The following is a 72,089-nucleotide window of genomic DNA, read 5'->3' on the forward strand; positions in this document are numbered from 1 at the left end:
TCAGAACAGTTGTTGTAATTTGTCATGTATTAATTATCTACTGTGTCACATATTTTACGTAAGCTAAATAGTTTTTCGTTTCACTTTACTGTTTTAACTCCTCTCGCTAAATCACACAATAATAACTGTCATCTTTGAACAACAACTGAGATACATTTTAAATGCGCCTATTTTACAGTCTTTGATCCCACAAATTTTCACAGGCACATATCTTTATATTTGTACCTGACCATGGCACAACAGCCGAAAACCAGACCCTAAAACAATAAATATTGGATAATATTCCATCAGTGTAGTGTGCCTTTTATTAATAAAAACAATGTCATTGACGGTACTAGTACCTAGTAATGTGGACGCAAAGCAGGAGACAGCTCTAATTATTGTCGAAGCGTAAAAGCAGTTTAACCTCACTAGAAAAGCCAGTCGTAATTGCCTTAATATTTATCGTGGAATGAGACGTTCTCACTCCTGATTGGTTCTGGAGCACGGAACATAAAAAATCTGCTTCTGCAAAACCAAGTGGCAGTACTGAAAGGGGAAGGTCTTGAAATAAAAGTTCGGTGTTTAGAAGTCCAATGCCAAGCTGTTCAACTTTTACTTCGTGTAAGCAATGAAATAAATGTAAATACAGTTCGGAAGAGGTATAAAAGTGCAAGGGGAACACACACCTGCGGTAAGTTTCACAGGTGGTGTAAATCTTCTGGCAGTATGGAGGGAAGATTTGGAAGACCTGTAGAAAAGAATGGATACCGTGCTTGCCGCGTCTGTGATGAATAATGACACACATTATGAGAATAATATAGGACAGGTCGAATAGGATGGGATGCGTAATAACACAACGTTAATACCCGTCCTCCGTCAATCGTCTCACATTTGCAACTTTTCTTCCGTAGACGGAATAACATTGCCTTCTACTACTGGTGGGTGGACGTATCCAATACTTTGGTGGCGCACCTCGTAGTGCCTTCCTGCCACATTACGATCTCTTTCAAATTCTCCGTCGCTGCAGAGGCTACCTCTCCGACCTTGTTTCTTGACTTGGCGCGCTTCTCGTCTCGTGGTTGGAAGTTCATTTGAGAGATGGAAAGAGAATATTTGTATAGCATTGCAAAATGTGGTTTCGGTAGTGAACTATCAATATAGTGAAGTGGGATAGATTTTCCCGAAAATTCCAGAGGCATGGTACAATTCCACTATATAGGTATTTGGAACTGTACAAAGTTAGAGATATTATTGTTAATAAGGGAACTGGGGCAGTGGAGAAAGAAATGCCATACAAGTATTAATATGGCAAGACCGACAGTGTTTTTAACGTGACGCTCCGTGCGCTTGATATTAGTGTCAATAAGCGAAAACGTGGAAAGCTCATTCTAAAAAATATAAACATTCACACTAAGCATGCAATACCCTCTTTCACGCAGGCAATATTTCATGAAGCGAGTGAAGGAGAATGAATGACTGTGGAAAGAGCCAAAGGAGACCAACAGAGCCACAACCTGAAAGGCAGCCAGAGCAGCAAAGGTCACCTCACGTCGTTAATGGCAACAAACACCCCCGTCCTTCTCTCTTGTCTAAAAAAGTAGTTGTGAGAGCTGTGCTGATGAAAGTTTACATTTTTGTATTGCTATTTATTACAGGTAGTGGATGGAGTAACGTTGCGTGATCCGTAGAATTGTACAACTAATCAAACCTCTCAATATTGATCCAAAAACAGTTGTTGTATGCCCCCATGTTCTTCTCGGCGTCTCAATTCGCTATTCACATGGGCGACGCAGGGTGTGACATCCTCATCTAGCACTACTTTTCCGCATCGATAGTTGTCGAAGCCAGCATTATTTTTTTGAATTCTGGATGGGTCAATATTATCTCAGCTGCTGTTCTGAAACATTTCGTATAATTTTATACATAGCATGTTATACTTCAAGCTAAAATTTATGAAAAGAAATTACTTTATTTTGGATGTTGTAAACGATAAGTAATACTTATGAATGTATAGTTGAAATTATTTTTTTAGAAACATTTGAAATTACGAATCATTTGGCACACTTAAAATTTCTATTATTAATTGCGCAATCTAGTACTGTTTAGTATGTTTGTTTCTGGACTCATTTATGAAATAATAATTGAAACTAATAGAAATACATTTGTTAAGAAAAATTGTAAACCCTTTGTAATACAGTTATTTCCACTGAGTGAGACAGTAGCAAGCAAGCCTCTGATATGTTCGGACGACGTATTTTTGTATTTTGTGAGAACAATGTAATTTCGGCTTTGTTAATGCGAAAAATCGAAAGACTGTATGATATACTAAAATGTGACAAAATATATTAACGTAACAACAAAAATTCTGCAACAACAATGTTCAAATTTATTTACATCAATTCAACCATGAGGACCTAAAATGTGAGACCCCTAGACCCCTAGACAAGAAGAACTGGAGCCAACTCTACGTCAAAAGATAAGTAAACTAGAAAGCTTATTGTAATCTCAGCTCCTCTCAAATCTTCATAAAAGACTAACGTGGACAATAGCTGCAAGTAGAAAGAAGGGGGTAGATTACACACGAAAGAATACTCATTAACGGCTTCTGGCCCTCTGACTCTATAAGGACATGTGCTGGCTCTCAAACCCGCGAGCAGTCGCAACTTGTCAGATTCCCCTTTCCCGGCTAGGTCCGTGGATCATCACTACCTGTGGATGGCATATTGACCTTATCTGCGACCCCTGTCCCTTCTAGCTCCTTGCCCCATCTATGCAAATTTCCTAGCCTTCTAGAAGTCCCATAGTGCTCAGAGCCTTCTTTACACATTGCACTCCGTCGTCAGGCCACGAGTGGGCTGCCGGGACCATCCGACCACCGTGTTATCCTCATGGAGGATGCACATAGGAGGGGCATGGGCTCAGCACACCGCTCTCCCGGTCGTTATGATGGTATTCTTTACCGAAGCCGCTACTATTCGGTCGAGTAGCTCCTCAATTGGCATCACGAGGCTGAGTGCACCCCGAAAAACGGCAACAGCGCATGGCGGTCTGGATGGTCACCCATCCAAGTGCCGACCCCGCCCGACACCTCTTAACTTCAGTGATCTCACGGGAACCGGTGTAGCCACTGCGGCAAGGCCTTCTTTACACATTACTAAATTAAATAGCCCTCATTGCCCTTTGCACTCCATGTGACTGGATTATTTAACAAATTAAGGAAAGTTTTCGTGGACCAGTCAATGACCACAGCTTTGTAAGAGAGTAAATCATTACTGATAATAAAATCTAGTGACAGTCCACCGATAACTATTTCATTCAATTGAAAATTTCTGCCGGCCGAAGTGGCCGAGAGGTTCTAGGCGCTACAGTCTGGAACCGCGTGACCGCTACGGTCGCAGGTTCGAATCCTGCCTCGGGCATGGATGTGTGTGATGTCCTTAGGTTAGTTAGGTTTAAGTAGTTGTAAGTTCTATGGTACTGATGACCTCAGACGTTAAGTCCCATAGTGCTCAGCACCATTTGAACCATTTTTTTGAAAATTTCTTCTTCTGTAGCTTAGCGACATTAAGATTTGTTTTCCCACACGCTTCTTTCTTGCTCCAAAAGCGGGAGTGAGTGACATCCCTTTAAAGGGTACCTCCGCTAATTTCCTCTCACTCTCTGCCGTTCTCGGCTGACAATGGGTCGAAAGTGCCGTTACTTCCGAAGAAGAATGTAGGAATGATCTGGACTTCATTCCTCCCTCGTTTATTTCTATGAGAGGTCACTGTTTTTTTAGGCAATTCTTGGTTATCACAATATGGTTCAATGTCGTCTTACGCTTGCGATTGTCACTACCACATATTTCGTATGTGGTGACCTTCTGTAATGAGGCGTCCCCGAGCAAAGTAATTGTCTTCGGTGATGTATTTCAGCGACCTCGCTCTCCTCCGGCTTAGGCGAGGCCAATGGTGGCACACACATTGCTCTGGCGCCCTCTCTCATTACGCGACGCTTGAATGCAATTGACGCAGCGTCCGTCGTCCGGAGCTTTGTTCTGGCGTCGTCTCTCTGATGGGTACCAAAGCGCCTGTCCAATTCTCGCCTGTTCCTTTCTTGTCTTCTTTGTCCAGTGTTGTGCCAATTTTGCCTGTCACTGCTGTGCACAAATGAATGCGGCGCCCCATTTTCCCTCCACTGTGCACTAGCGTGCGCTGTCCTCTGTTCGTCCGACGCCTTAATGCCGTCCAAGACCTAAAGGTATCGAGGAACTGGTCTCTCGACAGGGCTCCGACGAGTGCGCGCTGTATACGAGCGGGAAAGTGTGACCGTATCGCGTTACACGATTCTTTGTCTGTCAGTTTGTTGTCCAAGTATCCCGCTAAAACGATAAAACGAACAGAGCACATCGCCACATACTGGCTTGAGTGGCGTGTACTGTTCCCGACATACGAGGGGCGTTGAGTAAGTAACGCAACACGTTTTTTTTTCTGAAAGCAGGTTGGTTTTATTCTAAGTTCCAATACACCATATTATTTCTCGTCCTTTCGGCTACAAAACCCAATTATTCAACATATTCTCCGTTCGATGAAACGACATAACGTCACTTTACTGGAAAAGCCTGTCCGCCCACGTGATATGACGGTGTTCAATAAGTAACGCAAGATTGTTTTTTTCTCGGCCAGTTTCGCTTGAAAAAATGCGGAATTTGCTGTGGGATGTCGTGGGATATTCCCGCTTAACCCCCTATAGTTTCATGAAGCTCCGAAAGGGGGCGGCGCTGTAGTAGCCTAAAAAAGGTGTCTGTAACGAAGCTGCGTTCCAGGCAGAGAACTTTCACTGAGTTGTTTTTTGGCGGAAAACCAGAGCACTGCATATATTCATAGGCGCTTGCATAATGTCTACGGAGACTTGGCAGTGAACGAAAGCACGGAGAGTCGTTGGACGCGGCGTCTCTCACCATCGCAATGTCGCACGAACCTGTCCGATCTCCGGCGTGCCGGCTGACTGCACACAGCTGTGAATCCTGGATTGTTGGAGAAACGACTTCAGCGTGTACGTTGCGACAAAAATGCAAACGAACATCTTCTCCGCGACAACGCAAGGCCTCAACCAAGTCAGTCTACCCAGAATGATTTCACAAAGCTTCATTGGCCTGTTCTTCCTCATCCACCTTTCAGCTCGGATCTCGCGCCTTCTGGCATCCATCTGTTTGGCCCAATGAAACATGAAGCATGCACTCCGGGGTAGCCTGTACGTGGATGACGGGCAGAGCATTGATGCAGAAAGATGTCGGCTCCACCGTCAGCTAGTAGAGTCGTATAATACAGGCATAAAGGCCCTTCCAGTAACAAGGCGTAAGGACGTGACTTTGAACGGCGATTACGTTGAAGAATAGGGCTTTATAGCCAAACGAGTGGTGAATAATGTGGTGTATTCAATCCTCAATAAAACTAATCTTCTTTCAGAAAAAACATGGAACCCCTCTCGTGTGACCATTGGAATTTAAGTTGTTCGTAAATGTAATTCTTAGGTATTTAGTTGATTTCAAAGCCTTTAAATTGGTGTGATTTATGGTGTAACCGAAATTTAACGGATTTTTTTCGTATTCATGTGGATGCCCTTACGCTTTTCCTTATTTACAGACAATTTTCACTTTTCGTACCATATAGACATTTTGTCTAAATCACTTTGCAGTTTGTTTTGATCTTGTGATGACTTTGATTTACGCTAAATGGCAGCATCATCTGCAAACAATGTAAGAGGGCTGTTCAGATTGTCTCCTAACTCGTATATATATAGATTAGTAGCAGGAGAAATTCTACAACACTTCCTTGGGGACGGCGGGTATCACTTCCGTATTACTCGATTTTCCGTCGATTACTATGCACTCTGACCTCCCTGACAAGAAATCATGGAACCAGTCGCATAACTGAAGCAGTAATTCATAGACACACAATTTAATTGCTAGTCTCGTGGGAGAAACGGTGTTACAAGCCCTCTAGCCTTCCAGAATTCTAGAAATATGGAATCAGTTTCAAATCATCGGTCGATAACATTCAAATAAATAGCGTTTCACAAGAATGATATTTTCTGAAGCCGTACTGTGTGTCAATAGAATGTTTTGTTCAAGGTAATTCATAATGTTCGAACTAGTATACAGTATGTTCCACATAACTACTGCAAATCCTCGTCAGTATACAGGTGCGTAATTCATTGGATTACTCCTAATGACTTTTAGAGTATGTGTGTGCCGTGTGAAAGTTTCCAGTCTGCTGGTGCGGATCTTTCGTCGAGCGAGCGGTCGCGTATGTTTGCTAAGCAGGGGGCCATTGTATCATCATACTCTGAAAGGAACCATATGGTACACTATCTGGATCGAAAGTCATGCCTTTATTAAGTGATTATGCTGCTCCGCTATACCAAGGATGTCTACTTCTAATTTACTATGTTGGCAGCTATTTCTTATTCGAATATAGGATTATTTACTTCCTTTTCTCTGGTGAAGGAATTTTGGAAACTTCGTTTAATAACTCCAATTTAGTGACACTGCCGTCAGTGCATTGCGCAGTGAAGGTGTTGATTGTGTTTTGCCGCTGGTGTACTTTACAAACGACAATTATCTCTGCGGATTTTTTGCCGGATTTCGAGAGAGAGTTTCAGTGCGGAAACTATTAAGAGCAGACCAAAACTGTGTGCCAGACTGGGACTCGAACTATGGTCCTTTCCTTTCGAGGGCAAGTGCTCTACCAACTGAGCCACCCAGACTTGTTTCCAAAAACATCCCCCAGAATCTGGCTAAGCCATGCCTCCGCACTATCATTACTTCCAAGCGTGCTGGGCAGGTTCGAATCCTGAGCCGGGCATGGATGTGTGTGATGTCCTTAGGTTAGTTAGGTTTAAGTAGTTCTAAGCTCTAGGGGACTGATGACCACAGATGTTAAGTCCCATAGTGCTCAGAGCCATTTGAACCATTTGAGCAGTGTTCTGACCTGTTTTGTGTACCACGGTGTATCAGTGCCATTTCTTATTAATTTATTTGGCATAAATCTTCGAATTGCCGCAGATGCTACTTCCTTGAATTTAACCCATATCTGGTCTACAGTTACATAGTTGGTAAAGAGAAGAGACTGTCTTTTATGTACCCGCTATACGCACTATTGGTACTACCAACAACAGGACGGATCGGGTGATGAATTTTGTGAACCTTAAATTGACTCCTCAAAATAGGCGGTTTAGGGTTCGTGTTTATAAGCCATTTTTTTTAAGAAATTCACCGATTACTTGTTTAGTGTTATGGAGTCCGGGCCTAATCTCTATTTGCAACCGTGCGGCTGGTTCCGGCGGAGGTTCGAGTTCTCCCTCGGGCATGTGTGTGTGTGTTTGTCATTAGGATAATTTAGGTTAAGTAGTGTGTAAGCTTAGGGACTGATGAACTTAGCAGTTAAGTCCCATAAGATTTCACACACATTTGAACATTTGATTTTCTATTTGCAACGCGGATGTGGGGTCTACCTCAATCGGCACGATACCATTGTCCTCGAAAAACCTAGGTAAAGTTTATTTGATTATGCAACTGGATGCTGAAATTTAATATAATTACTTGGACGAATATTTAGTGTACACTGGGGATTCTATCCTGGGATGTAACAGTTCCTTTTCAAAGATGACAATTGTTAATATTTGATGTAGGACTGAAACTAGAGTAATTATTTCAGTAAAATGGTATGAAATCTATTTAGTTTAACTAAAATATATGACATATTAAATATAATCAACTACATAACAAACTACATTAACTGTTCTGATAAGTAAATTGAACAATCTAGTAAACTCTGGTGGCGTGCTCCAATGGGGTGACTGAACAAGATAATACTGCCCTCAACAGGTTCAATATTACAAACATGTCATCAAAGTTTATTATATTGTTCAACCTATTTTTCTCTCAGAACAACTGTTGTAATTTGTCTTGTCGTTAATTATTTACTGAGTTACAAATTTTATGTAACCTAAATCGTTTTTCGTCGCACTTCCCTGAAATAACTCCTCTCGCTAAATCACACAATGTGAATTGTCATCTTTGAAAAACAACTGAGATACATTTTAACTGCACGTATTTTGCAGTCTTTGATCCCACAAATTTTCATAGGCACATATCTTCATATTTGTAGCTGTCCAATGCACAACAGCCGAAAACCAGTCCCTAAAATAATAAATATTGGATAATATTCCATCAGTGTCATGTGTTTCTTTATTCATAAAAATAATGTCATTGACGCTATTAGTACCTAGTAGTGTGGGCTCAAAACAAAAGACACCTCTGCTTACTGTCGAAGCGTAAAAGCAGTATAACCTGACTAGCAACGCCAGTCGTAATTGCCTTAATATTTATCGTGGAATGAGACGTTTTCACTCCTGATTGGTTCTGGAGTACGGAACTGAACAAAATCTACTTCTGCAAAACCAGTCCCTTTATACGTCATGAGGCCCCCTGTTTGCTCAGGATTTGTTGCTAACAGGTCAAGTATATTTTCGCAACCATTTACTCTCTGTGTGGGCTCTTGAACTAGTCCTTTTCGGGCAAACCATTTAGCGCAGTTTCTGACGTTGTGTTATATCTACCTCCGTCCAACAAAGGGCTGCCATCTTGTTCTGTCCTCTGCTAATATTTTCACTTCTTCCCATCGTATTCCTTGCTATCGACCTTCTGCTTCAGCTGATCGCCTCCACGTCATTCCGGGCCTGCCTCGTCTCTGTCGTCCCTGTGGGATCCAATAAAGTGCTTCCTTCGCAGTATATTCATTTGGTCTCCTAAATGTACACCCTACCCATCGCCACTTCCTTTTTCTTATTTGCAGCTTAATTGGCTTCTGGTTGGTTCTTTCCCAGAGTGTTTCTTTATTGTATGAGTGACGTACCTGTTCGAGATGATACTCAATTATTCCTTGAACTGTCCAGATCATCTGATTCGGAGGATCGGTAAAAATATCCAATTATTAATTTATTCCGGTTGTCAAGTATAACCTCTGTTCTGTTAACTCACAGGAACTATCTACTTTTATTTCGCTACAAGACAAAGTACTTCTGACAGCAACAAATTCGTAGCCGCGAACTGTATTTAGTCTATCCTTCCTGAACACCGTTTGGCATTTTGAAAAATTTCAACCGAATTGACCTCCGGCCTTAGCCAGTTTCCGGTAACTACAACGATTTGAGCTTTAGTGCTTTCTATCAGCACTTGGAGCTCTCGTTTCCAACGCACCTATGACAGATAATAATTTTTACTTTTTGCTGGAGCTACAGTCATGGTACATTTTTTGAATGTTGCTGCTGCCACCTGACTGTAATAAGTTTTATTTCATTGTTATAGGATCCATATTTCTATCTTAGGCCATTTTCAAGTTTTGTACTTGAAAATGGCGTAAGGACAAAATCTGGATCACATAAAAATGAAATAAAAATTATTATAGTCAAATGATAGCAGCATCGTTAGAAAAAATCTGCGACAATTTACAACTACAATACTGATTTTTGCTATGTCTACCCTCTTGCTGTGCTCGTCCTGACCCCTTTGAGACTGAAGCCCTTTCTGTACCTTCCCGATATCCTCTGACCTAGAAACCATCCATTCCACACAGCCCCCGTTACCGGTGTAGCCGTTTGTTCATGTATAGTTGACCCCTGACCTATTGAGCGGAACCCGAAATCTCACCACCCTATGTCAGAAGTCGAGAAATCTGCAACCTGCACGGTCGTATAACTATATGAGCCACTGATTCAGTCCCTCCGCAATCGGTTCTGTCGACGATGCTACAGATAGTGGGCTCTGCCTTTATCTCGCAAGAAAGACTGGCAGTCTTTACCACTTCATCTAGCCACCCGGAACAGGAGAGACTCTGATCCAAAGCGACACATATCGTTAGTACCGACATGAGCCGCCACCTGCAGCTGGCTGCACGCTTTGCTCTTCATGGCATCCTGAAGCATTTATTCCACATATGTAATGACACCTCCCAGTATGCACAGAGAGTGCAAACTGGATTTATTCCCCTCCTTAGCAGCCATACCGCTAAAGCGCTCCTTTATGCATCGAAATTCGATCTCCCAACTACCAGTAATCGTGCAAGCTGGGCTTCCTCTGGATCAGGAGGAACGACTGCATCTGGCCCAGGATCATTGTCAGCCACAGAGAGCTCTCGAAACCTGTTTGTCAGACGAATTGGGGAGGCCCTTCTATGCCCCCCCCCCAGACCCCCTCCCTAGACCCCCCCCTCCATCCCAGAAAGTATTTCGCACGTGCCCTTAGCGCTAGGATTTCACCCGGAACAAGTCCCGCCCATTCACCCCCCTCGACGCCTATCCATAGTGTGAGGCCCTCCCCTCAACAGCCGCCAGTTCCGCAAACTGGAAGCTACAACAAAGTTGTTATCGTCACAATCCAACACATGTTAGACTGTGATGAAATTCAGAAATGATAAGCAACTTAAGTATTTCTGAATAGTAATATAATACGAATCTGCATTATTAAACAAATAAAAATATTTATAGAGAATTCAAAGCATCGCCAGCAATAGAAAACAAAAAATAACGTGATGTTATTTAAGGGCAATAAGGACAAATTTTCATTAACTAACTCACTTTTTATAATACATTTATTTGAGGGAAACAGCAGAGCAAACATACAATGCGAAAACAATGGTCTTGAATCTGTCATGTCGGTAGTAAAGCCACGGATGCAGTTGAATAACTCTGTTGTCTAAAATCAACGTTATATGGAAATAAGTGAAGGTTGTTTTGTTTATGTACGTCCTCATACTAGCTCACGAAAATTAAAGAATATAAGAATGTCATAAAGTAGAAATGCCTAATGAAAGCAGTAAGGTATTTGCTTGTATCACATATTTCGTTAGTATCTGCATGGGTAATGGGTGAATTTTAACTTGTAAATTCTTCCAATGCCATACCTGCGCATTATAAACGAGGTTGTAAAGAATTGTGGCTGTTTCTGTGTGATTAATGTACTATATGCTGTTGCAAACTTCTCAGGGAAATAATCTGTCGTTATTCTTTGTCCTGTCTATTTTTTACCAAAAGATTTATTAATTTCGTAAATGTCATTCAAACCATTTTAAAAAAATAATAATGTGATGTGTATGTTTGTTACAGAGCAGTTATGGAGGAAATGAATGCTGTGGTGTTTCACGGCTGTAAAACGTCCTTCATGCTGTGCTAGTTCTTCTTTCACCCCTAAACTTTTCAGCAAAACTATTCAGTGAACAGCACGCAAAAACAGCTTGGATCGATCTAGCAAGAACAAAGTAATTTTGATGCCCTCTGGAAGTATAATGAACATTGGTGCTTGTTTCACATATACTGTCTGAGTTCTGAAACTTAAGTGTCAAGTACACTGTGGGTCCTCTTTCTCCGAACAAATTATACTTTGAGGGTAGGTTTATCCTGTTTTAGCTTTTGGGTGCTTTTCCTCACATAGAAGTGTGTTTCTTCATAGGCTATTCATCTGAATACTGAGTTCTCGTATTTAAAGAATTCAGTGCTAAAATGTTTGCTGTGGAAGTACCTGGCACAGCTGAGGCCAATTGTGCACGTTTTTTGTAACGTGTCTTTTAACTACCTGGCAAAATTTAAGACCTAGCAACATATTAATTTAACATTCACTCGAAGTGCAGCCGAACGCGGTAAACCACATGGGTCAACTGAAACGATGCCCAGGCGCCGAACAAAGACCGGGAAAACCGGGTGTGAGTGGGCGGGACTTGTTCCGGGTGGAATCCTAGCCCTAACGATTCCTGTATTTCGCTGTCTGCCACACTTTGAAACGACCCCCCGTTCGACTACTGGTGAGGGGTCATCCTCGACACTAATCCGAGCAGTCACAGTAGTGGACCGATCAGGGGACGCGAGGGACGCGCTATACTTATCTTGCATCCAAACGTCCAGCTCACGCACATCAGCGCTCATTGATAACAGCCTCAAGCTACGTGGCTGAAGCCAGCACCGCCTGGATCTGTGAGCTATGAGTTCGACCGACCTGCATCGAAAACACAGCATTAAAACCCATTGGTGTGACCTGCGTCGTAAGAACACCACCTGCTCTGCAACAGACACTCTTGCTTGTACGTCGCTGAATTGACTAGTTTTCTGCCATGTCGTGATCTAAAGGTGTGGCCACCGACATTTTTACTATTATCCATGTTTTCACACTGGCAAAGCTCTCATCAAATGCATTTCTCATCTCACCCAGACTGCGTGCGACCACCACCCATACCATTGCAGTCTCTGCACCATGGTTACGCCTAACTACTGGTATCTTTCGATTTCAGAGTTTCATCTCAGCTTTTAGTGTTCCAAATTGCGTTTGGTTCTCTTGCCTCATCCGAGTGAGCTGTTCCGCGTTCTCTGCTTTCCCCTGTTCGGCCAGCTGGTAGCTAACTATTCTGCTGTTTAAGAAGTGCCTTGTTTTTGTTCAGCTAACTAAGCTGTACGTTTTCTAACTGTGCTATTGTGACGACACTGCCTTGTTTTACTTCGGCAAATTATGCTGCGATGTTTCATAACATGGGAACGCGACCACAAACCGAACATACTCCAGGGAACGAAGTGACACAGAGGAAACAACGCCGATGTCAGCGCTGGTTGCAGAAGACAGGAAAATGGAAACATGAAATAGGTCACTCACCGTAACAACCTATACATTTTAAAACTACACCACAAGATACAGGGAAGCTACAACTAGAGATCCTAAATACGCTATCTCCATCTGCATCTACTGCTTACTGCTCATTGGCATTTGCTACATAGCAATGCGAGGTCACTTTTTCCTGACACTGGACTCGCATTCGGGAGAACGACGGTTCAATCCCGTCTCCGGCCATCCTGATTTAGGTTTTCCGTGATTTCCCTAAATCGTTTCAGGCAAATGCCGGGATGGTTCCTTTGAAAGGGCACGGCCGATTTCCTTCCCCATCCTTCCCTAACCCGAGCTTGCGCTCCGTCTCTAATGACCTCGTTGTCGACGGGACGTTAAACACTAACCACCACCACCATCACTTTTTCCTGAGTCATGTTTAGTACTATCAAAGTCCTCATGCTAACAATAAAAGGAGAATATGTTCAAATCGAAACCCCATGCTGTGAACCAAAATGTAATGAACTGAAATTTGACAGTACAGGGAAAAACAAACTGATTAAATGATTAAAACATGGAAGCATATAAATTTATTGTTATACGATCAATACAAATATAAAACTCAGGGCCGATTTGACTGGACACAGACAAAACTCAGTAATTAGGCAAGCAGGTAGGGGATGGACTATCTCATGTCATCAGTCTATGAAGTCAGTTTCACATGGAGGTGTGTACGGAAGATGCAAGGTCAGTATGGTGCATCGATCGCCCGTCATTGTGTGTATGGCTGCTGGTTGACAGCTGGCAGCTTTTACGTACCATCATGCTACATAGCTTTGCGATGACGCATAGCGTTCCTTCTTCCGTGCTGATAACTTAATACCCAGGGAATAGTGTTCGTGGTGGCAGAAACATTGTTCGTGGACTCACGCTCTCGGTGCCTGCTGCCTGCAGTAATTGTCCCACAGAAGTGGTGTTAGCGTAACATTTGGAGACTGAGGTCGGACAAGGAAATGCTGTTGGATGCTTAAAGATTCATGCATCAGATCGCAAGATAAATACATTCAACATGGAGCAGGAAATGAGTACAGCATGTCACACTGTGACAATAGACATCAGACAATGTTGGGATAGGACTCTGAGGACTGCTACGACAATAGATTGGTAAGCCTCCAGAAGGAAAATCACTGGATTTTTCCCCAAAGATAAATGCTGAAGTAACTTCGAGCACGAACTGTTACTCTGCCACAGCTGCATGGGCTTCCAAAAATAAACGAACAGGGCATTCCACTGCGGCCCATAGTCAGCAATACAGGAGCAGCTTGACCAAACGCTTGACTACTCTCCTCAGTCCACCTACGGGGAAATACCAACATCACAAGATAATTCCTTTAATTTCGTACAACGTCTACAAGAACTTCCCTTCAAGGATAGAGACCAGCTAGTGAGTTTTAACATACTGCCTCTCTTCTCCAGGGTATCACTGAAGAAATCCAGGGAATTGATAACCCAGAACTTCGAAACCAAACTGACTTTTAGAGTTTGTGCTTGCCTCTGCTTACTTCCTGTTCAACGGACTGCATACCCTTGGGTTGTAGTCCTTCGCCAACTGTGGCGAATTTGCTCATCGAAGATATGAAGGAGAAGGCCCTGGAGCAAGTCCAACTAAACCCAATCTGTATTGTTACGTGAATGACACATTCGTAGTTTGACCACGTGGATGGGACAGCTTAGGGGAATTTCTCTATCAGCTCAACTCACTTCACCCCATCACACAGTTTACCGTCCACGTGGACAGGATAGTATTCCCCTGTGGTGCTGAAACGGAAACCCGATGGCAAGCTGGCTCACATTACTTACGGAAAGCATAAAGCCTTCACACTGGGAGTTGTGGTGATTACTGGATGTGTTCAGATACAGATTAGTATCTGTATCCAAATGCCTTCAGAAGTCACCACAACTCCCAGCGTGAAGGTGCCCTACCACACACTTATTCACAGGACACGATCCATCTTCGATCAGTACCCGCCGTTTGTTGGGAATACCTCTGGAAAAGTCAGCAGAATCTTGTATCAACACAATGTCAAATGTGTATTTCACCTACCCCCTAAGACCTGTGACACTACAAGATTTAGTAAAGGATGACCTAGGTCTTCGCAAACGAGGAATCTACCAAATCCCCTGTCATTCAATCCAAATGCACAGTAGAAAGGAGGTGTGGTGAACATAGCCAACCCACTGTTTTACATCAGACTACCAGATAAATCGTGGATGACCATAGTATCGAAACTGGCCATACTGTCGATTATAACAAAAACAAGATACTTAGGCAGTCTTTCTCCTTCTGGGTTTTAGTAATTAAATTAGGGTCCAAGACGGTCTAATTAACAAAACTAGCAAACTACAACTGAGTAAAGCGAGAAACCCTGCACAGAACCGAGAAAAAGTAAATTGTTCCAGTTCAGTGAGGTCGTCACCTGGTGCAATAGTGCGGAGTCTGAAAGCCGCAGTTCGTAGCCAGGCGACGCCACCTCTACAAGCCCCATCACCCACCGTAACGGCTGCCCGGACAGCGACAGGAGTGGAGTGATAGAAAGGGTAATGGCCAACGTAATAGGATGCCGACGCAAGCAGCACAGAAGTCATCAGGTACCATCATGGCCACAAGTCTGTTTCCCGAAATATCGTGAGAACTTACGACGTTTCCCAGGAGGGCACCCGAGGATTCTGCAAAGTTGGTGTTTCAAATATAGCATCTTCGTATTGAGGAGTGATTCAAGACACTTTTAAAAGAATAACTTTATTAACAAATTAAACTCACTTATAATGTCCTTGGATCCACACAATTGCATACAACGGAAATGACCCTCCTGTGATGTTGTCTGTGATGTGCCTACACGACGAACCCTGGAGTCGTGGCAGGCGGCGGTGTGTGTACCTGTGACGTTACTGGTCGCTGCTGCCGGCGTGTAGCGGCTGACGTGCTGCTGGTGCGGACCCGGGTGAACTGGGCCGGATTTGTCGGCGTGGAGCCCTCAGAAGAAACTTCCGGTACCGCCAACGTGCAGCGCTGCAACTGAACTGCAGATGCGGCCGGACGGAACTGATGGTACTGCCGACTTCGGGTATAGAGCATAATTGACTATGCACGGTCCGGCGATGGCCTAAATAGTCGGGAGCGGATGAATATACACTCACGCTCATAAATTAAGGATAATTGCAGAATGTGGAGCCACAGGACGTGGCACTACACAAAAATGGCGCTAATAGCATAGGCACATAGGGAACACACACGACACAGACCTGTAAGCCCACGGTATTGGTGATAAGTTGAGAAAACCGTCCCGAAACACATGTGCTACAAAACGCCACTGTTTCCTGCGCATGTACTCTGACATCAGTATGGAATATGATCACCATGAACACGTACACAGGCCACACAACGAGTTGGCAGACTCTGGATCAGGTGGTCGAGCAGCCGCTGGGGTATAGCCTCCCATTCTTGCACCAGTGCCTGTTGGAGCTCCTGAAGTGTCATAGGGATTTGAAGACGTGCAGCGATACATCGACCGAGAGCATCCCAGACATGCTCGATGGGGTTTAGGTTTGGAGAACAGGCAGACCATTCCATTTGCCTGATATATTCTGTTTGAAGGTACTCCTCCACAGGTTCGAATCCTGCCTCGGGCATGGATGTGTGTGATGTCCTTAGGTTAGTTAGGTTTAAGTAGTTCTAAGTTCTAGGGGACTGATGACCACAGATGTTAAGTCCCATAGTGCTCAGAACCATTTGAACCATTTGAACCATTTTTACTCCTCCACAATGGCAGCTCGGTGGGGCCGTGCGTTACCATCCATTAGGAGGAAGGTGGGACCCACTGCACCCCTGAAAAGGCGGACATACTGGTGCAAAATGACGTCCCGATACACCTGACCTGTTTCAGTTCTTCTGTCAAAGACATGCAGGGGTGTACGTGCACCAATCATAATCCGACCCCATCTCCATACAGGCCCCTTTCAAGGACATTAAGGGGTTGGTATCTCGTTCCTGGTTCACGCCAGATGAAAACCCGGCGAGAATCACTATTCAGACTATATCTGGACTCGTCCGTGAACATAACCTGGGACCACTGTTCGAATGACCAGACGATGTACTGTGCTCTTGAGACCAGGCTTTACGGGCTCTCCTGTGACCAGGGGTCAGTGGAATGCAGCTTTCAGGTCTCCGGGCGAATAAACCACATCTGTTCAGTCGTCTGTAGACTGTGTGTCTGGAGACAACTGTTCGAGTGACTGCGGTAAGGTCCCGAGCAATGCTTCCTGCAGTACTTCGTGGGCGTCTGCGGGCACTGATGGTGAGATATCGGTCTTCTTGTGGTGTTGTACACTGTAGTCGTCCCGTACTGTAGTGCCTGGACGCGTTTCTTGTCTGCTGGAATCATTGCTATATTCTTGAGGTCACACTTTGTGGCACACCGAGGGCCCGTGCTACGACCTCATGTGTTTTACGAGCCTCCAGTCGCCCTAGTATTCTACCCCTTATAAAGTCATCGTGTTCTTTGAGCCATTTTCAACACACAGTCTGCACACTTACTCGCTGCACCGTACTGTGACACACACCAACAAACACACCTCTGAGTGTGTGGACTGCTGCCAGTGCCACCGTGTGACGACCGCAGGTCAAATGCACCGCATGGTCATACCCCGAGGTGATTTAAATCCGCAAACCGCCCACCAGAGCGTTGGTTGTTTCACCATGTATCAGCATTATCCTTAATTTATAAGCGTGAGTGTACGTGTGGTGCTGCGAGGGCAGGTGACTCGACGTAGCAAAATAGTGCCCTGCCGACAATGCTTTCTGCTACGCAAGCACGTGCCTGTCGGCGAGGTTGGCGTCCCAAGACTCTGTGGAGGCGACGTGTAACTTCGTGGTAAACAGCCCAGGCCATACAAGGAAATTATCTGTGTGTTTACGAGAGCCGTCCACGCACGTCCTCCTGGCAGGGCGGCAGCCTGCACGACCTGCCTGGTTTGCGGAGGAATCAACGACCAGGAACAACCGTGAAAAATGTCTTACCAACCTTTAGACATCCACCTGTAAAAAAGAGGATGCCTTCAACTGTAATAAGGAGATCTTATGCAGCAATTATACATGTTTTGCGTTCTGCGTATCTATTTTACTAGTTTCGCCGTGGTTCACGGCCTACGTGGAACTGATTATATAACAATAGTTTTCTGGATGCTGGTTGGAGCTGGAAAGTTGAAACCGAAAACTTGTGTTTACCATTATTGGTGATATGTGTTTTATTGGCAAAATGCTGTGGTCGAAGGCATATTTCTCTGCCTAACGTTTCCTCTTTTAGTGCTGGAGACATCATTAGAGGCCTTAACAAAGCAGTTGTTATTTGAGTCAAGCTGAGCAAACCGGACTGTTTATTCCTGTGTGTATCGACGCAGTTCACGACTGTGCTGTTACCAAGATGTAATCATTACTAAGCTAGGACGTACAGAGAGGCCATACGGATACAAAAGCACAAAAAACTTTAACAGGAAATAGTAGCGGGCCTTAGTAATAAATAAAAGAGAAAGCGGCAACTCTTCTCCACTTCAAGCCCCGTAACATCCGTCAGCTCGACTTCTCGATATTGGGTAGCAGTCGAGGCCTACGAGAAAGACAGGCCGCGGCGCGTACGTCACGAAGGTAGTCCTGCGCTCGCTCGCTCAAATCAGCAGACGAACTTAGTTTATACATCTGTTAACTCGTAACTAGGCGTGTCCGTACAACTGAAAACTGAATCTTCTACTGGAATCCGCTATTATGGAATCTTACTGTTATTAGTCCTCTAATGATGGTAAGTCCAAGGGCCTACTTATAATTTGTTACGGCTGTACTGGCGTAGCCGGCCGAAGTGGCCGAGCGGTTCTAGGCGCTTCAGTCTGGAACCGCGCTACCGCTACGGTCGTAGGTTCGAATCCTGCCTCGGGCATGGATGTGTGTGATGTCCTTAGATTAGTTAGGTTTAAGTGGTTCTAAGTTCTAGGGGACTGATGACCTCAGATGTTAAGTCCCATAGTGCTCAGAGCCGTTTGAACCATTTGTACTGGCGTACAACAAAATAAAATCACGCTAAAATGATTATCAGTTGCATAAGACACCACTTCCAGCATGTAATGAGTACTGTTAAGCAGAAGAGACCAAATGCTATAAACACGCCATTATAGCATTTATATCGAGTATTGATCTTAAATTAAATTTTGCTGTAGTACTGTTAATCAGTAACTTCATAATAGCAGATTCATTGGAAGACGCAATTCTCGTTAGTACTTATATGCCCAGCTGCGCGTTAACAGGTTTAGAAACGCATTTTGTCTGCTGAGCTGAGCGAGCGAGCGAGTTCACCTTCGTGACGTACGCGCCGCGGCCTGTCTTTCTCGTGGGCCTCAGTAGCGGTATGATGACGTCACGAACTGAGCGATGCGTGGATACATATGAGCAGCGCGGATTTCTGTGTTTATTTTGGGACTGTAATAACTTTTTGAATCGTTGTAGCCTCTGACGATATCTCCAGTACTGGAAGAAAAAAACGTTAGGCGGGGATTGTGCCTTGAACCACAGCGTTAAGCCCATAAATCAAATATCGGCAATAGAGCAAATAAATGCCGTAAAAGCCTGTATTCTATGATTGTAACTAGCAGCTTAGCTCATCTCTACCAGGCACACTGCGAGAGATGAAAGGCGCAGTTTAACCCGATACGCAGTCGCTAAACACATGCCGGCGTGCCTCGCTAGTCACGCTCCCATTGGATTGGATTGTTTGGGTGAAGAGACCAAACAGCGAGGTCATCGGTCTCATTGGATTAGGGAAGTAAGTCGGCCGTGCCCTTTCAAAGGAACCATCCCAGCATTTGCCTGGAGCGATTTAGGGAAATCACGGAAAACCTAAATCAGGATTGCCGGACGCGGGATTGAACCGTCGTCCTCCCGAATGCGAGTCTAGTGTGCTAACCACTGCGCCACCTCGCTCGGTTCACGCTCCCATTGGCCGTTACACTTCACTGCACTACTGTAGCTAGGGACATGGTGTCCTAGAAAAAGCATCGATAATTCACTCGTAAACAGTATCGTATTCATAAAAAATCGTAAGTGTCGATACCTTCAGCGTCATAAACACTATCGTTTATTTACTCCGTCGTTCACGCACCCACAGGTGGCTGAGTTGTTAGCACGTTGGTACACGTGCGTTGTATTGTTGATAGTATTCGAACTAAGCCATGATGCTAAAATATTGAGTAAATATTAAAATATAGTAAATGATTAGTAGAATCACTGGATACGATATCTCTTATAACGTACTGATAAAAATATCAGCTGAAAAGCATAGAGTAAAAAAGTATCGGTATTGAGACGAAAGTACCCGATGGCAAGAAATATCGATACTTCTTCGATGTCACTAAAGCTACGTTTACACTGGCCATAAAAACTGCATATTTGCGACAATATAGCCCGTCAGTGCTGCCCGGGAACATTGCCGCCACACAGGTTGCAGCCTATGTACGGCAACCCTGTCAGGAAATTTTGCACGGGTCACATTACGGCCGTTAAACAGACGAAAGAGAGATACTGGAAATGAGTGTGATTCTCCTGCATTTGCATCGCGCAACAGAAAAGAATTAGCAACGAAAAGAGAAATCTGGGTTCCTGGACGTGTCCTGCAAGACTGGATACCGGTTACAACCAGACTGGCAATCTTACATCAGTTTTTGACTAGTGGTGATTCGTACAGAACTTTGGTGTATCTCTTTAAAATGCACTTCCCATCGATACCACTCTTGATACACTGCATCTGCGACGATTTGGTGGAAGGACTCGAGGAATTCATTAGAGTAGTTTGAAATAATAATCAAAAGTTTATATTAATATTTTATTGAGGCTTATCAGCACAGCGGGAGAACTATTAATTTTATAGATCCAATGCATCTACGACCAGAGTTATGGGACGTGGAAAATGATACACAGGGTGAGGCAAGAAGATGTTAACATTAAATAAGTTTAATCACGTGAAATTACAAGGCAGGGATTTGGTTACAGGGTTTTAATTTGGCACCAATTCCGCTTAGTCCACCTACAGAGTCTGTCCATTGTTGACTTTAAAGACAACTGCGCCATATGTGCAGTGACAGAAGCGATGACCTCAGTGATGCTGTGCTTCAGGTCGCCCAACTTGCTAGGTTTCCTGGCACAGACACGATTCCTGACCGTGCCCCACAGTCAAATATCGCACAGCGTCAAGTCGAGTGAACGTGCTGGCCATTGGAGAGGACCACATCTACGAATGCAACGTTTACCGACAGTGTCGTTCAGGTAATCCCGAAGCGTCTGATTGCAATGGGGAGGGTCGCTGTCTTGCTGAAAGTGCACTATCCGGAGAATCGCAAGTGGCACATCTTTCTCCATGGACGAACATAGCAAGGTAATTCTCTCCCCTTATGGTCTCTCCTCCCAAAAAGAAGTATCTAATCACTCCAGAATTTGTCACTGCACACCAAACGTTGACTTTGGAGGAATCCTACATTTGCTCGCGAACTTCCATGGCGTGCTCGGTTACCCAAATGACACTGTTGTGCTTGTTCACAAGACCGCTGATGTGGGATGATAGTCATTCGGAAAACATGAAGAGAATGTTACGCGCCATGTGCACCTTTTGCAAGGTAATTTGTGTTGCTCTCATACGTGCTTGCTTGTACTGGTTTGTGAGTTGCTGCACAATCTGTAAATGGTATGCCTTCGTTCCTGAATCATGGTGCAAAATTCTAACCACTGAAGTCTGAGAAATGCTAGTCTCTAGAGAGGGTCTGCACAATGACTTGTTTCGGCTGGCTAAAACCACTCTCTGGACAAGGACGATATTCTCTTCAGTTCGGACGGATATTTTTCTTTCGCTGCATCCTTTGCAACCGTCTTCAATGGACGGCATACTTACAAATGGTCAGGCGCAATGGTGCACCCGTCCGCTTCAGGCCTTGAATGTTTCTTGTACGATGCTTCGGGACTGAAAGATCTCCGTCCAGGCAGCTATCTTCCTTCGTTTCGCAATTAAATACCCAGACGCTATCGTTCAAGCTGCGAAAAAAAAAAGAGAACAGCCATTTAATGTTAAAATCTCTTTGTCCCACCCTGTATAAGGACAGTCAAATGAAAACGAGACAGATGAAAAAAAGTAAGTTAACTATTTATTATCTTAAAAGCAATCACCTTAACTGTTAACACGTTTATCCCGCTGTGAAGGAATACGGTGAATTCCTTAATGGAAAAATGTTTGTTTTTGCTGACTGAACCATGATTCTACCCAAGCGTGCATCTCTTCGAAGCGAAAGTCTTTCTCCAGGGCTCCCAAATTCGCATGGGGAGAGATCGAGACTGTATGGAGAACTTGGGAGAGTTTCCCAGCGAAACTTCTGCAGCGTACTCGAACAACACTGGGAGCACGTGGGTGGCAATTTTGCTGGCAGTTTCTTTCAACTACGCTGCAGAAGTTTCCTTGCGAAGCCCTTACATATGTCCCTATCTTTACCCATGCAATTTCTAAATTTTTAGAGCCTGAAGAAAGACATTTGTGGCAGTCAATTTGCTTCGAAGAGGCAACAGGGAACGTTTATCCATGAAGGCATCGATTGTCTTGTCTCACAGAGGGATAACAGCATAACAGTTGTGGTTATTACTTTTGACATTACAGTTTACTTATTTCCCATTTGTCTCGTTTTCATTTGACTGCTCCTTACATATATACATTGTAACAAAAAACGTTTAAAAGAAATAGTTAGCAAGTTGCTGATTGTGAGACACACAAGATATAACTTCGGAAAAGTATGGGTTCTAAGTACATATTTAATATTGTGGCTCACTCCTGCACGTCTTCTACTATGGCGGTACCAGCAAGAATGTCCTTTTTCAAACTTAGGTTTTTAACTGCATACAGAGTGGAACGGGTCTAAGTGGAGATGTTTCTATTGGTGACTCTGTACCGTGTACTGAATAACATTACATCAGTATTTACATCATTTACAGGCTAATAATTATAGCCATTAAACGTCGTATGTTTTTAGGTTAGCACCTCCAGCTACATGCGGCAAGAGCAAACCATTAATGCTTGCTTTTCCCTGGGCAGCAGGTCAGGTGTTGAAGTGTGGACACGTAGGCGCAAAACGATTCGTTTATACCGACAGGTGTTGTCCACTTAGTGGTACAGTATGACGGTGTAGGAACCATCATATCAAGTCTGTGACTCGTTTGTGGGAAGACTGATCGGCTCAGACAAAAAACAACTAACACAATTATGTATGTACGTAGACTATGAAGGTACTACATACAAAAATATCTGCACTTATACACGATACACCGTACATACTATTTTCTGCATTCCATAGCTCTGTCATAGATCTACGGATCACATTTATGGAATTCCTGGTTGTTTCATTTGCCCACTTCTACATTCCTGTGAACAATAAACAAATCTAGTGCCACTGCGATTGCGCGCCAACTGCCGAAATGAATGGAAATAATATTGTTTCACGTGGTTTTCCGCCGTTGCGCTGTCGGCGTGAGAAAGAGGAAGAAAGGCTGAGAGGGAGAGAGAAAGAGAGAGAGACAGAGAAAACCGTATATGGGGTGTGTGAGAAAAATAATGAGACTAGTTTTTTATCTACCCAAGGTTTTTTTTTTTTTTCAAACAACAATATTGTCCCCTTCAGTGTAGTTTCCTTCGGCAGGCATTCACAGGCAGAATCGTTGTTCCCAGTCTTGGTAGTGGGGGTGAAAGGATTCAACTGGTAAGGCCTTCCACATGTCGGGAACAGTCTATTCAGTGTTCTCCATAGACCCAAAATGACATCCTTTTAAGATGTTTTCTATTTTGGAAAAAGAAAAAAGTCAGAAGGGGAAGGATCAGACGAATAGGGGGCCTTCGGAACAACAGAAATGCTTTTTTGAGGACAAAAATTCCGTGATGGAAGTGGGCGTGTGACATGAAGTGTTGTCATGATGCATCCTCCTCTTGTATGCAATGTCCAGTCCCACTCGATTTGCCAGTGTGGCCGAGCGGTTCTAAGCGCTTCAGTCTGGAACCGCGCGACCGCTACGGTCGCAGGCTCGAATCCTGCTTTGGGCATGGATGTGTGTGATGTCCTTAGGTTAGTTAGGTTGAACCAGTTCTAAGTTCTAGGGGACTGATGACCTCAGATGTTAAGTCCCATAGTGCTCAGAACCATTTGAACCATTTTGAACCCACTCGATTTACAATTCTCTTAGACTTTCAAGAACATCTTTGTAAAACACTTGGTTGACAGTTTGCCCTGGAGGAACAAATTCTTAACGCACGATAATCCTAGTCAAAAAAGGCAAATCAGCAATGTTTTGGTCTTTGATTTGCTGATTCGAATTTTTTTCTGTCGACGAGATCTCTCAGTGCGCCACCCCTCACTTTGTCTCAGGATCGTACTCAACAATCCAGGATTCACCATCTGTGATCACACGACTGAAACATTCGTGGTAATTGGCAGTCGTCTCAAGATGTTCAATGCACACATTTCTTCGATGTCCTTCTGCTCAGTTGCCAGGTTTTTCGGCACTACTTTGGGACAAAAATTCCGCATGTGCAGAACTTCGGCCAGAATTTGATGAACGGTGAAAGTGTTTAGCAGGTTATCCATCATTCTAATTTTTATACATCTGTCTGACCTCCAATAGTACACACACGTTCGACGTTTTCGTAAATTTTTGACTTTAAAGGTCTCCCTCGTGTTCTCGGCGTTTCAAAAATGCCTGGAGACAGCGAAAAACGTGTGCCGTTGATAAGGAGTGTTCCCCACAGACCTGTTTCAACTTTTCAAAGGTCATACTCGCAGATTTCCCAAGTTTAACACAAAACTTGATGGCATAACGTTACTCTAAATTCCGCTGTTCCATTTTCGTAACACACAACAAAGACACAACTTCACTGATGGCGCTCTCAAAAATCACCTGTTGGCTGTACGGATACGGAGTTGAAACACAGTCCGAGCATTTGGAAGGGATGAACACACTGGCCTACATACGTAGATCAACACTGCGTTGCCAGATGGTTCGCAGTGTTCTCAGTCTCATTACTTTTCTCACACACCTCAACAAACAAAGACAAAGACAGATGTGGCCCGAACATGCAAAACATTCTCCACTCTTGGTCGGTAAGACTGGTAATACGTCGCAAACTACCTGCAACAATCTGTTCCATCGGTATATTGTCTGGCCATACAACAATATTGTCATGTATTGCTGCCAAATAGCAGCAATGTTGACAGCAATGCCAGTGTTGCCACAAGTTTCCCTAAAATATGTCCCTGTAAAGGCACCTAAAGAGGAGCTGCAACTTCAGCTGATGCCTTCCGTCCGCCCACTGGCCACTTAGCAAGCACGTCGTTAAACAGCCCGCCCTCTAATTAAACTGCTGTCTCTCCGTTCCCCGCAGCAATTTTTCTCCCTAATTTTTTGTATGCACCACGAATACAATTAGCACAACGCTCTCGAGAACAAAGTATAACTTAATTTCCCTCTACTTTTCAGGCGACGCAATTTCCGCGCTACCTGAATGGCGTTAACGACCTTTATGAGAGGTTGCAGCTCTCGTTGACGATTCATTCGCCCGTCTTCCGCTGCGACCATGCGTTTACTGAAGCTGTCCTTTCAAATAGGAGCTACATCTTGCAATAGGAGGGATAGAAGATTTTTTAACTCCTTCACTTGCTTGGAATGTTCGAAAAACCAAGTTTTACCAGCAAAATTTATGTTGGCTAAACTTCGTGCATTAAAAAAAATTGAGAAATTCGGACTTTTTTCAGTTTTTTTTCAAAAAATTCAGTTTCTGTTGCTTCTATTGCTTTGATGTCTATTTCCCTATCTAAAACAGCACAAAATTGTCTACAAATTAAATTACTGCCACTTTACTGTGCATCCAGTATCAAGAATACAACAGTTCGTCAAAAGATATCAATTTTTCAAATTTCGCGCAATATGCCAATGTAGAAAGTTTTCGAGCAGTTTCCGTTTATATAGCAAAAATATATTACATATATTGGAATTCAGAATCTCTCTTTGCGGCATTCAGTTACTCCGTGTGCTGTCGGGTGAGTTCTGGACGTCCATCTACTGTGTTCAGCTCCTGGGCGTTTCAATCTTCAATCCTGACTCATGCATACATCATTTAGTCAATGTGTTATATATAAATAACCAGTGACAGGAAATTGAACTACTATTACCTGAAATAGACAAACGGAAACCGGTGGCTAATTATACTTGGATAAAGAAATTATGCAATACAAATGAAATATGGGTGGCTTTATTATAATTAAAGAGGCATTAACATTTACTAACACGTATTATTACCACTTCTGGATGGGTAATATTTCTGACCTTTAGCGCACTGACGTTGGTATGTGCCACTTCTTTTTGATGGTCCACTTCGTCGGTCACACCAGAAATGCCTTGAGTAGCAGAATCAGAGTAAATAGATCGAGTAGGTCCCAGATCGACCTTTTCTTTGAATAGTGAGCCAGCCTCACCCAGTTCGTTGATTACGATGTGTATTCACTCAATAATTTCCATTAAATCTACTTCTTCTTTACTTTATTCATATAAAAATACTGGAACGTTGTCGCAGGCGACTCCAGTTCTTGCAAATGGAAGAACATTTCGGACCTGCTTTTCTGCAGGAGCACGCCACGCCACAGGTCATCTCACATGAGCACGAAACAACGTGAACTGACTTTGGTGCTCTATCTTGGCGCATTGTAACATGCCTCGGACTATGGTTACTGTGAGTCCAGCCCCATTCCTCAGGAAGTTTCTAGCTTCCCATCCAATTTGAATTTGCTGGGAACCTCGTAGAAAATAATGTTGCGCAGCATCTTTTGTGGGTGGCAGCCTTGTAAAACTCAATTTGCTGTTTGTGGAAGACTTGGCGAATAGCCGGTACTGCAAATCGTCTAGCGTCTAAGAACTACTGACAACTCCACTACACAACGCGATGTTAAACCTCTCTCGAGCTATTACTATTTCTTCATGGGTAGCATCTGATTTCTTGCACATGCCAAGTGGTGAGTTTAGTTAGGTATTCATGTTTCTTAATACAGTTCCAAAACTTCATATATCCTTGACCGAGAAAGCAGATGTTGTGTAACATTCACTAAAGGCGTGAATGAACAGTATGTGATCACTGTCAAACTTGTAGCCTGCAGTGAAAATCCATTTGTCTTCTGCTTTTCGCTCCCACCAGAAATGCCTTGAGTAGCAGAATTAGAGTAAATACTTCGAGTAGGTCCCAGATCGACCTTTTCTTCGAATAATGAGCCAACCTTTAGGAAGAATAAGTTTTCGATGCCTTGTCCTGAATGAGTTATGAGCACAAGGAGGCCAACATCTTCTCCCACTATCACCACACTTACATAATCGTTGGCTCTTGAAATGGCAGATGTCACAATTATAACGTCAGCACCTTCTTGTGCCTGGCCCACCCCCAATGCTGTACTCTCGAAATTCCTTTTTAAGAAGTGTGATCAAGCGGTTCTTGTTTCATTTGTCCTACAAAAAGTTGTCCTGAGGTACTAGGTTTACATCCTCTGATTGAACTTCAGCTTCAACCGCTGTGTCCGATAAATAACAATTCCGACACACTTTTTCTTGTAACTGATCGTTAAGTTCACTCTGCTATCAAACGCATACAGTACCTATACGCAATTAGTTAGTCTTATACGCCACAAAAAAAACTTTAAGCAGTTGGCGCTGTCTGTGCTGTCAGCGATGATATACATGTTGATCATGCCGCGAAATGAGTTGTTCAGTTCTAATCTGTAACATAGTATACAATATATTTCTACTATATAAACAGGAACTGCAATAAAAGTACTCAAAACCGGCCAATTCGTCATTTCACAGGAAGCTTGAAAAATTCTTATACTTAGACGAACAATAGGACCCCTGGTACAGGTGCAGTAGTCATATTTGTAGAGAAGAAATAGATACAAAAGCGGTAGGAACCCAAGAAACTGAGATTTAAAAAAAAACTTGAGAACGTCCAAAATTTTCATAGTTTTAACTAGAAAGTTTAGCCAGCATCAAGTTTGTTGGCAAAGATTGGTTTTCCGATCTTTCCAACCATATGAATGATCAAAAAAATCTTATACCCCATAGGTACAGGCGTTTTTCCTGCAATATGATTGGTCTAATGCTCTGAATAAAGAAAGTAACGCCAACACGGCGGCCGCCGCCATTGTGGACCCAAGCAGCTATACCATCCTACGGACACAACTGTTAATTTCTCATTTATACAGAGTTAACGGCGTTATATCTGCATGCGATATCCTAGTATGTAAAGTAATTAACGAAATATAGTTTTCAATTCTTTCATTTTTCTGTTGGAAATATAAAGTGGATAAAATTATGATTTTCGTAAGTCCGTTAACGAAACCATGGCATTTTATTTTCCTGATTACGCAGGTTTAGCTTCCACGCACTTTTTGTGGTAAGTAATACAGGGTGCCTCTGGAGGAATGGTCAATATTCAGGGATATGACGCGAACACTCATTTGGACACATGTACCCTTCCGAATAGTTTCCAAAATAGAACACACATGGGCTAGTGACGCGCACGGATATGTCTTATCCACCCTAGCTATTGACATACTGTTCCAGCCCAACCTACTTCGTTGCTATCAACCCCTTTGCTCGGGATGTCTGTTTGCTACTAAACTAGTCCGTTGAGCGTGCAGTTGTCCATGGCGTGTTACCAGTGAAGTAGTGCTAGGGGTTTAGTGTGTATCAGAGAGAAGCATCCTTTAACTGTGTTTGTACACGCGCTGGCTAAAATGTCACACATCTACTCTAATGAAGGATATGCACGTATCGTGTACGTTTACAGCTGCTGCAGCGGTAGTACTGCTCCTGCTGTCGAAGGATAATACATGTCGAATTCCTGCTCGTAGAATGTTTACCAGAGTTTTCAGCACACTGCGTGTAACAGGTATTCTTCCAAGTTCCCATTTTTCTTCTGAACGTCACAGGAAAATCGATCGTCACAGGAAAATCCACACCCTACGTTGGAAACCAATTTCCATATTAGTTTTTCGATCAATGTTTGGTGCGACATTATCGGTAACAAGTTTATAGGTCTAGTCATTTTAGGATAGCGAATGACGGGACAGAACGTTGCGTGTTCTCCTTTCGTTTGTACACCTCAGACTTCATCCAAACCCCATAAACAAAAATTTATTTGAGTAAGGTCTGGCGATCATATGGCCATTTAATTGTACTGCCAAGAACAACCGAGCGATTAGGATTAAGTGCGCTAGAGAAGTTTCCTCAGACGTCTGGGGAACATGTGGAGGGAATCCATCATGCAGGAAGTACATTGCAAACCGTGTGGCCAAAGGGGGGACCTTATGCGTACAGCAAATCAATTTTTTAAAAAAAGTATATATATATATATATATATATATATATATATATATATATATATATATATATACACTCCTGGAAATTGAAATAAGAACACCGTGAATTCATTGACCCAGGAAGGGGAAACTTTATTGACACATTCCTGGGGTCAGATACATCACTTGATCACACTGACAGAACCACAGGCACATAGACACAGGCAACAGAGCATGCACAATGTCGGCACTAGTACAGTGTATATCCACCTTTCGCAGCAATGCAGGCTGCTATTCTCCCATGGAGACGATCGTAGAGATGCTGGATGTAGTCCTGTGGAACGGCTTGCCATGCCATTTCCACCTGGCGCCTCAGTTGGACCAGCGTTCGTGCTGGACGTGCAGACCGCGTGAGACGACGCTTCATCCAGTCCCAAACATGCTCAATGGGGGACAGATCCGGAGATCTTGCTGGCCAGGGTAGTTGACTTACACTTTCTAGAGCACGTTGGGTGGCACGGGATACATGCGGACGTGCATTGTCCTGTTGGAACAGCAAGTTCCCTTGCCGGTCTAGGAATGGTAGAACGATGGGTTCGATGACGGTTTGGATGTACCGTGCACTATTCAGTGTGCCCTCGACGATCACCAGTGGTGTACGGCCAGTGTAGGAGATCGCTCCCCACACCATGATGCCGGGTGTTGGCCCTGTGTGCCTCGGTCGTATGCAGTCGTGATTGTGGCGCTCACCTGCACGGCGCCAAACACGCATACGACCATCATTGGCACCAAGGCAGAAGCGACTCTCATCGCTGAAGACGACACGTCTCCATTCGTCCCTCCATTCACGCCTGTCGCGACACCACTGGAGGCGGGCTGCACGATGTTGGGGCGTGAGCGGAAGACGGCCTAACGGTGTGCGGGACCGTAGCCCAGCTTCATGGAGACGGTTGCGAATGGTCCTCGCCGATACCCCAGGAGCAACAGTGTCCCTAATTTGCTGGGAAGTGGCGGTGCGGTCCCCTACGGCACTGCGTAGGATCCTACGGTCTTGGCGTGCATCCGTGCGTCGCTGCGGTCCGGTCCCAGGTCGACGGGCACGTGCACCTTCCGCCGACCACTGGCGACAACATCGATGTACTGTGGAGACCTCACGCCCACATGTTGAGCAATTCGGCGGTACGTCCACCCGGCCTCCCGCATGCCCACTATACGCCCTCGCTCAAAGTCCGTCAACTGCACATACGGTTCACGTCCACGCTGTCGCGGAATGCTACCAGTGTTAAAGACTGCGATGGAGCTCCGTATGCCACGGCAAACTGGCTGACACTGACGGCGGCGGTGCACAAATGCTGCGCAGCTAGCGCCATTCGACGGCCAACACCGCGGTTCCTGGTGTGTCCGCTGTGCCGTGCGTGTGATCATTGCCCTCTCGCAGTGTCCGGAGCAAGTATGGTGGGTCTGACACACCGGTGTCAATGTGTTCTTTTTTCCATTTCCAGGAGTGTGTATATATATATATATATATATATACGCCTCTTTCCATTGACATGTAAGACTTTTTTGCCGGCCGAAGTTGCCGAGCGGTTCTAGGCACCACAGTCTGGAACCTCAAGCCGCGCGACCGCTACGGTCGCAGGTTCGAATTCTGCCTCGGGCATGGATGTGTGTGATGTCCTTAGGTTAGTTAGGTTTAAGTAGTTCTAAGTTAGAGGGGACTGATGACCTCAGAAGTTAAGTCGCATAGTGCTCAGAGCCATTTGAACCATTTTTGAAAAATTTTTCTGTCATCTGAGTAACGTTAAACACTGCTTCCGAGACTGGTTCTAAGCTCGCGTCGGTCGTATAATATTCAAGTTCGGTTAATCTACGAACTCTTTGTCATGCGGACAGTTCACTTGCAGGAAGTGGTGCCCAATATACATCACATAACACCTGTTTCTACTTGACTTGTTTTTCAGTTCTCCCAGTTAGGCAATGCAGAAGCCATTCTTTCTCGTGTAAAACCTCATCTACATTGCTTATGTCTAAATTTGTACTTACAGGTATGGCTGCATTATTGTTGCTTTCTGACTCATCGCAAGAACGCCTGTGTTCCAGGTAGTCGACGAAGAATTCAGGATTTTATGTTTGATAATTGCCATGGTGACTGTGCCGAAAATACTGTGGCACAGCAATAAACAGCAGAATTGTTTTAAACCTCAGGGCATCTAGAACTGGATTATTATCTCAGCCTGTGATGAAGAAGTTTTCCTTGGCGTCTTGTGAAAGACTGCACAATAAAACACAGTGAGAACCGTTTTCATCGAGAAGATAATTCTGACAGCTAATTGCCGAAGTTTTCGTCAGAACTACTCTTGTTTATCTAATGCCTCTTTTCCCAAAGTGTCAATCATCGCAACAAAACTTGCGACGAACTGCACAGCTTCATCGTGTGTGTCTTCAACAACTTTAAACATTGCAGTTTTTTGTTCTTCGAGGGTATGTATTTAAAATATCAGAAAATTATGTCTACAAAATGTGCAATTGATGTAAAACAACTTTAAAGTATCTTTAGTTCTACTGCATACTGACAGCCTGTGATTTAAAAGTGCTTAAGTAGGACCAACTTCCAATTTATCCCAGTACGCCAGTCTTATTACATTTTCTCGTATGTTCCAGGCAATGTTTAATTTTTTCTCTTTTTCAAAATCATGTAGTTCTAAAACAACCTCAATGAAGGCAACTGGAACTGGGAAATTATTGTCTTCAGTGATTTGTTCAGGAAGAATAATGTGCTTAGAAATTGTTAGTCTGCTCCTCACATTCTTCATATTGCGAGCTACACCAGGCATAAAATACAGTTTTTCGATTCTTAAACTATTCTTGTGAATCATTTCAAAGTGATCAGGTGTAAAATGAAGCTAAGAAATGAAAAAAATGTACTAAAATGTAATTTGAAGTTCTTATACAATTGTATTACAAAGTTAAGAAGACACTGGTATTAAGCAAAGACAACCGAAATTCAGAAGACTTCACCTGAACGTTCATAAAACCATACAACACATAAAGTTCAATACAATATGAAAATACAACGATCTTGTTCCTAAATATATCAAATGTAAATATTAAGAAGAGTTCACCTAGCGTTGCACGCAGCCCAGAAAATGTGGTTAAAATTCAAAGTCAAATCCCTACACTTTACAAAACAAAGGCTAAATTACAAGTTATATAAGACACGTTTGCAACTCGCAGCCACCATTAATAATATGGCAGTTTTCTTCCATCTGGTCAACAAGGCCGGCCGGAGTTGCCGAGCGGTTCTAGGAGCTACAGTCTGGATCCGAGCGACCCCTACGGTCGCAGGTTCGAATCCTGCCTCAGGCATGGATGTGTGTGATGTCCTTAGGTAAGTTAGGTTTAATTAGTTCTAAGTTCTAGGCAACTTATGACCTCAGAAGTTGAGTCGCATAGTGCTCAGAGCCATTTTGGTCAACAAGGTCGCAAGTTACACAAAACCTGTTGTTCAAAGAATGGACACTGTTCATAGAAGAAAAATTAGTCAACTCAAAAAATTCCTATCAAAACACAATAATCCGAAACACAACCAACAAAAATACATACATACATACACACACACACACACACACACACACACACACACACACACACACACACACACACACACACAAAATCTAGCCAATATTAGTGGACCTTACAGACACACAAATAAAGAGTAAAAAAGGACAACTATTGGAGAAAGGATTAAAACACTACGTAAACATAGAAAATATAAATATAAAAGCAGAAAGTGTGTTGACAACGGAAGATAGGAGATAAAACAGCAGTGTCGACATTGGATTAATTAGAGAACTAGTAAGAAAAGAAATCCATAATATAATAACCAATGTGAAAACACAGCAACACAAACACAGAACCTATAACTCTCATAAAACTTAGAAAACAACTTCAAAATGAGAATGTCATTATTTCAAAAGTAGTAAAGGGGAACAATTTATAGACAAAGAGCAACATATTGAAAAAACAGAAGAATTCATCTCACAAAACAACATTACAAAAGTGAAAGGCACTGAAGAATATAGACTCCATACTGAACAACATAGATAAAAGAAAGCTTACACAGATTAATCCCATTGCATCTATCTTCCAAACCCAACCCAACATCCACAAATGAAATCTCCCTGTGAGGCCAATATTGGTGTTCAGAAAATCCCCCACTTACAACCTTGCAGGATACATGTTAAAATTACTGTTTGAAACTTTCAAAGTACAAGAAGACAGAAATATTAAAAACACTACTCAGTAAATACAACAAAAAAAGATACAAATATCTCAGACACAGCAACACTTCTGATTTAATATAGAAAGCAGGTATTCCAACATACCAGTACCAGAGACAAAAGAGATGATAGATCAAAACCTGAAAATGCATAATCAAGTCCTTGATAAAGAGATTAATGATATAATCGCATTAGTAAAGCTCATAACAGAAAAAATACTTCCAATTCAATAATGAGTTTTATTTACAAGAAGATGGATTACTAATGGGGTCCACAGTTTCAGAAGCTTTAGCAAATATTTTTATAAATCACACTGAACAGATCATTTTCACAAAAACAGTAGCAGAAAAATACAAAATATCGTATTGCTTCAGGTGTATGCAGGGCTTCCTCTCCTTAATAGATGAGCCACATACAAAAACTGAAAACTTACAGACTAGCATCGAGAAGGTACATAAAAATAAAAAAAATCCCAATTTAAAGAGAACAGAATAACCAAATTAACTTTCTGGATATACAGTCGAAACACAAAACAATAAGCATACGTTTGAAATTAATCATAAACCCACAGCTACTGACCTGATGATTCCCTAACCCTCAAACCATCTACACTCACAAAAGCAAGCAGCACTTCGACACATGCTCCATAGACTCAACACATTGCCACTCAAAAAAGAAAAATACTAAAGAACTTGTCATAATAACCAAAATAGCAAAAAACAGTGGTTAGAATAGTAACAGAGATACAAAACTAAACAACAAAATTAAAAGTAAATTAAAAGCAGAAAACACAAAACCACAACAAGAACACAATAGAACCAAACACAATCACAAAGACTCTGTACCATAACAGTTACATAGATAATGAGGACAATACAAGAGAAAACACAAGATGGTACATAATGACACACTGTAACAAACTCACAAATAAATACACCAACGTTTTCAAAAGACAGGGCATAAACATAGCACACACATCAGACAGTTCTATCCAAAAATATACCCGAATACTGACAAAATACGGAGACATGTGCCAGAAAGCAGGTATATATCAGTTACAGTGTAACACTTGTGATGACAGATAAACAGGACAAACAGGTAGACAGAACAATTTATGTCAGATACAAAGAACAAATGAGAACCTTATTCGTAGAACACTTAAGAGAACGCAATCACAAACCAACCTCTAGAGAATAAGACATAAAAATAATTAGAATCAACAATAAAAAACAACTCCTACCCTTGCAAGAAAATTACCATTAATTAAACCCAAAGTAGAAAAGAAGATCCTGTTGAATGATCAATTACACATGCCAAACAACTAAACTCATAGTTTATACTAAGAGATAAAACAATAGAGCAACACTCCAACAGAGAATTATCATGAGCTAATAATAATAATACCATCCAGTCCCTTTCCCCTCAGTTTTGCATAAACCACACCAAAAACCATTTAAAGCAGAACTCAAATCAGCTGAAAACCAAAACTTTCAACCACACTCTGAGAGCAATTATATTCATATTCCACATTCTACAAGTTGCACTGAATAACCACTGACACACACACATACACACACACACACACACACACACACATACAAACACAAATACCCCCCCTCCCCCCCCCCCCCCCCACACACATACACACATAGAAAAAAAAATCGCTCTGAGCACTATGGGACTTAACATCTGAGGTCATCAGTCCCCTAGAACTTAGAACTGCTTAAACCTAACTAACCTAAGGACATCACACACATCCATGCCCGAGGCATGATTCGAACCTGCGACCGTAGCAGTCGCGCGGTTCCGGACTGAAGCGCCTAGAACCGCTTGGCCACCACGGCCGGCACACACATAGAAAACACAATACATATACTCTTTCTCTCTTATACACATACGAAATACTAATCCATATATATACACACACTTTCTCCAGACACACCATACATTTTATTTCTCTCTTATACATGCACGCACACACGCACACGCGCACACAGACACACACACACACACACACACACACACACACACACACACAGAGAGAGAGAGAGAGAGAGATTAAGAATGAACAGACGTTAGTTTTCAGCATGTACTTCATTAGGTTGGCAACACGTACGTAAACAACCAAACAGGTTGAGACGTAAATGAAATCACAGTTTCCGATCAAATATCTGCAACTAGTGACAGAAGACTAATACTGCTGCACAGCGATAATGGCAAATAATATGAAAATTGTGAAGAAAAAAGTTCTGATATGAAAACGTGCTTATGTTTCGTAAGTGAAGTGACAGTGCGACCTCCAGCATGTGACCATATGAGATGAAACGCAGATTCCAACTAAAAACACGAAGAACTGTAAGTAATCGCTTATCTACGTATAAAAGGAGACGTGAACTTCTTTATAATCTACAAATATCACATATAAAAATAAAATTGTATCATTATAGTTCCCACTGAAGATTCCTTAAAGTAAAAGGGGAAACCTGTCTGAGAGAAATAAAATACATTGGAACAAGAAAAGGCTGTTTTTATTTACAAAACAAAGAAATAAAATTATTTGTGAAGATCGGTCGTTGGATCAGTACAAAAAGGAACATGTGTGCTATTCATTGAATAATGTTATATATAAGGTCGTTGTTAAGTAATCTACACTCCTGGAAATGGAAAAAAGAACACATTGACACCGGTGTGTCAGACCCACCATACTTGCTCCGGACACTGCCAGAGGGCTGTACAAACAATGATCACACGCACGGCACAGCGGACACACCAGGAACCGCGGTGTTGGCCGTCGAATGGCGCTAGCTGCGCAGCATTTGTGAACCGCCGCCGTCAGTGTCAGCCAGTTTGCCGTGGCATACGGAGCTCCATTGCAGTCTTTAACACTGGTAGCATGCCGCGACAGCGTGGACGTGAACCGTATGTGCAGTTGACGGACTTTGAGCGAGGGCGTATAGTGGGCATGCGGGAGGCCGGGTGGACGTACCACCGAATTGCTCAACACGTGGGGCGTGAGGTCTCCACAGTACATCGATGTTGTCGCCAGTGGTCGGCGGAAGGTGCACGTGCCCGTCGACCTGGGACCGGACCGCAGCGACGCACGGATGCACGCCAAGACTGTAGGATCCTACGCAGTGCCGTAGGGGACCGCACCGCCACTTTCCAGCAAATTAGGGAAACTGTTGCTCCTGGGGTATCGGCGAGGACCATTCGCAACCGTCTCCATGAAGCTGGGCTACGGTCCCGCACACCGTTAGGCCGTCTTCCGCTCACGCCCCAACATCGTGCAGCCCGCCTCCAGTGGTGTCGCGACAGGCGTGAATGGAGGGACGAATGGAGACGTGTCGTCTTCAGCGATGAGAGTCGCTTCTGCCTTGGTGCCAATGATGGTCGTATGCGTGTTTGGCGCCGTGCAGGTGAGCGCCACAATCAGGACTGCATACGACCGAGGCACACAGGGCCAACACCCGGTATCATGGTGTGGGGAGCGATCTCCTACACTGGCCGTACACCACTGGTGATCGTCGAGGGCACACTGAATAGTGCACGGTACATCCAAACCGTCACCGAACCCATCGTTCTACCATTCCTAGACCGGCAAGGGAACTTGCTGTTCCAACAGGACAATGCACGTCCGCATGTATCCCGTGCCACCCAACGTGCTCTAGAAGGTGTAAGTCAACTACCCTGGCCAGCAAGATCTCCGGATCTGTCCCCCATTGAGCATGTTTGGGACTGGATGAAGCGTCGTCTCACGCGGTCTGCACGTCCAGCACGAACGCTGGTCCAACTGAGGCACCAGGTGGAAATGGCATGGCAAGCCGTTCCACAGGACTACATCCAGCATCTCTACGATCGTCTCCATGGGAGAATAGCAGCCTGCATTGCTGCGAAAGGTGGATATACACTGTACTAGTGCCGACATTGTGCATGCTCTGTTGCCTGTGTCTATGTGCCTGTGGTTCTGTCAGTGTGATAATGTGATGTATCTGACCCCAGGAATGTGTCAATAAAGTTTCCCCTTCCTGGGACAATGAATTCACGGTGTTCTTATTTCAATTTCCAGGAGTGTATAATGTGAGAAATATTTATTACGTATTCCATATAATCTAATACGCTCATATGGAAACGTGTCTTTTCCAGAAATTTGAAGCAGCCGTATTTTGCATCATTCTGCACATTTCGCATTGAAGAAATCGTGAAACCTGCTACCACACCTTGCCCTCGAAGAGCAGTTTACTGCACAACATTGCGGCATTCTTCAACACAGAAAAGGTTACTCGTTTCGTTAGGCTCTTAACATAAACTGAGTCCGTATGTTTCACATAGACCTACATACTAAGATAACCACTAGGCAGATCAATTTTCCCACTTGCAGTCATGTACCGCTTGGCTCAAAAAATGGCTGCCTTGCTCTATGTGATGTACAACAGAGCAGTGGCAGGCATAAAAGGTTCTGGCTACTTTCTTTACTCAGAGCTTTAGTGATTACAATTTCTCCATCTTCAACTATACGGAGTTCGTATGGCGAAAGAAGAGTCCTGGCAGCTGGCAGCTCTGTTACCAGATTTCAACTGCTAGGCAGAAACGGCTGCTGGCCGTGCTGAAGCGAGCTGTGTTACGTTCCTTCCTTCGGTTATATCGCAGGAAATTTTCACCAGGTAAACCAATCAGACAGTGTTATTTGTAAAACAAGAAATAATTTCACGGATTTGGTAAGAACACAGTAACTAACTAGTGAAGAACATGAATGTGTTATACCGTATCGGTCCAATACTACTGGCGTCTTTAAGTTGGCAACAGTATTGCAAGTTCCTGTCAGATGCCGATAGTGGGCACCCGGGATCTGGCAGGCCACACCTGCAGTGGGTCAGTACCGCGAGAGCCCTCTGCTGCCGCAATACAGGACGGCCGGCAGTAGCCAGGCAGCCCACTCGGGCTTGGAGCCTCTTCAATGCGTGAAGCAACACAGATACTGCCTAACTGCTGCTCCGACTCCACTGTCCGTGTTTAGCATAGCGAGCGTCTTCCTTGTTTACATAAAAGCTGGACTCATTATTTCTTGCCTCGTTATTTGTAATGAGTCTTCGTATGCTTGTAGAAATACAAGTTAAGTGTATCTTCTTTTTACAGTGTTAACTTGTTCGCTAATCATTTCTGCTCCTGTCCAGCTTCCCTACGGCAACGGTTGCCACACCATTCTGTAGCCCACCTCTTCTTACCGTGAAGTAACTGATGACTAACTGAAAACCTCAGCTGCTGACAGGTGTTGTTGATATACCTTGATGTGGACAGCTGAAAATGTGTGCCCCGACCGGGACCCGAACCCGAACATGGCAGACGCTCTATCCATCTGAGCCACCGAGGACACAGATGAATAGCGCGACTGCAGGGACTTATCCCTTGCACTTTTTTATCCTCTGAAGGAATAGAGGCCTTTTTTATTAATTGATTGGTAACTGTCAACACTTTCGTTGTAGGATCCTTTTTCAACTTTTTATAAGTGGTAAGATCCAAAAGGTCACTGATCTTCTTGTGGTAGTCTTCACTCTTCATCACTACGGTAGCATTTCCCTTCTCAGCAGAAAATACAATAATATTGTTGTCCGCATTAATCTCCCGTAATGCTTTCTTTTCTCCTTGAGACAGATTACTGCTAGGTGGCTTAGCTTTACGCAGTATCCTGGCTGTTTCCATCCTAACTTCATCAGCAGTGTGTGATGGTAACAGCCGAATCCCCGCCTCTGTATTAGCTACAATATCCTCCGTTGGAATCTTCATTGGAGTAATTGCAAAATTACGTCACCCTTTAGCTACTCCTGGTGTGTATAAAATTCCGTGTAGTTGTGGGAAGGTTTACATTGGAACCACAAAAAGAAGTATCAATACTCGCCTAACTGAACACAAAAGGAACTGTCGACTGGGACACATGGACAAATCGGCTGTAGCGGAACATGTTTTTGAAACGGGTGACCATGAAATAAAATTTAGTGAGACGAGCGTGCTAGCTAAGACATCGCATTATTATGCACGTATGTATAGAGAGGCTGTACAGATTTTTAAACACCACAATAATTTTAACAGGAAAGAAGAAGGCTTGAAGTTAGATAAGATATGGCGATCGACTTTGTACCAAATATGTGACAATCGATTACCTTCGATCGAGACTAATGACGCCAGCCAGAGATAGTTTTACTGTTGACAACACGTGACGAGTGGTAGCGCCCTCTACGCGCTCTATATAAACAGGATCTCCACGGCCTAGCAGCCAGTCGTAGACTCACCTCAGATGATGTTGCCCGCAGCTGGCAACGAAACGTCAGGGAGAAGTATTTCTACTATTGGACCACGGCCTCTTAGCCCGGAAGTTTCAATTACTGCGTCGGGATTATTCTGCAAGTACTACGACAGTTAGGCGGGAGGTGAGTAAACTCGGATTTCATTGTCGAGCGGCTGCTCATAAGCCACACATCACGCCGGTAAATGCCAAACGACGCCTCGCTTGGCGTAAGGAGCGTAAACATTGGACGACTGAACAGTGAAAAAACCTTGTGTGGAGTGAAAAATCACGGTACACAATGTGGCGATCCGATGGTAGGGTGTAGGTATGGCGAAGGCCCGGTGAACTCCATCTGCCAGCGTGTGTAGTACAATTCGGAGGCGATGGTATTATTATGCGGTCGTGTTTTTCTTGGAGGGGGCGTACACGCCTTGTTGTTTTGTGTGGCACTATCACACCACAGGCCTACATTGTTGTTTTAAGCACCTTCTTGCTTCCCACTGTTGAAGAGCAATTCGGGGATGGCGATTGCATCTTTCAACACGATCGAGCACCTGTTCATAATGCACAGCCTGTGGCGGAGTGGTTACGCGACAATAACATCCCTGTAATGGACTAGCCTGTGTAGAGTCCTCACCTGAATCCTGTTGAATACCTTTGGGATGTTTTGGAACGCCGACTTCGTGCCAGACCTCACCGACCGACATCGATAGCTCTCCTCAGTGCAGCACTCCGCGAAGAATGGATTGCCATTCCCCAAGAAACCTTCCAGCACATGATTGAACGTATACCTGCGAGAGTGGAAGCTGTGATCAAGGCTAAGGGTGGGCCAACACCATATTAAATTCCAGAATTACCGATGGAGGGCGCCACGAACTTGTATGTCATTTTCTGGCAGGTGTCCGTATACTTTTGATCACATAGTGTATGTTGTTAAAACAAGCAGAAGAAATGTTCTAAGGTAATAATTAATATTAAAATGTTAGCGGCGATTAAATGAAGAAATTTAATTCTGTCAATCACGATGCTTTACTTCATCCACTACACTTTTCGATGGTTAACCACCATCGACAGGTGGAAGCTGTCTTTTACGAGGCTGTTCTTAGTGGTGAACATGGGAAATTTCGAGCAGTAGATTGTGAGATGATCGCGTCTTTAGGTTGCGACCTTCCTTGGTAACAATCTATTGAAGTAACGTTAGAAATAAAATGTCATCATGAACTGTTGTTGTACCTCATTCAGTGGTCAAATTTACAGGCAAGTCAGTGGCCTTGGCAAGACTACCTGCATCTCAGGAACCTTAATTTGAAACATTTCTAAATTATGTAGAAAATAATTATTGAAATAAAACCCACCATGCGTGCAGAAAATCATTTTCTATGAGAGATATCTGGATGACACATTCCACCTCACTGATATGGAAAATAGAGACGATGACCAATGTATTCTCCAAATTTTCCACAAAATTCATAGGAATGTGAACTTCATCTGTGAGCACAAAGAAGAAAACACAATAAATTTCTTTTATCTAAATTTCTGCAGACAAAGTGATAAACATGTCCTTAAAATTTATAGCAAGCCCACCATAACTGGCATAAGTATAACATTGCCCCTCCACATCCAGACACACACAAAACAGTAGCATACATCTCCATGATCCACATGGCATTTAAAATCCCTTTTAATTAAGGTAGTCATCATAAGATAATGGATATAATTAAGCAGATAGCTGCAGTTAATGGTTATGCAACCACATTAATAAACAATTTGGCTTAAAAAGAAAATAAGAAAACAAATAATGAATACAAAAAAAGCAAGCAAGAGACATATTTTGGGCAACAGTTCACAAAAAATTGCTACACTCTTTAAGTGGCATAAAATAAGAATAGTTTTCTCTACTAACAATAGACTGCGTCGTCGAATGCCCCATCATCTTAATACTAATGAAAACAAATTCAACAAACCTAAGATTTACAGATTGACCTGAAATGAATGCTCTGTGCAACATATAGGATAAAATGGCCATAACTTTTACACTAGGCTCAAGAAACGTGTAAACAAAGTCCGATGCGTCACACTAGAAAAAAAAACTGCTGCAGCCACACATATTGAAAGTAAAGGGCACAATTTCGAGAACATAAATGAGTAAAGGCCACAAAATCGGCCTTTATGAAGAATTTGACGTCTACATTCATAGAAAGCAGGCTAAAATTTGCTCAATGACCATTCTGAAACAAAGCTGGGCAGATTTTTTAAAAATTTCGACGCAGTGTTCAATAATTTTTTATTAATTGAACTTTCATATTTGATTTTCATGAGCGTATTTAAGTTCTGACAGCCTTTGCTCCCAGTGTAGTCATAAATATTATCATGTAGTCAACAAGTGTAGAACTCCGTTCTTCTAAAATATGTAAGTATTTTGTCATATTACCATGAGAGATAGAGCTTTTCTCGTGCCTCTGTAAATTGTCTCACAATTTACGTAGCTATATTTAATTTTCATTATGCTATTAACAGACTTTAACAGTAACGGATTAACGATAAGCAAAGTTAACTTTGTGACTAACGTTGCGGTACACAGATATGTTACAGAACCGCATCACCCCTTGCCTATGGGATAAATACCTGCTAGAATGTACGACGTTAATGCAGGATGGCAGCATTATTCGTTTCGGACCTCTTGATAAGTATGGAAGTATGGAAGTGTGATTACGCATGTCAATCACATCGCGATTACGGGCAGCGTGGGGTTCACGCTTGAGCCTCAGGACATGCGCTAGTAGCGTATGTCGGGTGTTTTAAGCGTCAACTTCGCGTCTTAATATCTCGGGATGTTATGGGAATATTGCGATGCAATCAACGCCATTGTGTATGTGCTTTGTCACGCTATGGATTGCTGCAGAAAAAATATAGGAGGTCCATTTAAAAAAAACGTAAGTTTGTGTTAAAAAACACATATGCTTTCGTTTTAGAATGTTTCCAAATATGTACATTCATGGGCCCCAGCCCTACATTTTCCAATAGCTGTTATTGTTCCAGAGATATTTTGGGTGGACAAGATAGCTGGGACACCCTGTATATATATATATATATATATATATATATATATATATATATATATATATATATATCAACCTTTGTCATTCTAGTAAACAGTGGCAGTGCTGACAACATAGTCCATAACTGATATACACTGAGCAGCACGAATATTATGACCACCGACCTCTTATCAATATAAACCTGTCCAGACGATAGCAACTTCATCTGGGGAGGTCTGGCTGCTAGTCACACACACGCACCATGGATGTGGTGTCAGGGAGTGGGATGTCAGTGTGTAGAATGGGGAAGGTGAGTGATCTGTGTGAGTTTGACCGAGGACAGATTGTGATGGCCCGGAGGCTAGGCACGAGCACTGCAGAAACTGCACGACTCGTCGGGTGTTCGAGGAGTGCTGTGGGGAGTGTCTTCAAGACGTGGCGAAACCAAGGTGAAACCACGTTCAGACGTCGTGTGGTTAGGCTGCCACCACTCATTACAGATGTCAGACGTCGTAGGCTTGGCAGACTCGTAAAATGGGACAGGCATCGGACTGTGGCGGAATTAACATCAGACTTGAATGCTGGGCGGCGTAAAAGTGTGTCTGAACACATAGTTGACTGAACACCCGTAACGATGGGCCTTCGCAGCCGACGAACCATGCATATGCCAGTGTTAAAATCTTGATATCAGTTTGGCTTTAGGAAAAGTAAAGGGACGAGAGAGGCAATTCTGACGTTACGGCTAATAATGGAAGCAAGGCTAAAGAAAAATCAAGACACTTTCATAGGATTTGTCGACCTGGAAAAAGCGTTCGACAATATAAAATGGTGCAAGCTGTTCGAGATTCTGAAAAAAGTAGGGGTAAGCTATAGGGAGAGACGGGTCATATACAATATGTACAACACCCAAGACGGAATAATAACAGTGGACGATCAAGAACGAAGTGCTCGTATTAAGAAGGGTGTAAGACAAGGCTGCAGCCTTTCGCCCCTACTCTTCAATCTGTACATCGAGGAAGCAATGATGGAAATAAAAGAAAGGTTCAGGAGTGGAATTAAAATACAAGGTGAAAGGATATCAATGATACGATTCGCTGATGACATTGCTGTCCTGAGTGAAAGTGAAGAAGAATTAAATGATCTGCTGAACGGAATGAACAGTCTAATGAGTACACATTGTGGTTTGAGAGTAAATCGGAGAAAGACGAAGGTAATTAGAAGGAGTAGAAATGAGAACAGCGAGAAACTTAACATCAGGATTGATGGTCACGAATTCAATGAAGTTAAGGAATTGTGCTACCTAGGCAGTAAAATAACCAATGACGGACGGAGCAAGGAGGACATCAAAAGCAGACTCGCTATGGCAAAAAAGGCATTTCTGGCCAAGAGAAGTCTACTAATATCAAATACTGGCCTTAATTTGAGGAAGAAATTTCTGAGAATGTACGTCTGGAGTACAGCATTGTATGGTAGTGAAACATGGACTGTGGGAAAAAAGGAACAGAAGAGAATCGAAGCATTTGAGATGTGGTGCTATAGACGAATGTTGAAAATTAGGTGGACTGATAAGGTAAGGAATGAGGAGGTTCTACGCAGAATCGGAGAGGAAAGGAATATGTGGAAAACACTGATAGGGAGAAGGGACAAGATGATAGGACATCTGCTAAAACATGAGGGAATGACTTCCATGGTACTAGAGGGAGCTGTAGAGGGCAAAAACTGTAGAGGAAGACAGAAATTTGAATACGTCAAGCAAATAATTGAGGACGTAGGTTGCAAGTGCTACTCTGAGATGAAGAAGTTAGCACAGGAAAGGAATTCGTGGCGGGCCGCATCACACCAGTCAGTAGACTGATGAAAAAAAAACGAAAAAAAACAGCAATTACGACAGAAAAGGTCACGTGACCATCGGCACTGGACGTTGGTGCAGTGGCAGAGCGTTGCATGGTCTGATGAATTCCGGTACCTTCTTCATCATACCGATGAGAGGGTGCCAATCCGTCGTCTTCCGTTGGAACAGTTTCTTGAAGCTTTATTGTGGGACAGAGACAAGCTGGCGGCGGCTCCATAATGCTCTGGGGAAAATTCTGTAGGCATTCAAGGGTCCAGTGGAGCTCGTGCAAGGCACCGTGATGGCCATGGATTATGGAACACTTACACCCCTTCATGACGATCATGTTTCTCGACAGCAGTGGCACTTTTCATCAAGATAATGCGACATGTCACAAGGCCAAGAATGTGATGGAGTGGTTCGAGGACCACAGTGACGAGTTCCAGTTGATGTTCTGGCCCCACAATTCGCGAGATCTGAACCCGATCGAACACATTTGTGTTTTCATTGAACGGGACGTCACAGCTCCTCGTCCCTCTCTCCGGAATTATAGGAATTAGGTGACTTGTGTGTGCAGATGTGGCGCCAACTACCTTCAACGACCTACCAAGACCTCACTGCTTACATGCCACGATGCGTCGCCGTTGTTATCCGTGTCAAAGGTGAACATACCGTCTATTAGGCAGGTGGTCATAGAGGTCTGCGCGGATGCGGATATCCGAGGTATTTGTTACTTGGCGGATAAAATCGCGACCGGTGCGGATATCCGCGGGTCATCTGCGGATAATGAGCAAGGCATCTGTCCAGTACGTATGTTGCAATGTCAGTTGAAAATTACAAGTCTGTTGACATTCTTGGAATCTTGCAGGGCCCGGGTAGAGCGGATGTCTGTTGTCCTCAGCCCCTGGCTACGACCGACGTAGCTGTACCCAAGAGACCTGCGCCTAATCCATTTCCGCGACCGTGTCTTTTGTGTGGCCTGTGAAGTGCTCTCTGGGCGGCAAACCTGCCCACTGTCTACCAGACAGGTGCCTGTTGCAATTTTCCGCTGCCTTCAGTGAGCGCTTTGTAGTGACCGAGTGACAACGTGCGTCGTTGTAAATATGTGTGTGCTCCGGAGCGCCAATGCTTTCCTGTTTGGAATGGTCTGCTTTAGAGTAGGTATAGAGCATTTCCTGTAATTTAAGAAGTCAAAAGTAGTTAAGTTGTCGCAGAAATGGCACCCTGACAATAACTGTGTCATTACATACCATAATTCTAAGTACTACTGTCTATTACTATTAATTACTCATTCAAAACTTAAATATATGCGGATGCGGATAAGGAACTTGCGGATGCGGATTAATTGCTGCGGATGCGGATGCGGAAGCGGTTGCGGATTAGGACCTTGCGGATGCGGTGCGGATGCGGATTGCACTTTTCTTATCCGCGCAGACCTCTAGTCATAGTGTTCTGGCTGATGTGTAGTTGATGTGGTTATTAAGTACTTAAATTTGAGTATTAAAATTGATGCATGTTCCCGAGAGACCAAGAGAGGATGGAAATGTAATGATGTTCCTGTAGAATAGGGTTTTTTTTCCCCAGTATTTACACCTCAGTAAGTATTGGCCTTAATAAGCTAGTAATAATCAGCAAGACGGTGCTTTCTGTTAATACGAACTCATTGTGAGGAAAAGCAAACTCTCACACTTAGGGATGGCGTTGGAACGTGAAAATGACGGTAAAAGGTCGCTAGGGCCTAGCAACCCAACACCACGGATAAGTTCTTTCAGATCTTGCTGCTGAAAGACCGAGTTGGGTTGCTCACAAACAGCGGTCCCACGGTGGTCAGTCGACGGTGTTTCTCTCGACAGGAGACTTTAAATAGAGCCCTGAAAGGGCAGACGCCCTCACTTCGAAGCCGGACTTCGAACACATGTTTCGACGATACGACTACACTAGGGTGTAGTTACACGGACCTTTGTTAAAATTTGCGAAATTGTTTTTGATGTGCCTCCTAGTGTGGTCCCATTCCATGTAAACATAACGTGAGCGAAATCCTGGCTCAGCAGCACAATTGGAAGATGTGCCCCGGACCTTCAAAACCGAAAAATCTCGAAGAAAGGGAACTATCAATTTCGCAAAATGTCAATTGTTCATGATAAGTTCGACCATTAGATTATGCGGGCAGGTTGTTTACTTCAGTTTCGTAAATCGAATGCGTTTCGTTTGCCATTGATCCGTGCGAGTGCGCCTGGCGATAGTTATTACGCTCTCCTATCTTTGCTGAGATGATTCTATGATTCCAGTGGCCGGCGGAGACAGGGCAAGGCGGTGGAAAGTGATTTAAGCGGCTCCGCCGGCGAGGAGAGCGAAGTTCCCGACTGCAGTGACTATGGCCACTTTTCCTCGTAGCTGCTGGCTGGTCACAACACTGGGACTCGGCTTGGCAGGTGACTGTGTAAGGACGTGCGGCGGGCTTGGATCTACAAGGGTGTTCACTTTCAAGCATAATGGTTAAATAGAATTGTCTCCCGGAAAGGAAGGCAGCCTGGACTTAAAATGTTTCTTAGCTTCTGTAACGAACGTGGACTGGTTGTCGCCGAGGAATGATAGCATGGTGAGCAATTTATGAATCTTGTACTCTCTGTGTTTTCGTTGGGGGTTAGCGAGGCTGACTTGTAATGTTCAGCATGCAGGACATTTTTAGTTGCCACCACCGAAATAATAGGTGATTCACCTTCAACATCAAGTGGATAAGTTGAGAAAGCAAACAATAATACCGTAGTTCGGGCATCCTGATAGTACTATTTTCTACTGGATCCAGCTGATAAGACTTCGTGTACTAACGGAATATAAGTGCTCCCCGGATTTACCGTCTTAATCCTATAACATTTAATAACTTATATTTTTAGCCTATATTTTATCGTATGTTTTATCTGTTGTATTCTGTTCTGATTTTCACCGTTAATAACCAAGTGTATTTCCCACATAAATTACAGCTGTGATACAGCGAACTGTTTAAAGATGTTAAAGAAACTTACAGTGCGAGAGAAGCACAAGGGGTGCATATTCTTCTCAATCTACATCAGTCAGTGTCGTTATTATGTAGCAAAGAAGTTACATGTCTTCGACAAAGAGTTTGACACCGAACAGTTTATATGACAGAACCATAGCAGAGAGAAGATGATTAAGACAGTACGTGCTCTTCTGGACTTATTTATTATTGTTTCGAGCGCTTTATGATCGGCCATTCAGTCCCAGTTTATCCGCGCGGCTTCCTCCGTCGGAGGTTCGCGTCTGCCCTCGGACGTTTATGTGTGTCTGTTGTCCATAGTGTAAGTTAGTTTAAGTTATACTAAGTAGTGTAAGCTTAGGGATCGATGACCTGAGCAGTTTGGTCCCATAAGATCTTACCACAATTTTCAAAATTTCAGTCCCAGATAATCTCATGTTGCTAGAAAGTATAAGCTCGTAAAGGCTATTGGCTGAGAGTCATGTACTATTCACTGTAAGCTTTGAATTGTCACCAATAAGAGGAACCAATCAATGCTGACTGGATTTTGAACGTTCTTGCAATTGAAATAAAATTAATTTTACTATTTACCATTGCTTATGTAAGGCATTTAACATTAATTTCGCTTAAACTCGGCATTTCGGTAGCTTTGGTATTTCTGTCTTATTTCTTCGTTTATTACATAATTTCTTGACCCCGTAAGTTGGCTTCTGCGTAGTTCGAGTAATTTCGCATTTGAGCGAAATTACCATGCATGTACATTTTTGTTAAAATAGTATTCCTTGCGCAATTATAATTGAGTGACCGTGCATTCCATTTAATTAAGAGCCTTCAGCTGATAATTTCTTGTGTTTTCTTTTAATCTGCTTGCGTCTATTTAAACTGTTTTACCGTTATGGATGCACTTTGACTAAAATTTTTATAAGCTTGCTGTGCTCTAAATGAAATAGGTCGCCTTCAGCGCAGTTTTCACGAATAGTGATTGTATGCGAACTGCACTGCCTTCTACTCCTGGTCCCTTCTGAGAATTCTGTTATTTTGTTTTCAGTTTTCTTCAGTAATTTTAATACGGTTAGCTGTCGATCTTTTGACTAGAAATTTTTGTAACTGCGACTTAAACAATTATCAATAAAATCTTGTGCCATATTCCTAGGAAATAAATTCATCCCTGGCAGCTTCCATTCCATTTCTCACCCCCTCCACCTTATCACATAGATGACATTGCTTGGGGGACGTGCTGGGTCAGTGACCTCGCGACTGGTAGAGAGAGGGTAGGGGGAGACGAGTCGTTCGATCGTGGTAAGCAGTCAACATCGCTGCTGCTTAAAAAATATCCCAGTTAAATAGGAGATTGCGAAAGATGGGCAGGGGATTCAAATCTAATAAAACAGAATTAATTTTAAAGTGGAATATATTCTAATAGCAGGCCGCGGTGGCCGAGCGATTCTAGGCGCACCGCACGACCGCTACGACCGCAGGTTCGAATCCTACCACGGGCATGGATATGTGTGATGTCCTTAGGTTAGTTAGGTTTAAGTAGTTCTAAGTTCTAGGGGACGGATGACCTCAGAAGTTAAGTCCCATAGTGCTCAGAACCATTTGAACCATTTTTTTTTTTTGTATTCTAACAGGCTTCATAAACAGACATTGTGATTTTGCTAAGCGAAGAAAAAGTGTAGGAAACAATCCCTGAGAGTATAAGGAGCAAAACAGATGTGTAGACATATGGCCGGAGACATATTCGAGGGGTGTCACTCACTTGAAAGCGGACATAAAAGATTTTTGACAGTGGACGTTTCAGTGACTGAAAACACTCATGAGAACATACAGAGCAAGTGGAAGTGCTAGAGTTTTATCTCCAGACTCAAGAGGCCAGTGAGCTGGAGCTCCGTTATGTATTAGCCACGATGTCCTTTGCACAGCCAAAGGCATGTCTTCCAGCAGCTGAGGTAGTGTCACCGACAGGAAGTGCAGACATGCCTCGCCTGTGGGACACTGTGGAAGTAACTGGTTCCATGAGACGGTCGCCAATGATTTCCTACCTGATACTGAGGCTGAATCGACGCTGATGGTCCGCTGCCACCATGCAGTAGGGATTCTACTTAGCCCACTGCTCGATGTTGTAAAGGTTTATTATATCATCCCTCCTAAAGCCAACCTCATCTACGAAAAGGATGGATTACAGAAACCCCAGTACCTTGGAGGCCTATGAGACGAATTACCTGCAAAACCGTCCTCGCGAAGGGAAGATGGGAATGATAAGGGCAGCACGCACTGTAAGTGTTACGAGTAGTGGCGCTGGTCGTGGAGAATATTCCACACGATCCCCTGGCTTACACCATGCTAGCGCGTCACCTGACTGGTGCTGAAACTGGGGTCATTGTCGACGATCTTTTACCTAGGAACACATTTCCAGCCGTATGCCCATAACGACTTTTTTGCTCATTATCCCCTCAGGCATCATTTCCCATCGTCTCTCCTTAATTAGCAAAATCATCATATACGTATAGCTGAAAGCAACCTTCAGTGACTAATTAAAGATACTTAGACACGGAGATAGCAAACAATGAATGAAGGATACAACGTATAACTAGTAAATGAACATCTAGACTATCAACATACTAGAGAGAGAGTTGAATTCATGAGAGAACCGTAACATTTTAGAGAGACAGCTGAAGCCGTGAGGTAGCTATCGAAGTGGCAAACTGGGTAATTGTGATGACTTACTTCCCACATGGCGGAGGTAATCGCTCTACGGCTGCAGCGCAGTGTAGTCGTGTGCAAGAATTGAAAACAGTGAGGCCAACAAGCGAGCGACATTACAATTTTCTCGTCAAATAATGAATAAACAAACTGTAATGGGACTCAAGACGACAAGTGCCAAGATCATATCTGGATCGCGTTGAAGTCCTCTTGCTGGTACCGTTGGTCTGAAGAGAAGCTGGCGAATTGGGGCTGGAGCGGCTGCGATTGAGGTTTTATCACTTCGAATGCCCACACTCTGACGAGCTCCTGGCCTCAAAAACAGGGCTTGTACCAACTGCTAGGAGGGACAGTGGCCAAAGACCGTCTGGTGCGACACAGAAAATCGACGTTTTCTCTTCACTGAGGTTCCACTTACTGCGTTGACTCCGAACGCTGTTGCAGAGGCAACGGAAAAAGCATGCAAAGTTCAGAAGAACGCGAAATCCCGAAGATTTGCTAAAATTTACAGACGCGCGAAATTTGGCACGGACTTCAATGCGAGATGCCTTTAATAGGTTCCACAACGAAACATTGTCTCGAAATTTGGTAGAAAATCCGAAGAAATTCTGGTCGTACGTAAAGTACACAAGCGGCAAGACGCAGTCAATACCTTCGCTGCGCAGTGCCGATGGTACTGTTACCGACGACTGTGCCGCTAAAGCGGAGTTATTGAACGCAGTTTTCCGAAATTCCTTCACCAGGGAAGACGAATGGAATATTCCAGAATTTGAAACGCGAACAGCTGCTAGCATGAGTTTAAGTAAATACCTTAGGGGTTGCGAAGCCACTTAAATCGCTTGATACGGGCAAGTCTCTAGGTCCAGATTGTATACCGATTAGGCTCCTTTCAGATTACGCTGATACAATAGCTCCCTACTTAGCAATCATATATAACCGCTCGCTCACCGATAGATCTGTACCTACAGATTGGAAAATTGCGCAGGTCGCACCAGTGTTTAAGAAGGGTAGCAGGAGTAATCCATCGAACTACAGACCTATATCATTGACGTCGGTTTGCAGTAGGGTTTTGGAGCATATACTGTATTCAAACATTATGAATCACCTCGAAGGGAACGATCTACTGATACGTAATCAGCATGGTTTCAGAAAACATCGTTTTTGTGCAACGCAGCTAGCTCTTTATTCGCACGAAGTAATGGCCGCTATCGACAGGGGATCTCAAGTTGATTCCGTATTTCTAGATTTCCGGAAAGTTTTTGACACCGTTCCTCACAAACGACTTCTAATCAAGCTGCGGGCCTACGGGGTATCGTCTCAGTTGTGCGACTGGATTCGTGATTTCCTGTCAGGAAGGTCGCAGTTCGTAGTAATAGACGGCAAATCATCGAGTAAAACTGAAGTGATATCAGGTGTTCCCCAGGAAAGCGTCCTGGGACCTTTTCTCTTCCTGATCTATATAAATGACCTGGGTGACAATCTGAGCAGTTCTCTTAGGTTGTTCGCAGATGATGCTGTAATTTACCGTCTAGTAAGGTCATCCGAAGACCAGTATCAGTTGCAAAGCGATTTAGAAAAGATTGTTGTATGGTGTGGCAGGTGGCAGTTGACGCTAAATAACGAAAATTGTGAGGTGATCCACATGAGTTCCAAAAGAAATCCGTTGGAATTCGATTACTTGATAAATAGTACAATTCTCAAGGCTGTCAATTCAACTAAGTACCCGGGTGTTAAAATTACGAACAGCTTCAGTTGGAAAGACCACATAGATAATATTGTGGGGAAGGCGAGCCAAAGGTTGCGTTTCATTGGCAGGACAATTAGAAGATGCAACAAGTCCACTAAAGAGACAGCTTACACTACACTCGTTCGTCCTCTGTTAGAATATTGCTGCACGGTGTGGGATCCTTACCAGGTGGGATTGACGGAGGACATCGAAAGGGTGCAAAAAAGGGCAGCTCGTTTTGTATTATCACTTAATAGGGGAGAGAGTGTGGCAGATATGATACGCGAGTTGGGATGGAAGTCATTAAAGCAAAGGCGTTTTTTGTCGCGGCGAGATCTATTTACGAAATTTCAGTCACCAACTTTCTCTTCCGAGTGCGAAAATATTTTGTTGAGCCCATCCTACATAGGTAGGAATGATCATCAAAATAAAATATGAGAAATCAGAGCTCGAACAGATAGGTTTAGGTGTTCGTTTTTCCCGCGCGCTGTTCGGGAATGGAATGGTAGAGAGATAGTATGATTGTGGTTCGATGAACCCTCTGCCAAGCAATTAAATGTGAATTGCAGAGTAGTCATGTAGATGTAGACGTAGATGTTATCGAAAGACACTGTAAATCCCCGAGGATGAGGAACAGCCGTTTTAATTTTGATCCGAGTTTGACGATAATCGCCATTTTGTTGTCTTGCGGAAGTGATCCCATCCAAGTTCAGATAGTGGATCATTGTTCCCCGCTATGTAATAGACAGAAAACTGTCTATTACAATCTATTTCAGCTCTGAATTTTGAATTGGGGGTAAATTGATATTTAATGTTTAGGGAATCTTGAAATTGTTAGTCATTAAGACTGGATCCGGAATCAACAGTGAGTGATATGAACTGATTACGAATTATAATGGGCTTCCTTTTTTGTTAGTGGCCCCGCACGAAAGCACATGTAGGCATTCCGGCATGTGATCTCTTGTCTAGCGGCCGTTGTGTTACGGGTGCAGGGCAGGATATAGGTAATAGACAACAACTTTTATTAATATTTTTCGTAAGCTTTTGGATGCTACCACGTATCTTCCCTGCTGCGACGTGTGTTCCGCGACGCACGTTCAACAGTGCAGATGGGAGCAGCATTCGCGGTCCTTCCTGCACTCCCCAGGCGACACTTGGCGGCGCTGTGCCACCGGCTTGCTGGGTCCGTGCATGCCGCCCCCATAGCATTGCGTCTGCTAGGCCAGGCCACCGCTTCGCGTCATTACGACGCTATTCAGCCCGCTGAAAGCCGGCGCGACTTCTGCGTGCGTTCAGCTGCGTCTGCCCCGAGTGTGCGGCTTTCAGAATCCCTCCACTTGCGGGGCACCCTCTAACTGTTGCTGCGCTACCGTCCAGTGAGGGTCGCTACGAAAATTAAAATCAATGCGTATGATATAGCAGCAACTCAGCTGGCTGCAAAGTGTTCGTATTTAAAGTCTCTTCACACTCACTGAATGTCTCCTCTCGTCCCAACTTGATGTTAAGCCCTAACCTTCGTTCCTTCCTGCCTGTCTGTCATTATCATCATCTTCACCACCATCCCAAGCACTACCATATCATTATCATTATATAAGTCTCAAGGAGATACAAGTGCAGCTTGTGGGGAACCTATACACACATACAGAATGAATGATTCTTACTCAGTTATCACCTAACACATCCTATATAAGAATATACAGCCTATAGTTGCAGGTTAACTTTATCGTTTACCTAAGTTTCAACGTTAGTAATAACGTCTTCTTCAGAACCTGCAAAAAGTTAATATTATAATGTGCTAGTAAATTATATTAGATATGGTGATCCTACAGGATGTAACGTGTAGTACTTACATAAAATATTATTTAAATGTTTGCCTAAAACAAGCTATGTCCTCAGTCAACTGTATAAAACTTGATGCAAAACCATAAGGTTTTGTCACTTCTATTAAACAAGCTGTAGCAAATTCACTTTAAGCTCGTTGTATGGGCCTCGTCGTGTGACTAGAGACTGCGGACCGCGAAGGCTTCGCGGTCTGCCTCACAGAGGGCGGCGCGCATGCGCGAGACGTATAGAATCAAACTCTTATTACGCACGCGTCAGATAACATTTTTGCTATGAATTAATTTTATACTTTACTGTTGAAAGTTAATTACAGTATCCAACATGACTACGTTTTACATTCTACTACAGAGCCTTATATACTGACCAACAAATCTCGTATGAACATCTGTAGGAAAGGTTCTATTATTACAGAAGCTGTAATGGTCACATGTATTATGAATTATTGTAAACCTAATATAGGCTGGAAGCCTTCGAAGTATGCCCTATTTTTTAGATACAGTTCAGTAAATTGCCTTTATCTGTAATTAGGTGTGCATAAATTTGTAGTTCCCTAAGCGTGTCGGGTCTATATCCCTTAACTTCATGATGTAGTAGCTCTATGTCACGTAAAGGTTTAAGTGTATGAGCCATTGCACCAGATGTTCCGCAAAGGCTGATCCCCGTGATCCTACGCCCTTTATTGGAAGATGTTCTTTAAACCTTACTGTTATAGCTCTGCCTGTTTGACCTATGTAATAACATGGGCAATCATCACACATAATCTTATATACGCCTGATTTCGCTGAGTTATCACAGTCTTTCTCAAGGGAATGAACCAAATTTTGCTTTAAACTATTACTCGTCGAGAAGGAAATTTTGAAACCTAAATTTTTCAACAGGCGCCCTATCTTGTAGGAGTCATTACCTACATAAGAAACCGACCACCATTTCTTGGTCTGATCTTGGGTTTGAGTATTTGTGTTTACTAAAGTCGTTGTCCTTTTTCGCGTTTTCTTATGATATAACTGCCTCACTATCTTTGGATAATAGCCATTATTCTGAGCAATACTCTCGAGAATTTGTAATTCTTTTTCGAGGTTGACGTCTGACAACGGAATAGAAATCGCCCGATGGATACTAGAATAGAAAAACCCCATTTTATGCGCTTGGGGGTGGGTTGAATCGGCCGGGATGATGTTGTCTGAATAAGTTGCCTTCCGGAATATGTTGAACTCTATTTTAGTATATTTAATAGTCAACGTTAAATCAAGATAATTTAGTGATCTATCAGCTGATTCCAAATCTTGTGTGAATTTTATTTTTTCATGTAGACTGTTAAACGTTGCGAAAATTTGCTTTATTCCTTCTGGAGAATTATTAACCAGTAGAAGAATGTCATCCAAGTATCTCGCATAAAAGATGATGTTGTTCACAAATTCCGGGTAATTTCGGAAAAAAACCAATTCCAGAGAATTTATACTTGGATGACATTCTTCTAGTAGTTTTCCCCAGATCTTCACAATGAAGAAAATTGAGAAACCAGAAAACATAAGTGAAACATATTGCAAGCACACACACACACACACACACACACACTTCCACACAGAATTAGTTAATGATAGGCTTAACCAAAACATTCCTATCCGTAAAATTTCGAAGTAAATAACTTTTCTACATTAAGTTCTACATATGGTTACAGGTGACAGACTGTGAAAGAAAACAAGCGCTATAAAAAGCATAAAAACCCAGGAAAACCACACAATGTAGTAACGATGAATATATACAAAAAATTTATGTTTTTCAAATTTGTAAATACTTTCTTTGAAATTCAAATTTATATGTGTACAAATAGTAAAGAGCATTTTTCCTTTTTGATAGTAAGATAATAAAAGCACACTGATGATGCTGTAACTTTAGCGAAACTTGTATGGGAAATAAAATAAAAACAAAATTGTGTTTTGCTCAAGGTGGACCTCGTGTAAACACAAATTAACTGGTAAAGCGAACACGGACATAAGAGCTTCAACCTCAGATGAGCTTCGTGTTTGTTTACTCTAAGTCTCAAGCAAATAATTTAGAGCTTGGTGAATAAATAGTCAAATTAAAATGAACTGTTACAAAATTACCTATCTGATTAGTATTTAATTAAAATCAGCATAGACATTCTTATATTAAACACAAAAAATAAAATAAATGTTAAAATACAAATAGCTGCTATTGAGTTGGCTGATAAACGGATGGCTTTGAAGAAGCCCAAGCGATAAAGTTGGGTCGAAATATTTGAATTAAGGTTAGGATTTCGGTTAAGAAATATCTTAACATTTATTTTCTAGATAGATTATTCAAAACACAAAAGGTATCAAACGAAAATTATAATCGCAAGCGAATGCTGGTGCGTGAAACTCGTTACACAATACAGCACTCACTTCATGAATTATACCTTAGCATGTGGGAAGTATGTAGGATAAGTGAAAAAGATACATCAAAACCCCTGCACACGTACACTTATACTAACAGTCCATACAGAGATAATGATACTTCCATACACCAGACCTATACGTACTGGATCAGAGAACAGCTAGTTTTAACAGTCAACCGCATGATCAGTAACTTACATAGAAATTTCCAACTTCGAAAATACGATAAATACAGAAACATTTGAATCGAAAGTAACTCGGCACACGATATAAAATTTAGAGTAAACAACGAACTTGATTACACTAACAACTATAGGATGAAGTCATGAACAACGTCCTACTTCAGTTAAGGCGCGTAAAAACCACTGGTATCTCGAAAAATACTACCAGAAAGAAAACACATTTAACGAGAAAATAACTTGGTGTTCAGAGCAAGTAATAAATGATCATTTTTTCTTTGAAAGTTAACCACGGTTCGAGTAAACACGTTGTCTAACTCAGACTGGATACACAATACAAAACAATGAACTCTCGAAAGATATTCATATTAAACGAAATCACACTTCGACGGAAGATTATTACAAAGACTACAAGAAAAGAAGATTGATTACCAGAGCTTAAGACTCAGTGCAACACATGAGAAATACGTGGGTGCGATCACATTATCTAGCACGCTACAAGAAACACGAACCAGAGAAAAAGAGTTCTAGAACGAACACGTAGCAAGCACACAACGTGTTCACGCATGAGAGGTACAAAGCAATTTAATTTAGAAAGAGGTATGTTAAAACACTCTCCCATTGCTAAGTTGCGGCAGGACAAAATGGTTCAAATGGCTCTGAGCACTGTGGGACTCAACTTCTGAGGTCATTAGTCCCCTATAATTTAGAACTAGTTAAACCTAACTAACCTAAGGACATCACACACATCCATGCCCGAGGCAGGATTCGAACCTGCGACCGTAGCGGTATCGCGGTTCCAGACTGCAGCGCCTAGAACCATAGAATCAAGCTAAACAAACGGAATATTGACAAACATGAAACCACTAACTAAATGAACTGAATTATACAGAATGGTACCTGAAAGAAATGCGTTTGAAACTCATACTAAAACGTTCCAACTTTCTCTATTACACAACTGGAGATAACCTGAAAGTACATATTGTCTTGCAAAAGCCCCAGAGTACAGTACGGCTCCACGCTACCGGACCAAAACCCTCTTTAGCGCCGGAAATGGTCAGAGAACATACTAGCCAGCTACATATACCTACCTACACAATATCTGTACGCTAGTGAGCACTGAAGTCCTTTGATCCAACATAGCTCTACCCAAACTCTACACAGTAGTTAGCTAAACTGCACTAGTATCCGAAGAACCTGCGTCCATGAATCAAAGCATTTTGGAGCGTCAACACAGACACTCACGCACTTTATCAAGCAGATGGTAGAAATTGTGGGAAGAGGAACACAAAGACATAGAATAGTAGCAAAGGGAACGCAGAAAGATGGTGCTATACAGGGTGTTACAAAAAGGTACGGCCAAACTTTCAGGAAACATTCCTCACACACAAATAAAGAAAAGATGTTATGTGGACATGTGCCCGGAAACGCTTATTTCCATGTTAGAGGTCATTTTAGTTTCGTCATTCCAACGTGATCAAATTGTAAATTTTCACAATCAACATGTGTCGGCTGACGAGAATCCGCACGCAATTGTGCAATCACGTCATCAACACAGATTTTCTGTGAACGTTTGGATAAGCATTGTTGGGCCCCATGTTCTTCCACCTACGCTCAATGGAGCACGTTATCATGATTTCATACGGGATACTCTACCTGTGCTGCTAGAACATGTGCCTTTACAAGTACGACACAACATGTGGTTCATGCACGATGGCGCTCCTGCACATTTGAGTCGAAGTGTTCGTACGCTTCTCAACAACTGATTCGGTGACCGATGGATTGGTAGAGGCGGACCAATTCCATGGCCTCCACACTCTCCTGACCTTAACCCTCTTGACTTTCATTTATGGGGGCATTTGAAAGCTCTTGTCTACGCAACCCCGGTACCAAATGTGGAGACTCTTCTTGCTCGTATTGTGGACGGCTGTGATACAATAGGCCATTCTCCAGGGCTGCATCAGCGTGTCGGGGATTCCATGCAACGGAAGGTGGATGCATGTATCCTCGCTAACGGAGGACATTTTGAACATTTCCTGTAACAAAGTGTTTGAAGTGACGCTTGTACGTTCTGTTGCTATGTGTTTCCATTCCATGATTAATGTGATTTGAAAAGAAGTAATAAAATGATCTCTAACATGGAAAGTAAGCGTTTTCGGACTCATGTCCACATAACATATTTTCTTTCTTTGTGTGTGAGGAATGTTTCCTGAAAGTTTGGCCGTACCTTTTTGTAACACCCTGTATACCTCAAGTAGTCAGATGTCTAAGAAACAACACGTTCTAAATCAACAAGAGAAAGATTTCTTACAATACAACAGGACATTGTCAGGATAAATAAATATTCTTACACAACTTAGTACCAAACTCTCTCAGTCCCCTATCAGACGTTCGCATGCAAAACAACCATGTTAATTACGACGACGGGATGTGAAGACTAATCCAACGAAGTTTCCCATTGGAAGGGAGGAGAGTGCACTCGGCAGCAACTGACCGAAGATACTTCTCAGAGGCGACGTTGGAGTGATCCAAAGTCCCACAGCAGGAGCTGCGGCCAGGCACTGACTGAAGGGCTAGCGTTAGCCGGCACATACACTCCTGGAAACTGAAATAAGAACACCGTGAATTCATTGTCCCAGGAAGGGGAAACTTTATTGACACATTCCTGGGGTCAGATACATCACATGATCACACTGACAGAACCACAGGCACATAGACACAGGTAACAGAGCATGCACAATGTCGGCACTAGTACAGTGTATATCCACCTTTCGCAGCAATGCAGGCTGCTATTCACCCATGGAGACGATCGTAGAGATGCTGGATGTAGTCCTGTGGAACGGCTTGCCATGCCATTTCCACCTGGCGCCTCAGTTGGACCAGCGTTCGTGCTGGACGTGCAGACCGCGTGAGACGACGCTTCATCCAGTCCCAAACATGCTCAATGGGGGACAGATCCGGAGATCTTGCTGGCCAGGGTAGTTGACTTACACCTTCTAGAGCACGTTGGGTGGCACGGGATACATGCGGACGTGCATTGTCCTGTTGGAACAGCAAGTTCCCTTGCCGGGCTAGGAATGGTAGAATGATGGGTTCGATGACGGTTTGGATGTACCGTGCACTATTCAGTGTCCCCTCGACGATCACCAGTGGTGTACGGCCAGTGTAGGAGATCGCTCCCCACACCATGATGCCGGGTGTTGGCCCTGTGTGCCTCGGTCGTATGCAGTCCTGATTGTGGCGCTCACCTGCACGGCGCCAAACACGCATACGACCATCATTGGCACCAAGGCAGAAGCGACTCTCATCGCTGAAGACGACACGTCTCCATTCGTCCCTCCATTCACGCCTGTCGCGACACCACTGGAGGCGGGCTGCACGATGTTGGGGCGTGAGCGGAAGACGGCCTAACGGTGTGCGGGACCGTAGCCCAGCTTCATGGAGACGGTTGCGAATGGTCCTCGCCGATACCCCAGGAGCAACAGTGTCCCTAATTTGCTGGGAAGTGGCGGTGCGGTCCCCTACGGCACTGCGTAGGATCCTACGGTCTTGGCGTGCATCCGTGCGTCGCTGCGCTCCGGTCCCAGGTCGACGGGCACGTGCACCTTCCGCCGACCACTGGCGACAACATCGATGTACTGTGGAGACCTCACCCCCCACGTGTTGAGCAATTCGGCGGTACGTCCACCCGGCCTCCCGCATGCCCACTATACGCCCTCGCTCAAAGTCCGTCAACTGCACATACGGTTCACGTCCACGCTGTCGCGGCATGCTACCAGTATTAAAGACTGCGATGGAGCTCCGTATGCCACGGCAAAGTGGCTGACACTGACGGCGGCGGTGCACAAATGCTGCGCAGCTAGCGCCATTCGACGGCCAACACCGCGGTTCCTGGTGTGTCCGCTGTGCCGTGCGTGTGATCATTGCTTGTACAGCCCTCTCGCAGTGTCCGGAGCAAGTATGGTGGGTCTGACACACCGGTGTCAATGTGTTCTTTTTTCCATTTCCAGGAGTGTATGTTGGTCTAGAGAGTCGGCGCAGAACTGCCAATGAGTGGAACAGTGCCGCTATAAATAGCAGATGCACGGAGGTAAACTTGTGGATCTGCGGAGGGAAGTAGATCCCCAGCGTGGAGGACTTCAAGTTGCGGTTGTCCCACCTTCTGTCTGTTGCGATACGACACTCGCTGGCGGCCGAAGTTCTCGGAGGCGACGCCTTGCAGGTATGCATGCATGCGATGCTTCTCTATCCGCAGGGTTGCCAGTCAGGTGTACTGCTGGTACACAGGGCGGAGAAAAATTGTGTCACGACATTTTAACCCTTGATAGGTGATGCCAGTAGGAACCAAAATTACTTATGTTATGTAGGTTGACAACGCACTATTTTTAAACTACGGAAACTTGGCGCAACGTGCTCCGATTGGCCGCGGGATTGCCGTGTTGCCGGATGCTGTGGACAAAGCATGACCGCGAATGCTTTGCCTGCCGGAGATAGTGATGCATCCTAGGCGGCACCCACCCGGACTCGAACCACCTAGAAACGTAGAGGATTTAATGGATTGCATTCAACATGCTGTCAATCACTTCCGCGCAAGGCCAGGAATCTTTGAAAGAGTTCGGCAAAACGCCGGTCCCCGTTACCAAGCTTTTACCAGTTCGAGCACCTGCTTTAAGTAAACAATGTCCTAGCTACAAAAGAGGCCCTTTTCAGGGTCGACACAATCTGTAAAAGACTTTCTGTATGCGAACTAACTGCTATTGACGGGTTTGTTCCCAGTACGTCTTGTCCCGACACATAGGATGTGTCAGGACCCCGGCGGATTCGGCCCCTGTGGAAGGCTTGCGCACTACCACTTGCTGTGGGCGAGGAGCTGCGAAAGCCGGTTTACTGGGAGGGGGAAAGTTGGGCTGAGGGTGGAGGGAGCTGCTGGTGTGGTGGGCGACGGCGGGACAGTCGACGTGGACTTGAGGTGCATCGTGCAGGTATACTTACGCACGAAGCAACTGTTCGAATGCCTGAATTATCGAAAGACAAGAGTCCAGCTTGGGTCTTTCAACTTCAGTAAGTGCGTTTGAAGCCTCTCATCTGGAGCGTGCACCAAAATCATGTCCAGAACGAGCGCCGCAGTCTATGATTGTTAACAGTTATGATTTTTGCACCTAAAATGGCATTCCTAAGAGAGAAATTGCAGCGTCGTAATCCATTCCCTATACAACTGCCTCTGTTGCTTATGGCAGCTAAATAATTTGCGCTATGCGGCTGCAACGTACTCCTGACTCTCGAAGTATTGCTGCAAGCAAAATTTCAATTCCCATATGGCAGTTCACGCAGTTCAAGCTCAGACTTCAATTGCTGAAGAAGGCTGTAGACCTCAAGTGCATCGTAGGCAAGGAGGAATGCCTGACGATAGGCATCGCCGATATCATTAGCCAGAAAATGCTGCTCGAAGTGGGCCACATAATTTGCCCAAGGTTCCACCGTCAAAGACCAAAATGACACAGAAGCTCCGTGGAGACCTTAGCCAAGGAGACCATTCTATAAGAGCGTTGCGATCCATCAGTAGATGCTGCGGTAATGTCCGCCATCGTTTTTACCAGCACCTGCATGATGTGATGCATATATAGCAGGAAGCGCAACATCTGGCAATCGGGTGTTCGGCGATAGGAGAGCAAGAATATCAGACCTGTTTGTTGACGTGGAAGGAAAAAAAGAACACATACGTGATCAGCTGGGTCCAAAGAAAATCTTGTCGTCACTGTTCTATCTCACATAGTGAAATGCCTAAGAAACAACACTTTCCAAATCAACAAGATAAAGATTTATTACAACACAACAGGATACGGACAAAGCGAAAGACTTCTTGCAAGACTTCTACATCTACATCTACATCTGCATCCATACTCCGCAAGCCACCTGACGGTGTGTGGCGGAGGGTACCCTGAGTACCTCTATCGGTTCTCCCTTCTATTCCAGTCTCGTATTGTTCGTGGAAAGAAGGATTGTCGGTATGCTTCTCTGTGGGCTATAATCTCTCTGATTTTATCCTCATGGTCTCTTCGCGAGATATACGTAGGAGGGAGCAATATACTGCTTGACTCTTCGGTGAAGGTATGTTCTCGAAACTTTAACAAAAGCCCCTACCGAGCTACTGAGCGTCCCTCCTGCAGAGTCTTCCACTGGAGTTTATCTATCATCTCCGTAACGCTTTCGCGATTACTAAATGATCCTGTAACGAAGCGCGCTGCTCTCCGTTGGATCCTCTCTATCTCTTCTATCAACCCTATCTGGTACGGATCCCACACTGCTGAGCAGTATTCAAGCAGTGGGCGAACAAGCGTACTGTAACCTACTTCCTTTGTTTTCGGATTGCATTTCCTTAGGATTCTTCCAATGAATCTCAGTCTGGCATCTGCTTTACCGACGATCAACTTTATATGATCATTCCATTTTAAATCACTCCTAATGCCTACTCCCAGAATTAACTGCTTCCAGTAGCTGACCTGCTATATTGTAGCTAAATGATAAAGGATGTTTCTTTCTAAGTGTCCGCAGCACATTACACTTTTCTACATTGAGATTGAATTGCCATTCCCTGCACCATGCGTCAATTCGCTGCAGATCTTCCTGCATTTCAGTACAATTTTCCATTGTTACAACCTCTCGATAACCACAGCATCATCTGCAAAAAGCCTCAGTGAACTTCCGATGTTATCCACAAGGTCATTTATGTACACTCCTGGAAATTGAAATAAGAACACCGTGAATTCATTGTCCCAGGAAGGGGAAACTTTATTGACACATTCCTGGGGTCAGATACATCACATGATCACACTGACAGAACCACAGGCACATAGACACAGGCAACAGAGCATGCACAATGTCGGCACTAGTACAGTGTATATCCACCTTTCGCAGCAATGCAGGCTGCTATTCTCCCATGGAGACGATCGTAGAGATGCTGGATGTAGTCCTGTGGAACGGCTTGCCATGCCATTTCCACCTGGCTCCTCAGTTGGACCAGCGTTCGTGCTGGACGTGCAGACCGCGTGAGACGACGCTTCATCCAGTCCCGAACATGCTCAATGGGGGACAGATCCGGAGATCTTGCTGGCCAGGGTAGTTGACTTACACCTTCTAGAGCACGTTGGGTGGCACGGGATACATGCGGACGTGCATTGTCCTGTTGAAACAGCAAGTTCCCTTGCCGGTCTAGGAATGGTAGAACGATGAGTTCGATGACGGTTTGGATGTACCGTGCACTATTCAGTGTCCCCTCGACGATCACCAGTGGTGTACGGCCAGTGTAGGAGATCGCTCCCCACACCATGATGCCGGGTGTTGGCCCTGTGTGCCTCGGTCGTATGCAGTCCTGATTGTGGCGCTCACCTGCACGGCGCCAAACACGCATACGACCATCATTGGCACCAAGGCAGAAGCGACTCTCATCGCTGAAGACGACACGTCTCCATTCGTCCCTCCATCCACGCCTGTCGCGACACCACCGGAGGCGGGCTGCACGATGTTGGGGCGTGAGCGGAAGACGGCCTAACGGTGTGCGGGACCGTAGCCCAGCTTCATGGAGACGGTTGCGAATGGTCCTCGCCGATACCCCAGGAGCAACAGTGTCCCTAATTTGCTGGGAAGTGGCGGTGCGGTCCCCTACGGCACTGCGTAGGATCATACGGTCTTGGCGTGCATCCGTGCGTCGCTGCGGTCCGGTCCCAGGTCGACGGGCACGTGCACCTTCCGCCGACCACTGGCAACAACATCGATGTACTGTGGAGACCTCACGCCCCACGTGTTGAGCAATTCGGCGCTACGTCCACCCGGCCTCCCGCATGCCCACTATACGCCCTCGCTCAAAGTCCGTCAACTGCACATACGGTTCACGTCCACGCTGTCGCGGCATGCTACCAGTGTTAAAGACTGCGATGGAGCTCCGTATGCCACGGCAAACTGGCTGACACTGACGGCGGCGGTGCACAAATGCTGCGCAGCTAGCGCCATTCGACGGCCAACACCGCGGTTCCTGGTGTGTCCGCTGTGCCGTGCGTGTGATCATTGCTTGTACAGCCCTCTCGCAGTGTCCGGAGCAAGTATGGTGGGTCTGACACACCGGTGTCAATGTGTTCTTTTTTCCATTTCCAGGAGTGTATATTGTGAATAGCAACGGTCCTATGACACTCCCCTGCGGCACACCTGAAATCACTCTTACTTCGGAAGACTTCTCTCCATTGAGAATGACATGCTGCGTTCTGTTATCTAGGAACTCTTCAATCTAATCACACAATTGGTCTGATAGTCCGTATGCTCTTACTTTGTTCATCAAACGACTGTGGGGAACTGTATCGAACGCCTTGCGGAAGTCAAGAAACACGGCATCTACCTGTGAACCCGTGTCTATGGCCTTCTGAGTCTCGTGGACGAATAGCGCGAGCTGGGTTTCACACGGCCGTCTTTTTCGAAACCCATGCTGATTCCTACAGAGTAGATTTCCAGTCTCCAGAAAAGTCATTATAGTCGAACATAATACGTGTTCCAAAATTCTACAACTGATCGACGTTAGAGATATAGGTCTATAGTTCTGCACATCCGTTCGACGTCCCTTCTTGAAAACGGGGATGACCTGTGCCCTTTTCCAATCCTTTCGAACGCTACGCTCTTCTAGAGACCTATGGTACACCGCTGCAAGAAGGGGGGCAAGTTCCTTCGCGTACTCTGTGTAAAATCGAACTGGTATCCCATCAGGTCCAACGGCCTTTCTTCCTTTGAGCGATTTTAATTGTTTCTCTATCCCTCTGTCGTCTATTTCGATATCTACCATTTTGTCATCTGTGCGACAATCTAGAGAAGGAACTACAGTGCAGTCTTCCTCTGTGAAACAGCTTTGGAAAAAGACATTTAGTATTTCGGCCTTTAGTCTGTCATCCTCTGTTTCAGCATCATTTTGGTCACAGAGTGTCTGGACATTTTGTTTTGATCCACCTACCGCTTTGACATAAGACGAAAATTTCTTAGGATTTTCTGCCAAGTCAGTACATAGAACTTTACTTTCGAATTCATTGAACGCCCTCCTCACACTACATTTCGCTTAGCGGAATTTTTGTTTGTCTGCAAGGCTTTGGCTATGTTTATGTTTGCTGTGAAGTTCCCTTTGCTTCCGCAGCAGTTTTCTAACTCGGTTGTTGTACCACGGTGGCTCTTTTCCATCTCTCAGATCTTGCTTGGCACATACTCATCTGATGCATATTGTACGATGGTTTTGAACTTTGTCCACTGATCCTCAACACTATCTGTACTTGAGACAAAACTTTTGTGTTGAGCCGTCAGGTACTCCGTAATCTGCTTTTTGTCACTTTTGCTAAACAGAAAAATCTTCCCACCTTTTTTAATATTTCTATTTACGGCTGAAATCATCGATGCAGTAACCGCTTTGTGATCGCTGATTCCCTGTTCTGCGTTAACTGTTTCAAATAGTTCGGGGCTGTTTGTCACCAGAAGGTCTAATATGTTATCGCCACGAGTCGGTTCTCTGTTTGACTGCTCAAGGTAGTTTTCAGATAAAGCACTTAAAAAAATTTCACTGGATTCTTTGTCCCTGACACCCGTTATGAACGTTTGAGTCTCCCAGTCTATATCCGGCAAATTAAAATCTCCACCCAGAACTATAACATGGTGGGGAAATCTACTCGAAATATTTTCCAAATTATCCTTCAGGTGTTCAGCCACAACAGCTGCTGAGCCAGGGGGCCTATAGAGACATCCAATTACCATGTCTGAGCCTGCTTTAACAGTGGCCTTCACCCAAATTATTTCACATTTCGGATCTCCGTCAATTTCCTTCGATACTATTGCACTTCTTATCGCTATAAACACGCCTTCCCCTTCACTGTCCAGCCTGTCTCTGCGGTATACATTCCAATCTGAGTTTAGGATTTCATTACTGTTTACGTCTGGTTCCAGCCAACTTTCTGTCCCTAGTACTATATGGGCGTTGTGACCGTTTATTAATGAGAGCAGTTCTGGGACCTTTCTATAGACGCTCCTGCAGTTTACTATTAGCACATTAATATTCCCTGTTGCATTTAGCCTACTCCTACCTTGCCGCGTCTCAGGAGGCGTCTTGTCGGGCCTAGGGAGGGAATTCTCAAACCTAAAAAACCCCCATGTGCACTCCACACGTACTCCGCTACCCTTGTAGCCGCTTCCGGCGTGTAGTGCACGCCTGACCTATTCAGGGGGACCCTACATTTCTCCACCCGATAGCGGAGGTCGATAAATTTGCACCCCAGATCTCCGCAGAATCGTCTGAGCCTCTGGTTTAAGCCTTCCACTCGGCTCCAAACCAGAGGACCGCGATCGGTTCTGGGAACGATACTACAAATAGTTAGCTCTGATTCCACCCCGCGAGCGAGGTTTTCCGCCTTCACCAATTCCGCCAACCGCCTGTACGAACTGAGGATGACCTCTGAACCCAGACGGCAGGAGTCATTGGTGCCGACTTGAGCAACAATTTGCAGTCGGGTGCACCCAGTGCTCTCTATCGCCGCCGGCAGGACCTCCTCCACATCTCGGATGAGACCCACCGGCAAGCAGACAGAGTGAACACTGGCCTTCTTCCCCGACCTTTCCGCTATTTCTCTAAGGGGCTCCATCACCCGCCTAACGTTGGAGCTCCCAATAACTAATAAACCCCTTCCCCCGTGTGCCTGCTCGGACCTTGCTGAAGGAACGGCCACATGTCCACTCACAGGCAGAGCGGGCGATGCCACACGGTCAGCCTCCACATTGACCCTCCGCCTCGTGCGCCGCGAACGCCGCTGAACTCGCCACTCCCCTTGGGGAGAGGGTGACCCAACCGCGCCCGGTACCAGCGAAGATGTCTCGACAGCAGGGACAGTGGGTGAAGCATGTAACACCCGGGGTGTACCACGCGACGCACCAGACTCCCCACTGCCGCTACACTCCGAGGCAGCAGCCTGAAGACGGCTGACCGCGGCCATCAACACGTTCAGCCGCTCGCGAACAGTGGCCAGCTCCTCCTGCGTCCGTACACAGCAGTCACACATCCTATCCATCCTAAGAAGTCAATTTACTGTAGAGAGTTAATCAAATTTTAACTAGACTGCTAATTCACTAAAGGCGGCTGATAGTTGACTAAACTGTGGTTGCTAGCCACTTCTTGCAGAAAACAATGAAAATAGCACTACCTGTCTCTGGACTGTATTGAAAACAAACACTAGCACTACTGGCACTATGGTTGACTAAAGGGACTCTCTCTGACTGTATTCAAAACAAACACGAAATCTATGGAACACTATTACTAGCACTCGACAAAGCTTCCTAAAAGCAAAAACACACGGAAGAAGAAGTGACAAGCAAGAAAAATACAGTTAATACTTAAATTAAGGTCGCTCGCTGCACAGCAGACGTGAAGCGGACGGCAGTTACGATCTAAATATCACAATGTTACTGTGGCTATTAAAATAATACCAGACTCTCTAAGTCTTCTATCAGAGGTTCGCCTGGAAAACAACAATGTTAATTAAGATGACGGGATGTACAGACTAAGCCAATGAACTTTGCCACTGCAAGGACGGAGAGTGTACCCGTCAGTAGGTGGGTGAAGATACTTCTCGGAGGCGACGTCGGGAGGTTCGAAGTCCAGTGATGGTAGATCCAACAGGGCCCTGATTGAAGGGCTACTATTAGCCAGCACGTGGGCAGGCCCAGAGTATCGACGCTGAACTGCCGCTGAGTGGAGCAGAACCGCTGTATAAGTAGCCAGTGCGCTGAGGTATACTTGTGGATTTATTTCGGCTCGTGTAACTCGCCGAGGGAAGCGGATCCCCAGCGAGTAGGAGGTCTAGTTGCGATTGCCCCGCCATCTATCGATTGCGATATGATACTCGTTGGCGGCCAAGGTCCTGAGAGGCGACGCCTTGGAGGTATGTATCTGTGGCATCCTTATCCATCTTAAGGCTTGCCAGTCCGTCAGGCGTACTTTTAGGATATGACAAATAGCATAGGTACATAAAAACGTAATAGACATACAGGTGCATGAAACACGGAAATGTTGTTGTTGTTGTTGTTGTTGTTGTGGTCTTCAGTCCTGAGACTGGTTTGATGCAGCTCTCCATGCTACTCTATCCTGTGCAAGCTTCTTCATCTCCCAGTACCTACTGCAACCTACATCCTTCTGAATCTGCTTAGTGTATTCATCTCTTGGTCTCCCTCTACGATTTTTACCCTCCACGCTGCCCTCCAGTAATAAATTGGTGATCCCTTGATGCCTCAGAACATGTCCTACCAACCGATCCCTTCCTCTAGTCAAGTTGTGCCACAAACTTCTCTTCTCCCCAGTTCTATTCAATACCTCCTCATTAGTTATGTGATCTATGCATCTAATCTTCAGCATTCTTCTGTAGCAGCACATTCCGAAAGCTTCTATTCTCTTCTTGTCTAAATTATGTATCGTCCACGTTTCACTTCCATACATGGCTACACTCCATATAAATACTTTTCAGAAACGACTTCCTGACAGTTAAATCTATACTCGACGTTAACCAATTTCTCTTCTTTAGAAACGCTTTCCTTGCCATTGCCAGTCTACATTTTATATCTTCTCTACTTCGACCATATTCAGTTATTTTGCTCCCCAAATAGCAAAACTCCTTTACTACTTTAAGTGTCTCATTTCCTCATATAATTCTCTCAGCATCACCCGACTTAATTCGACTACATCCCATTATCCTCGTTTTGCTTTTGTTGGTATTGATCTTATAGCCTCCTTTCAAGACACTGTCCATTCAACTGCTCTTCCAAGTCCTTTGCTGTCTCTGACAGAATTACAGTGTCATCGGCGAACCTCAAAGTTTAATTTCTTCTCCATGTATTTTAATACCAACTCCGAACTTTTCTATTGTTTCCTTTACTGCTTGCTCAATATACAGATTGAATAACATCGGGGAAAGGCTACAACCCTGTCTCACTCCCTTCCCAACCACTGCTTCCCATTCATGCCCCTCGACTCTTATAACTGCCATCTGGTTTCTGTAGAAATTGTAAATAGCTTTTCGCTCCCTGTATTTTACCCCTACCACCTTCAGAATTTGAAAGAGAGTATTCCACTCAACATTGTGAAAAGGTTTCTCTAAGTCTGCATGAAAATAGCATCATCTAAATATCACAATGTTACTGTGGCTATTCAAATAAAGTGCTCTGTTGTTTATTTCCTCCCAAGTATAAAGCACAGATGTACCGAAAATCAGAGGCGCTAAGAAATATGGGAGAAATGGTCACCTCAACAAAATCAATGGAGCATCTCACAAGGAGGCGTTTCAAGGGTTTCTCCCATTCCTCTCAGTGCACGATTCGTCGAACGCTTTAGGAAACCTGTAAATGCGCACAAACGTGCCAGGACGAAGGTGTGTTGAAGGAATGTGGCGGTTTTTGTGTGGCTACTGAATATCAATCAAATTAGTTAATGGATGTGACGACGGATTTTTTTAATTTGTCAGCCTACTGGCCGTATTCCCTATTATAAAATTTTTACAACGTGCGAAAGTGATTAGAGGATTTTTGCCATAAATTTTAAAAATAATACGATACGAACGTCGCCTCTATGGCGCACGCAGGTGGTGCGTTGATTAATAGCGAGAAGGCAGCCCGCTGTAAATTATTAATCAGTAAATTGGGCTGACGACCAAGAGAGACCATTAGCGCCGCTTTCGCCCGGCCCGTGCTGAGCGCGATATTAATCAGGCCGAGACCAGATCACGAGATGGTGAGAGGGGAGGGGGGGAGGGGGTGAATGTCAGCATGGGGTCCTGGTACCTCCCCTATCAACGGATGAAAGCAACGTAGCCGATATCGCAGTCCAGGTAGCTCTCACTAGGTCGTTTCAGTCCCAGATGCAAAAGGTCTCTCAGAGAACACGTTTATGATTGTGTCACACTTACCATCGGCTGTGAAGCTATTGCTACAACGTAGCAAAAACGCCACATGCAACCATCTTGTTTGCCGCACTTAGAATAAATACAGGAATTTTCAAGCTGGAATGAAACCATCATGGTGTTACGGGATATGAGTCGTACTGGAATTAAGGACAGTGGAGAAGTCGAAGCTTCGCCGAATATAACAGTGTAGGCTGGATACGACAAACTGTCACCTCACGATGACATCTTGTAAAAAACATTGTCTGTTTGCATGCCGTTTCAAATCTGGCCAAAATCTCGAGCTTACGGTGGGTCCCTCCCTTAACTTTGCTAAGAACAACTGACTGTCGAGGCTGTGTGACAGTGGCCACTTATAGCCCGTAGCGGTTTGTGATTTGTCGGCGTACGTCGTTACGTCATGCTGCCACAGACCGAGTCCGTGTCTGCACTGGTGCTGTTAACATTCTCGTAGCGATGTGAAGCGGCTACTTGAGAAATATGAATATAAAAGTACCTTGCAAACAGTAAAGAAATCCTAGTAACTAGTACGCTTAATGTCAAAATGTCTGGCGTCATGAATATACACAACTGGAGGAAATGTGAAGAGTAACACCAAAAACCTTTTAGTACCAACTTAACATGTTATCCATAGCAACGTTGCTCAATCTTATGTTCAAGAACATTAACTTTCAATATGCTTTAGCGTGTTCGTAGGCAATCAAAACCATCAAGGATTTGCTTGCAGCTGTTGAAATGACTGTCGGTAAAGTTTGGCAACATGGTGGAGTACAGTTTTATTCATGTAGAAACAATTATAATATAACACAAAGAGAGAAAAGTTTGTTAAATGAAACAGAAATGACCTACCACCACAGTTCAGCTATTATCTGAAAGATCCATTAGAAGTATGGAATCGCAACATCGGTACTTCCCGTACAAAACTGCAAAAAATGCAGTGAAGCGTTTTAGCTGTATAGCAGCATAGTCAGCTTCTGAAAGATTGTTCTCAAAATCAGGATCTGCTCTCTGTCAACAGTGCAATATATTAAAGGAAAACTTCTCTGAAAAATGCTACTCCTACAGTGTGCATGAAAGTTGTGGGATATGTAAGGTTAACTATTGCTGCATCTATTGATTAGTAAATATTTGTATGTTGCTTTTTCCGTCATTCTATAAATTCGCCATTTTACATCGATGTTAGAATCTAGTCGAAATTACACGCATTGCACACAGGCCTCGTCTATCGTGTCGAAAATCAAGCACAACGCCAATTGTGTGTGCGTGTGCATCATCCTGTGGTAAAAATCTGGTTTCGCAGCATGACCTAATTCACCGGCTTCGGAGACACAGAAGTTAAATGGACCGATAATTTTGCACCCTGATCTGCACATTTACTTTCAAGCCATACATTTCTTCCGTGTCAGAGGATGTCCATTCGTCCTAGAACTAAACGTTCTCCTCCTTAACAACGCTGTTCACAAGAAAGAAAACTTCATCACAATCTTTTTTCTCAAGTGCACAACAGCGTCAGCTTCATTTCTCTCGCTGTTAGCTTACGCGCCACGGCAATTTAGTAAGGATATTGCAGAATTAAAAGTGAACAACGCTTTATCATGTCACAAAGTGTCATGCAAGTCACTCACGTAATCAACGTCAATTCTCTTCTAATATGTGGCGGGTGTCAGTCAATAACAAGGCTAATGTTTCCACAGGTAAGAGACAGGAAGACTGTAGATCAGATTAGATTTTAATGTACTTTCCGTTCCAATAGAGCAATACTGATAGATGTTCTAGGAAGCAGAACATGTCAAAAAACGAGA

The sequence above is a fragment of the Schistocerca serialis genome, chromosome 2, assembly GCF_023864345.2.
Source record: "Schistocerca serialis cubense isolate TAMUIC-IGC-003099 chromosome 2, iqSchSeri2.2, whole genome shotgun sequence".
Classification (NCBI taxonomy): domain Eukaryota; kingdom Metazoa; phylum Arthropoda; class Insecta; order Orthoptera; family Acrididae; genus Schistocerca; species Schistocerca serialis.